Below are 72,089 nucleotides of genomic sequence, written 5' to 3'. Positions count from 1 at the left end.
GTGCACTGCCAGTTTTTTTTTTTTTTCTTCTTCTTCTTTCTTTTCTAACCCATTCTCTTGGCCTGAGAAAAGCAGCATTTAGCAATCAAAAGAAAAACCTTTCCCTGAATTCTCTAAACTGGAATAACAATACAGAACCAGCTCCATCCAGGCATAAGAGACCCACAGTCTTTGGCTTTCATCCCTACAGGGAACCAGGTGGCTATTATAATGCAAAGGCAATTTTGATAGAAATCTGACTGTGTTTTAGCTGAGCAGTGGAAAGGTAAGTTTTGGAGGTCAGATACCTCTCTACCTATTAAACAGAGCCCTCACTGACCCACACCAGGGAACAGAAGGCTGAGGCTACACCCACACCACCTGGCCACCTGCTAAAGGGGGCTGAGGATACTAATGCCTACTAATCAATAAAGGTACAAGCACTGGGTGCCTAAGGTACAGCTGCAGAGTCCACCCACCAGAGCGCTCTAGAGAATAGAGTCACTCTTAACCTCACTGACACTTGGGGAAGGCTGTCCGCATCCTGCCCTGCTCAGAGTGTGACCCTCTGCCACTACTAGAAACTGGCTCATGCAGCCATCACCACTACTCCTCTAAGTTAATAGGTGAGAGCCTATACCACACACTAGGTGACCCTGAGGACTAGGAAACCTGAGCTGATTCTATTCAAGAATAGTGACTGGGCTTATAAGGTCATATACCTGGTAACAGCTCAGACCAGCTGGTAACAGGACATAAGTGATTCAAAAGCTACAGCAATCAAGTTAGCACAATCTAGTAGCCTATCTGAGTGTATTGTAACAAAACAAAACAAGAAGATAAGACTCAGTGAGCAAATATAAAAGAAAATACTGCAATATCTTATAGATGGCTTGGAAACAACAATTGATGTCAAATCACATAAAGAAGCAGACCATGATTGCTTCTACAGACCCACGAATCAAAGAATCAAAATCATTCCCAGATGTAGATACATTCCTGGAATTGCCAGATGTAGAATATAAAAAACTAATATTCAGAATGCTTCAAGACATCAGGGATGACCTCAGAAATGAAATAAGGCAATCTACAAAGAAAGGCAAGGAACACACCAATAAAGGAGTTGAAGAAATCAAAAAGATTATTCAAGAACATAGTGAAAAAATTAATAAGCTGCAAGAATCCATAGAGAGACAGCATTCAGAAATCTAAAAGATTAACAATAAAATTACAGAATTAGACAACTCAGTAGGAAGTCAGTGGAGCAGAATAGAGGAATTGGAATGCAGAGTGCTGGAGCTGGAGAATAAGGCAACTGACACCAATATAGTTGAAGAAAAATCAGATAAAAGAATTTTTAAAAAATGAAGAAACCCTAAGAATCACGTGGGACTCTATAAAGAAGAATAACTTGCGTGTGATTGGATGTTCCAGAACATGGAGGGATAACAGAATATACACAGAGAATAGTTGAAGATCTGCTGGCAGAAAACTTCCCTGGCATCGTGAAAGATGAAAGGTTATCTATTCAAGATGCTCATCGAACCCAATACAAGATAGATCGCAAAAGAAAATCACCAAGATATATTACTATCAAACTTGCAAAAACCAAAGATAAAGAGAAAATTTTAAAAGCAGCTGGGGATAAAAGAAGTCACCTACAAAGGAGAATCCATAAGAATAAGTTCGGACTGCTCGGCAGAAACCATGCAGGCAAGAAGGCAATGGGATGACATATATAGAGTAATGAAAGAGAAAAACTGTCAGGCAAGAATCATATATCCAGCAAAACTCTCTCTCAAATATGCAGGTGAAATTAAGACATTTAGAGATAAACACAAGCTTAGAGAATTTGCAAAAACTAAACCAAAACTGCAAGAATTACTAAAGGATATTATATCAACACAACACAAGGTCATGGAACAAAACATCCTGATATCAACTCAGATAGGGAAATCACAAAAACAAAATAAGATTAATAAAAAAAAAAATGCTCAAAAGAGGTGATCATGGATATCATTATGTAAAAGCTCACAATAGTCAAAAAAAAAAAAGAGACTAAATACAGGAGGCATAGATCTTACATATGGAGAGGAAACTAAGGCGATGTAGGGTGATACAAGATAGGTTTTACTTAGAAAAATAGGGGTAAATATTGAGGTAACCACAAAGAGGTCTAACAATTCTGTACTTCAAAATAAAAACCAAGATAAACATAATGACACAAAAAAATTAATTCAACTACTATGGAAAGGAGGAACACACATTCTACAAAGAAAAACTTCTCAGCACAAAAAAGTGGAAAAATGAAATTGGCAACAACACACAAAAAAAGACATCAAAATGACAGCACTAAACTCATACTTTTCTATAACTACGTTGAACATAAATGGAATAAATGCACCAATAAAGATACAGAGAGTTGCAGACTGGATAAAAAAATACGTTCTGTCTATATGCTGCATACGAGAGACACGCCTTAGACTGAGAGGAACAAATAAACTAAAGCTCAAAGGATGGAATAAAATATATATATAGCAAACAACAATCAAAAAAGAGCAGGAGTGGCAATATTAATTTCTGAAAAAATAGACTTTAAAATTAAATACACCACAAAGGATAAAGAAGAACACTATATAGTGATTAAAGGGACAATGGACCAGGAAGATATAAACATATTAAATATTTATGCACCCAATGACAGGGCTCCAAGATACATAAAACAAACTGTAACAGAACTGAAAAGTGAGATAGACACCTCCACAATTGGAGTGGGAGATTTCAACACACCACTTTCGGTGAAGGAGAGGGCATCCAGTAAGAAGCTCAATAGAGACACAGAAGATCTAATTGCTACAATCAACCAACTTGACCTCATAGACTTATAGAGAACACTCCACCCAACAGCTGCAAAGTATACTTTCTTTTCTACTGCACATGGAACATTTTCTAGAATAGATCACAGATTAGGCCACAAAACAAGCCTTTGCAGAATCCAAAACATCAAAATATTACAAAGCATCTTCTCAGACCATAAGGCCATAAAAGTGGAAATCAATAATAGAAAAACCAGAGGAAAAAAACCAAATACTTGGAAACTGAACAATACCCTGCTCAAAAAAGACTGGGTTATAGAAGACATTAAGGAGGGAATAAAGAAATGCATAGAATGCAACGAGAATGAAAACACTTCCTATCAAAGCCTTTGGGACACACCAAAAGCAGTGCTCAGAGGTCAATTTATATGAATAAATGCACACATACATAAAGAAGAAAGAGCCCAAATCTGATGTCTTGAAGCATTCTGTTGTTGATAGTTTTTGTTAAGTCTTTATGCTTTTCTTGTATTTTATGTTGATGTGTAGGATTGTTAGTCCCCTTCGTGGTTCCCTTAATATTTACCCTTATTATTCTAAGTTTTATGTCTTTGTTTCTTTGTATAGCCTTGACTTTCTCTTCATATGCAAGATCTATAACTACATTTTTTAGTTCCTCTTTATTGTTTTAATGTTGTCATCTTTTACATAATGACATCGCTGTTTCCTTGTTTTGAGTTTTTTTTTTAATCTTGATTTATTTTTGTGATTTCCCTATATGGGTTGATACCTGGTTGCTCTGTCCTATATTCTATTCTTAGGTTGTTGTCTGATTTTCTGGAGGACACCCTTTAGTATTTCTTATAGTTTTGGTTTGGTTTTTGCAATTTCCCTAAACTTCTGTTTATCTGGAAATGTCTTAATTTTGCCTTCATATTTGAAGACAGTTTTACTAGATTTATGATTCTTGGCTGGCAATTTTTTTTTTTTTTCCTTCAAGGCTTTAGATATGTCATTCCATTTCCTTCTTGCCTGTTTGGTTTCTGCATTGACTATCCTTTGTAGGTGACTTTTGGTTTATCCCTATCCACTCTTAAAATTCTCTCTTTGTTTTTGGCAAGTTTGATCATAATATCTCTTGGTGACTTTCTTTTGGGATTTACCTTATGTAGGGTTCAATGAGCATCTTGATAGATATCTTCTCGTCTTTCATGATATCAGGGGAGTTTTCTGTCAACATATCTTCAAAAATTCTCTCTGTATTTTCTGTTATACATCCCTGTTCTTGTACTCCAATCACTCATAGGTTATTTCTCTTGATAGAGTCCCACATGATTCTTATGGTTTCTTCTTTTTTTTTCATTTTTTTTAACTGATTTTTCTTTGAATATATTAGTGCCAAGTGTTTTATCTTCAGTATCACTAATTCTGACCTCCACTTCCTCAATTCTGCTCCCCTAACTTTCTATTGAGTTGTCTAATTCTTAAATGTTATTGTTAATCTTGTGAATTTTTGATTGCTGTCTCTCTATGGATTCTTGCAGCTTATTAAATTTTTCATCATGCTCTTTAATAAAATCCTTAATTTCCTCGACTGCTTTATCTGTGTGTTTCTTCTCTTGTTCTGTGTTTTGCTTGATCCCTCTCCTGATCTCTTGAAGAGTTCTGTATATTAATCTTTTGTATTCTACCTCTGGTAATTCCAGGAATATCTCTTCGTCTGGAATATTCCTTGTTCCTTATTTTGGGAGCTTGTTGAAGCTATTGTGGTCTGTTTCTTTACGTGATTTGATACTGACTGTTGTCTCCAAGCCATCTATAAGTTATTGTGTTAATTTAATTTATGTTTGCTTACTGTGTCCTAGCTTCTTGCTTTGTTTTGTTTTGATATTCCCAAATAGGCTTCTCAAGTGAGCTAGCTTGATTATAGGTGGATTTGAAGCTCTAACGTCCTGTCACCAGATGGATAGAGCTATTACCATGTATAACAGCCTAGGAGTCAATTCGTTTTCTTGTATGTATTCAGCTAAGGTGTCCAGACAGTCTGTCACCAAGTGTGTGGTGCAGGCTCTCACTTACAGTCTTAGAGGTGCAGGGGTGATTGATGTAGGCACGAGTGTCTGGTTGCAGCAGGGGGTCACACTCTGAGCAAGGCAGAGGACAACTTTCCCCTGAGTGTCTGTGAGGAAAGCACGCCACTGTTCCCTAGACTGCACAGGCAGGTGGGCTCTACAGCCTGTCCATGGGCACCCAATGCTTTTGGCTGTAAGTACTGGAAGACATCAATTATCCCTGGACCCTTGTCACAGGTAGCTAGGTGGTGTAGGTGGAGCCACCAGTCCTCGGGCCTCTGATGTTTGTAGGTGAGGACCCTGTTTTATAGGCAGAGTGGTTTCAAACATCAAAAACTGGCCTCTCCACTACACAGCTGAAAACTTTGAAGTCAAACCTCAGACACATACACTGTTGCACTGGGCCAACAAGGCTCTAAGCTGCTAAAATGGGCCCACACAAGACCATGCCAGGGTGAAAGTCATTCAAAATCTGTGGACTGCTTGTGCCTGGACAGGAGCCGCTTCTGCCCTGAGTTCCCAGTTTATGGGAGTCAGCAGATTATTTTTTCCCCATTTGTTAATTTGTTCCTTCTCCAAGGCTGGGAGAATGGTTCAGGATGCACAGCAGAACATATCTCAGGCCCAGGGAAATTGACTGCCTCTGAAGCCAGCTCAGGGTCTGGGGTAGAGTGAGGAGGGATCAGATAAATGGGAAAGAGTTCTTTTGAAAGGGGTTCTTTTTGATCCATGTGGTAAATTAGATGCAAGTACTTATCTTCTGCTGAGAGCACTGTTCTTTGCTATTCCAGAGGCATGAGTAGAGTCTGTGTCACTCACTCTCTTTGTGGCAAATGCAAGCTAATGCTATCACTAGCCCTGCTGTGATTGCACCAGGGGATTGGGGCTGAGGGGTGTCGGTTCCCGCAGAGTCAGGTCCGGAAACTCCTTGCTGCTTCTGAACCGTCTCACACTCCTCCAGCTGCTCCAATTTCTTAACTTTGCCTTTAATGTTCAGGGCTCCTAGCTTGTCATATATATAATCGATTCACTCATTTGTCCTTGTCTTTGTTGTAACAGGGACCACAGGAAGCGTCTGACTACTCCACCATCTTGGCCCCACCTCTCTTGGTTGTACTTTTTCCAACACAGATTTGTTCATTCTTTTGGGAGTCTGTGGTGTATTCAATATACTTTGCCAACACCATAATTCAAAGGCATCAATTCTTCAGTCTTTCTTATTCATTGTCCATCTCTCACATGCATATGAGGTATTATTAAGGTAGGGCACATCTTAATGTTTATGGATTTTCTCTTTTGTAAAGTGCTTTTAGATGTCATTTGGTCAATTTTCTTTTGAAGTATTTGTTTTTATTCTTATTTATTTAATATTTTCTTTTATACTAGGCATGTGATCTCTTTGGCACTTATATATCTAGAAACTATTCCCATTCATTTTGTTTTTCACTCCTTGAATGTCCTTTGATAAATAGCAATTTAAATTTAATATAGTAAAATAAACCAATTTGAAGAAACAAATCAAAATTTTTGTGAATGAACAGACTGAAAATCAAATCACTTATAATTTACAAGATTTAAAACAAAGAAATAATTTCATTTCTGGTTAAGATTCAGTGGGTCACAGCAAACCAATGTTCCTTCTTCAACCACTAAGAAAATCAGGATACATTTAAAATATTTATATAATTTTTAGAGGCATCAAATATCTGTGAAAGAAAAATGATTGATAAGAATATTAAAATGTAAACTCATTTCTTAAGTCAGAGAACGACAACCCAAAAACAGGCTCACTCTTTAATGACTTACAGTCTTTTGCAATTACAAAAAATATTGCAATATAGATTTACTGGATAATTTTATATGTGTGCACGTTTTGTTGACTCCAAGACTAATTAACCCAAAAACCCACTGGTGTCAAGTAGACTCCAACTCAGGTGACTTCATGTGTTACACAGTAGAACTGTTCTATATAGCTTTCTTGACTGTACTCTTAATAGAAGCAGATCACCAGACCTTTCTTTTGCTGTGTTACAGGGTGGGTTCAAACTGCCAAAATTTGATTAGTAGTGAAGTTCAAACCATGTATGCCACAAAACACTAAATACAACTGTGATATTAGTCAATGATGTCCAATTCTTCTCCACAGGATTTGAATTTTTCACTTCTCCAAGAAGTATATAAAAATGAATCTTTTCACAAGAAATTGAATGTTTTTATATACTAATTTCTGTGTAATTTAAAATTTCACTATTTTTTATGCAGTTGAATGCCTTTTCATATGTTTAAGGGATGATTTTACTCTTTTTTATGTGAAGCTTTATATGTTTGGCCCATTTTTCTGTTTGTAGTTTTCACTTTTCCTTAATACTCAAAAATACTTTATAAGGGAAATTAGCACTTTATCTGAGGTGTGATCTACAGTTATTTTCCGAACTTTATTAACCATATTTTGGCATGACTTTTTATGCTTGTTTATATAAATATAAATAAATAAATAAATTTTTTAAATTTATAATATAGGGAGCTATTTAATTTTTCATAATTGGATTTTTAAAAATAATTTGTGTCCTACATTCTAAAATTTTAGTCATAACTAGATAAATTTTCCTTACCTTAAAATCATACTTAAAAAAAATTCTTTCTCTTAGAATTATTTTGTTAATTTTCTGAAATATTTAAACTAGTATACCATTTGGAGTCTTTCCTGCTATAGTATAAAGCACTAGTGAAAATGTATCTTTTTTTCTACAAGACTGCCCAATTATCCCAATAGAGTTAATTTTAAAAGTCCATATTTCAGCTATTTCATTTGCTATTTTTATTATAAAATACATTCTCATTTGTATTTGAGTCTTCCATTTATGGCATCAGAAGATCACGTTAATAATGCACAATATAACCGTGATCATATTATGAGACTTTAGAATTCCCCTTTAGCTTAGTTACTTCTGGGCTGTGCACCTACTGTAGCACAGACCTGGCTGGCATTTCACTCCATTGCTGTGCTCTGCCACACCTGATTCCTATGGGAGGCCTTTCTTACCACATACTCTTAACTCAACTTCCATGATTTCAAGGTCATAGTTCCTGATACCTTTCAATTAACTTCCCCAATCACTCTCCGTAATTATATTATAGGGAGTTCCCTTTCCTGTAGCTAGATGATACGTACATAGATAGACAGGTACGTAGATAGATACTTTAAACAATCTTTAGGTTTGTAGTGGAAATATATATAATCTCCTACTAACCTCAAGGATGGAGGTAATTATAAACACTTAGGAATCACTATTTACTAAGTAATAGGAAGTAAAATCTTATTTTCACAAGACGAAATTTGGCTTCAAGTCAATATTCCTAAACCACCTAAGAGTCACTCAGATATGAAGTCTTGAAGGGGAAGTATTTTATAAAAATAGACTACTGACCTGGAGTCTTGCCCTAACATCGGCTGGAATTATATCAGCATCTCATTTTTTCCTAAATGAAGTTTAATAGGATTCACATCCTAAAAATGGGTTCACAGAGGAAATGAAATTGGGGAAGGATGATGGACTATTGTAAACAAAATAAGAGTTCCCTTGTGGTGATTAATTTTGGGGCCAAAATTAAAAAAAAAAAAAAAACCCACTGCCATTGAGTCGATTCCAACTCATAGCGAACCTATAGGACAGAGTAGAACTGCCTCTTATGGTTTCCAAGGAGTGCCTGGTGGATTCGAACTGCTGACCTTTTGGTCAGCAGCCATAGCTCTTAACAACTATGCCACCAGGGTTTCCAAAATTAAGAAAGAAAAAAAAGTTTTGAACTAGATTAAATATATTCAACAGCCAGCCCTCAGTTTGCCCAGGGAGTCTTGAAGAAATAAATTTTTTATTATAAGATTTGTAGGTAAAAATCTTCTTTGTTGTCAGAACATTTTTTACAACTCTTACAGAGGCCAGCCTCTGAATTTGGATCAAGGCTCCCACTTCAGAGGAGAAAATAAGCAAAACAACTTGAGGAAAATGTGACTGGAGTTCAGCCTCAGAGGAACAGAGGGCCCATATGAAGCAGTCATAGTAGATAAGGGAAGAATTGGATTTGGATCAATCTTGAATGGCTTCCAATGGTATTACTCAGTTTAGGACAACCCAGGACCTTATTCAAGTCTAAGAAATAAGACCTTCTGCACACTCTATTCCATTGAGAGGTGGCAAGGAAGAGTATTCTGGGTAGAGCGAGAACTACCTGGGAAAATAAATAAATCAAGTCAGAGAGTGCCAAAGAGATTTGTTTAATTAGAAATTTACCTGTGTCAGCGGGAGAAGATCCCACAGGATGGAGAGAACTATTTTATTTGATTTAAGGAACACTCCATGTTCAAAATAAACAGTGTTTTACAGATGGATTACGTACCATCGATGAAAGAAGGTGTTTCAGCCAAAGTAATTTAAATACATAAAATGTAAACTCTCTTCAGTGAGGAAGAAACAAGGTTATCACAAACCAAAACACAAATCCACTGCACTCAAGTAGATTACTATCCAAAGGGACCCTTCAGGACAGAGTAAAACTGCCCTATCATGCTTCCAAGGCTATAAATCTTTAAGGAATCTGACGGCCACAACTTTCTCATATGGAGCAGATGGTGGGCTCTAACTGCAGACCTTTTGGGTAGCAGACAAGCACTTTAACCACAGCACCTTCAGGTCTCCTCTTATCCAAAATAAGAAAGGTAAATATGTAATATTTAATTAATATTCAACTTTAGTTCATGGTATTATTAAAATTAATGTTTAATAGCAAATGTACTGTTTTACTAAAGCAGCTCATTTATATTTCTGACTCTATTAAATATAATTTACCTTAAACAATGATTTTAAATAGTGATATTAATAACTTTGAAACTCTGCCAATTTGAAAAATTGCTATGTTTTTGTAAGAATACTAAATAATATTATAGGAAAACTTCATTTCTAGCAAAGACTTTGTAGCAAATAAGCATTATATTTATGCATTTTAGTTCTGATATTTTAATAAGACATTTAAAATAAAACATTCTATGAAATAAATCTACAAACATTGAGGAATCCAAGAAACATTTATTTTAAAGAAAATAATATTTTTATGTTAAAGAATTCATAAAATAATATAAAGTTTTAAGTTCATATTGTTTTTCAAGTTAATTTTAAGGTTTACATTTCTAATTTATGTCAAAAATATAAACACAGCTGAGGTTTAGGTAGATTGGGGGCATTGACAATGACTAATACTTAACTGAATCAGAATCTTGTTAACCAAAGCCAAACTCATTGCCTTCAAGTGGATTCTGACTCATAACCACCCTCCAGGATAGAATAGAACTGCCTCACAGGGTTCCCAAGGCTGTAAATCTTTACAAAAGCAGACTGTCACATCTGCCTCTCACAGAGTGGCTGGTGGATTTGAACCAACGACCTTTTGATTAGCAGCTGAGCAACCGGGACTCCGCCACTGCACAACCGGGACTCCTTCAGTTTTGTTACGTATTCCTTAATCATTTGGATTTTTTTCTAGGGAATGGCTGCTCAGATTTCAAATAAAAACATGATACCATCAAGTTTTATTTCCCTTTAAATAATAACAACTTAAACATTTTCAAGCAAGAATAGTAACATAGATAGTTTTGGGAGAACATACAGGGTAAATCTCTGCTCTTTCTACCCTGTTCTCTTGAGGAAAACACAGACAAATCTTATATAATATTACACATGGATAATTTCATCACCAAAAAGTTGAGTTTGTACAATTAAAAATGTTGTTTCTTTTAGCACTCACAGTCATTTTATTTAATTAACAAGAATTATTTTTTATTAAATGCTATCATTCAAAATACATAAAGATTTGTTTCTTTTGATCTTAATTCTTCTCTCCCTCTTAAGGGTAATGCTTTCATTTTAATAATGGAAACCCTGATGGTGTAGTGGTTAAGTGCTATGGCTGCTAACCAAAGAGTTGGCAGTTCGAATCCGCCAGGCGCTTCTTGGAAACTCTATGGGGCAGTTCTACTCTGTCCTATAGCGTCGCTATGAGTCGGAATTGACTTGACGGCACTGGGTTTTATTCCTTTATCTTAGTTCAGAATCAAATCCTGAGTACCACATTAGGTATACACCCATTTTCTGGGATCTGTATTGATTTCAAGTAGTACAATAGTCACAACCTTTACCACTCAGATCGTTTAGTACCAGTAAAAGAAAATGCACGCAAAGGCTATTACCCTAATTGCAATTCTAAGTGCTGAGCAGTGATGGGTACTATAGGTGCTACATGTCCACAAAGCAGAGATAATGATATAAATCCAAATATTGGCAGAGAATTCATGGAGAAATTGCACCTTTTGAGTTGAAAGTTTTGGAGTTTGTAACATTTTGATAATTCCTTTTAAGATCTCACTTCATTCCCTTAGTAATCCTGTGATAGAAAAGGAAAATATATTAGAGAGTATTGTACATGTTGTATAACGACAGTAAAATCATCATCATCCTGAAGTTGCCATCGGCCTCAGGTCAAGCCAAAGCCTTCTCTGCCTGCTCGTCTCATCTTATGGTTGTGGTATTATTCTTTGGATCAGGTGTTATTGCTACTTAAGACCCAACACTAGACACTCAGAGGGAACTGACAAAATACTTTCTCTTTTCTACACTGTGCTAGTAAAACTTTAGTTTTAATAATAATTAGAATAAATGGATGATAATAGTAAGTATTGATAACAATAGCAATAATAGATAACAATAGTAAGAGGCTTTATAAATGCCAGAACTTCTTCAAGATTTTTTACTTATATTAAATGATTTCTTTTACTTAACAACACTTAATGTTGATATAGTCACTAGTCATTTTACAGCATAGAAAATGTGACATGGAAAGATTAATAAACATACAAGATGTCATCACACAGCTAGATGTTGGAGCTACAATTCAATTTTAGTCCATCTGGGAGATATTGATCTATAACCATGGCACAGAGTAGTGGTGGCACAGTGTTTAAGCACTTGGCTGTAATAAGAAGGCCAACAGTTCAAACTCTCCGTCTACTCAGTGGAATAAAGATATGGCAGTAGTCTTCCCTAAAGATTTAGAGCCTTAAAAACCCTATGGGGCAGTTCTACTGTGACCTATAGTGTAGCTATGAGTTGGAATTGACTCCTTAGCAATGTTTTTTTTTTTTTTTTTTTTTTTTTAACCATGGCACCATGCTTCTTCTCTACTTGGTTTACAAGATGCAAACCCGTTAGGGTGGAGAGGTGTAAATCAGGGTGAGACAAGAGGCACCTTGCCTCTTGCAAAATTTAAGGAGGCATTTACTTTCAGGATTGTGCAAGTGCAAGAGAGACTAAGCCTCCTTAAATTTTGCACCTTAGGAGCTTCACTAATTAGTCCTTATCTTGGCCCTGACTAAAGACAATGGTGGGAAAACAATATCCAACAATGGAACTCAAAATCGCTATCAAGTACTTAACTAGGCAATCTGTTAAATCCTAGGGCTACAGGCTTAAAGAACATATTATCATAATAATAATTATAGACGCATAACTAAAAAGAAATCAGCTTAAAATTGGTAAGTAGGAGATACAGTTTACCAATATTATCTCATTTAATTCTCACAAAGAGGTAACAGAAACTTTAAATAATAGCTTGATATCGCAAAGATAATAAATCATTGAGAAAGGGGTCAAACTCATCCATTAAAAAAAAAAGATGCTTATTTGGAGTCACAAAATCTATATGCAATTGGTCAAATTATCCACACTTAGTGAGTCTCAGTATCTTTATATGTAAAGAAAAGTGAGTTTAGAAACAGTTACCTAAATTGTTTTTTGAGAAGCAACAAACATAATCTCGGGTTCACAGACCACAATGGGTATAACAACAGCCAACATCATTCCTCCTACTGTCCCACATATAACACAGGTAACGAATATCCTCCTACTACCCCTGCTTTTCCAGGGAGACCACTTTTATTAGTAGTATCTGAATCAATGTTCCTGGACAATTTCCCTGAATAAAATCCTCTTATCTTGCCCACTTAACATCCTACTGAAAGATAATTGTTTTATTCCCATATGCAAAATGAAATACTCTCACACTTTTCTTTCTAAACGACCTAATGTGAACTGTATTATAAGAACTTATATGCTTAAAGGTGGCTTGGTGGCACAGTAGTTAACTGTCCAGCTGCTAACCAAAAGATTGATAGTTCAAGACTACCAGTGGCTCCTTGGAAACCCTATGTGGTAATTCTACTTGTCCCTATAGAGTAGCTGTGAGGCAGAATTGACTCAATGGCAATGGTATGGGTATATGCTTAAAATCATCAGGGATGGGAGAAGGGAATGTTGAAACAGGCAGTTGAAAATGTGTGTTAGAAGTTGGCTTATGACATAGTGTTTGAGAAGCTTGACTGAGAAAATGCATAGAGAAGTACAATAGGATTGTCAAGATGTGTAATTAATTAAAGTGAGGTGAGATGGCAAAGCTGAGGGCCCATCTTCAGCAGTTACCAATTGCTCCAGTGCCTGTGCTGAGTCAGGTATAGCTTGATCTATCCTGGGCTGTGCTTCCAAAGTATAAGGAAGTGATCTTAAAATAAATGTGAGGGGACTGTTTACTGTGATTTAATAGGAGGACGTGGGACATACATAAATAGTATCATTCTTAAAGTGCAAACCATTGCGGTGATCATAAAATCCAACCCAGACCCCTCAGTACACCTTAGAGAAGAGGCAAAGGGATACAGGTAGGCAAAGGAAATACCCACGTAAAGTTACCTTTTCTACAGATGAATCATCAAGGAAAACCACCACAAGATAATCTAACTGAAATCATTGAATTTGTTCTCTTGGGCTTTGCTGACATGCCCCATCTCCAGTGGCTTCTTTTTGGATTGTTTTTAATCATCTGTATCATTATCCTGATGAGCAATGGCACCATATTTCTAATAACAAAAATGGATCCTGCTCTCCAGAGCCCTATGTATTTTTTCCTGGCAAACTTTTCCTTCTCAGAAATGTGGTATGTATCAACTACTCTCCCTAGAATGCTAATTAATATTGGGACTCAGAGAAGAAGAATTCCCTTAGTTGCCTGTGCTACACAGATGAGCTTTTTCCTTCTGTTCAGAGGCATAGAATGTTTGCTCCTGGCAGTGATGGCCTATGACCGCTATGTGGCCATTTGTAACCCTCTGCACTATCCTCGAGTCGTGAACCACAGGGTCTGCATTCAGTTGGTGACTGGCTGCTGGACCATTGGAATCCCTCTCACTATCGGGCATACATATCAAACTTTCTCTCTTCCATTTTGTGGATCTAAACTAATTAACCACTTCTGTGACATTCCCCCAATACTCAAACTGACTTGTGGGGACACCTTTGTAAATGAGATGTTGGTGTACGTAGTTGCTGTGTTATTTGCTGTGGTTCCATTTCTGTTGATACTTGGCTTCTACAGTAAAATCATCTCCATCATCCTGAAGTTGCTATCAGCCACAAGTCAAGCCAAAGCCTTCTCTACCTGCTTGTCTCATCTAATGGTTGTGGTGTTATTCTTTGTATCAGGGATTATTGCCTACTTAAGACCCAACACTAGACACTCAGAGGGAATTGACAAAATACTTTCTCTTTTCTATACTATCCTAACTCCTCTATGTTTAATCCCATGATATATATTCTAAGGAACAGGATGTCATAATGGCACTGAGAAAATTGCTATGTAAGTAATTCACTTCATTAAAGAATGAGTGAAATGTATAAGAATTGCTTTCTTATGTATTTTTAATTAAATTTCAAAAAATGTATACTTTTAACATATCTTGTGTTATGGATTGAATTGTGCCACCGAAAAAATGTGTGTCAACTTAGCTAGGCTATGATTCTCAGTGTTGTGTGATAGTCCACCACTTTGTTTTATGAGTCAGAAACTTCTAGAAGGCTATTTGTTTGTTTTGGTGATTTTCCCGTGTTGTAAATCCTACCTCTACGATGTTAACGAGGCAGGATTAGAGGCAATAATGTTAATGAGGCAGGGCTCAATCTACAACATTAGGTTACACCTTGAGTCAATCTCTTTTGAAATAAGAGAAGCTAGCATAGAGACAGGGGACTTCCTACCACCAAGATTGAAAAACGAGTAGGGGAACATATTCTTTGGACCTGGGGTCCCTGCACTGAGAAGCTTCTAGACCAGGGGAAAATTGATGACAAGGACTTTACCCCAAAGACAGCAGAGAGGGAAATCTTCCCCTACAGCTGCATCTCTGAATTTGGAGTTCTAGCCTCCTTGACTGTGAGAGAACAAATTTCTCTTTGTTAAGCTACATACTTGGGGTATTTCTGTTATAGCAGCACTAGATTACTAAGACTTCTTGTCTTTCCAAACAATCATTCCCAAGTTAAAAATCTCTTGTAATGTTGTCAGAACTTTCTGGTCAAATTATATAAGTAGTATATATGTTTAAAAAAAAACAAAACCAAATCATTATATTGGTAATTCTATAATTTCATTGTTCAATGTCCTTTCTCAATAAGAATTTTTGCTCAGGCTGATTTATTTTAGTGAGTTGTAATTTATAATCTATTATATCACTTAGCATAAAACTTATTCATTTCCATGAGTGTCCATACAGTTGTGACACCCATTTTAAAAACTAGATTTGAAATATGCATTAATTAAAACTATAAAGTGTTTCTTAGGTATCCATGGGGGTTGGTTACAGGGCCCCCACAAATACCAAAATCCATGGATGCTCAAGCCCATTATATAAAATGATACAATATTTGCATATAACCTATGCAGAAACTTCTATATACTTTAAATCATTTCTAGGCTGCTTATAATGCCTAATACAATGCAAATGCTATGTAAATATTTGTTATACAGTGTTGTTTAGGGAATAGTGACAAGACACGAGGTGAACGATGCTCAGACAACAAGTGCTGAAGAGAGAGACTGAGGATCTGTGACGTGGTGGAAGGCTACAGCTAGCTGGGTATGCCTACACATCATTTCATTTGCATGGATTCAGTGTAGTCCTGGCACAATAACAATAATAATATAGTCTCTATGATAAACCTGGAAAAGCCTCTCTTAAGAAGTAACATTTGAACTGAGTCCTAAATAGAAGGAGTAACTAAAGAACATTTTAAGCAGATGCAAAAGCAAAGGAAGAGTGTTAAGTTTTACACTCTTAGAGTCCTAAAGAACAAATAGTCTGGGGAAAAAAAAAATGTGTTAGCAGATGAACATAGAAATAAAGGTAGCAGCTGAGTTATATAGCAGTTTTCAATCCCTGGTAAGAAATTTGAATTATCCAAAATACTATGGGAATCCATGCAAGTGCTTTATATTTTCTGCAGAGAACACTTTGGCTGGTAGAATCTACCAGCCACTACTTGAGACAGTTCTACTATTGCCTACAGGGTTACTATGAGCAGGAATCGATTCACAGGCAAGGGGTTTGGTTTAATGCTTTTTGTTTGTTGGTTGGTTTATTTGTTTTACTAGAAAACAATCAAGGAATAATTAGAAATGCAAATATCGTAGAAAAACAGCGTAGAGGTTGGTGAGTGTGCTAACGAATCTTTCAAGTCTTTAAATCACTTAAGGCTGTAAACCCAGCCTTGAAACAAGAATCAGATGAGATGGAAGCATATTAAGTAGATGTCTACTGCATTCTGGGATGGTATTTGATATTCTATATACATGTATATGTGTGTGTGTGTGTGTGTGTGTGTGTGTGTGTATATATATATAAACCAAACCCAGTGCCGTCAAGTCGATTCCGACTCATAGTGACCCTGTGGGACAGAGTAGAACTGCCCCATAGAGTTTCCAAGAAGTGTCTGGTGGATTTGAACTGCATTTGTCCCTTGGTATCAGAGGTAGATTTTTTTCAGGACCCTTGCTGATACCAAAATCTGAAGATGCTCAAATACATTTTACAAAATGGCGTAGTTTTTCATATAATATATACATATCCTCCAATATACTTTAAGCCATCTCTAGATTACCTATAATACCTAATACAATGTAACGTCAATGTAAATAGTTGGTATACAGTACTGTATTGTTTAGGGATTAATGCCAAGACAAGGGGCAAACTGCTCAAACAATGAGTCCTGGAGAGATAGACTGAGAATCTGTGAAATTCTGAGAGGCTATGTCAGGGAATGCCTACATATAAATTCACTTGCATGAATTTAGCATGGTGCTCTGAGTGTGGCAAATTCAAATTTTGCTTTCTGGAACTTTGTTTTTTTTTTTCTCTCTCTTCTGAGTGTATTTAATCTCAGAAAGTTGAATCCGTGGATGCTGAATTCACAGACACAGAGGGTCAACTAGTGTATATATATATATATATATATTTTGTATTATTTATTAAAAATGGTAATTATATATATTTATTGTATATGTATGTTTGTGTACATATGTGTATCTATCTAGGTATCTATCTATCTATTTGCCCTGGTAGTACAGTGGTTAAAGGACTCTGCAGATAACAAAAAATGGTCAACAGTTCAAACCCACCAACCACTCTGCAGGAGAATGATGTGGCAATCTGTAAAGATTTACAGCCTTGGAAACCCTACGGAGCAATTCTACTTTGTTCTATATGGTCTCTATGAGTTGGAATAGACTCACTGGCTATGGGTTTGGTTTTGGTATATATATATATATATATATACACACACACATATATACATGTGTATAAAAAAAGATATGTTTATATGTATATATGCATATATAATTTTGGGTTTATATATGCATATGTACTGTGATGGAAACCCTGGTGGTGTAGTGGTTAAGTGCTACGGCTGCTAACCAAAGGGCTGGCAGTTCGAATCTGCCAGGCGCTCCTTGGAAACCATATGGGGCAGTTCTACTCTGTCCTATAGGGTCACTATGAGTTGGAATTGACTCGATGGCACTGGGTTTGGTTGTATGTACTGTGAAGGATGGGAATTCCAGAGTACTTAGTTGTGCTCATGAGAAAACTGTTTAGATACCACAATGCTGCTGTGGTTCAAAGAGAACAATGGGATACTGCATGATTTAAAGTCAGGAAAGGTATATGTCAGGGTTGTATTATTTCACCATACTTATTCAATCTGTATACTGAGCAAATAATCTGAAAGCTGGACTATATGGAGAAGAATGGGGCATCGAGATTGGAGAAAGACTCATAAACAACCTGCATTATGCAGATGACACTACCTTGCTTGCTGAAAGTGAAGAGGACTTGAAGCACTTACTGATGAACATCAAAGATTACATCTTTCAGTGTGGATTGCACATCAACATAAAGAAATCAAAATTCTCACAAATGGACCAATAAACACCATCATGATAAACAGAGAAGACTGAAGTTGTCAAGGATTTCATTTTACTCGGGCCCACAATCAACACACATAGAAGCAGCACTCAAGAAATCAAATGATATAGTGTAATGGGCAAATCTGCTGCAAAAGAACTCTTTAAGATGATGAGAAAGAAAGATGACACTTTGAAGGCCCCAATATCAAGATACACATTTACTGCATATTTATACATATGTATGTATATTTTTTTATGTCATATTTTGGCTCTTGTGGACTTGCTCTGATTTTCTTCAGTTTCAGCTTGAACTTACATATGAGCAATTGATGGTCTTTCACAGTGGGCTCCTGGCCTTGTTCTGACTGATGATATTGAGCTTCTCTATCATCTCTTTCCACAGATGTAGTCAATTTGATTTCTGTGTGTTCTATCTGGTGAGGTCCATGTGTATAGTTCCCGTTTATGTTGGTGAAAAAAGGTATTTCCAACGAAGAAGTCATTGGTCTCGCAAAATTCTATCATTCAATCTTTGGCATTGTTTCTATCACCAAGGCCATATTTTCCAACGACTGATCCTTCTTTGTTTCCAAATTTCGCATTCCAATTGCTAGTAATTATCAATGCATCTTGATTACATGTTTGATCAATTTCAGACTTCAGCAGCTGATAAAAATCTTCTATTTTTTCATCTTCAGCCCTAGTGGTTGGTGCATAAATTTGAATAATAGTCGTATTAACTGGTCTTCCTTGTAGGCATATGGATATTATCCCATCACTGACAGCGTTGTACTTCAGGATAGATCTTGAAATATTCTTTTTGCTCAGACTACAGATTGAATAGATGTGGTGAAAAGATGTGGTGATGTGGCATGGCTGAAAATGAGAAGAAACAGCTGCAAACATCCATTAATAACTGGAATGCAGAATGTGCGAAGTATGAATCTATGAAAATTGGAAATCATTACAAATGAAATGGAATGCATAAACAACAATATCCTAGGCATTAGTGAGCTGAAATGGAACTGCTACTGGCCACTTTGAATTGCACAATCATATGGTCTACTATGTTGGGAATGAAAACTTCAAGAGGAGTGGCATTGCATTCATCCTCAAAAAGAACATTTTAAGATCTATCCTGAATTACAATAGGATAGGTATCCACACACAGTAAGATAATACCCACACACCTACAAAGAAGACCAGTTAATAAAACCCTTCAAACTTGTGCACCAAACACTAAGGCCAAAGATGAAGAAACTGAAGATTTTTAACAACTTCTGCTGTCTGAAATTGATCAAACATACAATCAGGATGCATTGATAATTACTGCTGATTGGAATGCAAAAGCTGGAAACAAAGAAGAGGGACTCACAGTTGTAAAAATATGGCCTTAGTGATAGAAACGATGCCGGAGATTGCATGGTAGAATTTTACAAGAACAACAGATTCTTCATTGCAAATACATTTTTCACCAACATAAATGATGACTATACAGGAGGACCTTGCCAGATAGGACACACAGGAATCAGATTGACTACATCTGTGGAAAAAGACGATGGAAAAGCTCCACACCGTCAGTCAAAACAAGGTCAGGGACAGACTGTGGAACAGACCTTCAATTGCTTATATGATAGTTCAAGTTGAAACTGAAGAAAATTAGAACAAGTCCACAAGAGCCAAAATATGACCTTGAGGTATATCCCACCTGAATTTAGAAATCATCTCAAGAATAGATTGATGTTTTGAACACTAATGATTAAAGACCAGATAAGCTGTGGAATGACATCAAAGACATCATATATGAAGAAAGCAAGAGGTAATTGAAAAGACAGGAGAGAAAGAAAATACCAAAATGGATGTCAGAAGAGACTCTGAACCTTGCTTTTGAACATAAAGCAGCTAAAGCAAAAGGAAGAAATGATGAAGTAAAAGAACTGAACAGAAGATTTCAAAGGACAGCTCGAGAAGACAAAGTATTATAATAATATGTGCAAAGAGCTGGAAATAGAAAACCAAAAGGGAAAAACACACTTGGGGTTTCTCAAGTTGCAAGAACCGAAGAAAAATTCAAGCCTCGAGTTGCAATAGTGTAGGATTCTATGGGGAAAATATTAAACGATGCAGGAAACATTAAAAGAAGATGGAAGGAACACACAGAGTCATTATATCAAAAAGAATTGGTCAGCATTCAAACATTTCAAGAGATAGCGTACGATCAGGAACTAATGGTACTGAAGGAAGTCCAAGCTACACTGAAGGTATTGGCAAAAATCAAGGCTCCAGGAATGGACGGAACATCAACTGAAATGTTTCAACAAATGGATGCAGCCCTGAAAGTTCTCACTTGTCTCTGCCAAGACATTTAGAAGACAGCTATTGGCCAACCAACTGGAAGTGACCCATATTTATGCTTATTCCCAAGAAAGGTGAATAGATTGGTGGCGTAGTGATTAAGTGCTACAACTGTTAACCTAAAGGTCGGCAGTTCGAATCTGCCTGGCACTCCTTGGAAACTCTATGGGGCAGTTCTACTCTTGTCCTGTAAGGTCGGTATGAGCCCGAATTGACTTAACAGGAATGGGTTTTTTTTTTTTTTTTTTTGTCCGAGAAAGGTGATTCAGCCCAATGTGGAATTTATTGAAGGATATCATTAATATCACATGCAAGCAAAATTTTGCTGAAGATCATTCAAAAGAGGCTGCAGCAATATATCAAGGGAACTCCCAGAAATTCAAGCTGGATATAGAAGAGGATGTGGAACCAGGGATATCGCTGCTGATGTCAGGTGGATCCTGGCTGATAGCAGAGAATACCAGAAGAATATTTACCTGTGTTTTATTGACAATGCAAAGATGTTCAGCTGTGTGGATCATAACAAATTTTGGATAACTTTGTGAAGAATGGGAATTCGAGAATGCTTAATTGTGCTCATGAGGTATCTGCACAAAGATCAAGAGGCAGTTGTTTCAACAGAACAAGGGGATACTGCGTGGTTTCAATTCAGGAAAGGTACACATCAGGGATGTATTCTTTCACCATATCTATTCAATCTGTATGCCAAGCAAATAATTTCTTATAGTAACAGAGTTGTTATTGTCAAAAAACAAACACAGAATCTTATCCTAAGAGTGGCTGAATTACAGTGCCAACTCAATTACCAACCTTGAGAGGTGTCTGAAGTTAAAGGGAAGGCATTGATTAGGCAGAAATGGAATCCTGAAACTTGGGATGCGGACATATGGCTAGATAATCAGGAAGCTGGAGAAGTTGAGCCCCTAAATTTCATTGAATCATTCCTACCAATAGAACAAGCCCTCTCACTCCTATCTGAAGAGATTACTCCCTGCTTGTCTGCTAAACCACCCTCCCCAGTAGAACCATTTCCCCCTCCACCCCCATCTAATGAGACTAACCCAGCCTAGTCTAAAGAGCCTTTGTCTGGGTTATTGCCTGGGGCATCAAGCAAGGCAGATGCTTTACAACACAATGCTGAATGTTCTCAAAACATTTCCCCACCACTGATTTGGGCTACTAGACCAATAACTAGACTTAAGGTGAAGTACAATGTGTGACTGAGGAGGAGATAAGCTAAGCTACACTCTAAAAGAACTGCTTTATGTTTTCTAATGTGTACAAATGGAAACCTGGGCAATATGTGTGGGAATGGCTGCAGAGGTATGGGATAAATGTCCAAGGAACATAAAGATGGATCATTCTGAATGTATTGATATGGGCCTCCTAAGCAAAGATTTTTCATTAAGCGTTTCAGCTTGAGAAGTTAGGAAAAGAATCTAGCAGTTTAGTTGATTGGGTTTCTAAAGAATGGATTACTCCAAGGCCTATGCTAAATCAAGTTGAAGTACCAGACTTGCCTTGGCACACTGTAGGTGAAGGTATCCAAAGGTTTAGGGAAATTGGCACATTAGATGGATTTTTCAGGTTGGACTCACATGGAGTGGCCAGGGAAAATATCTTTTACTGCAACGGTGAAGCTCAAATTTGTGAAGGAAGCCCCAGCATCCTTGAAGACTGCTCTGACTGTTATTTTATGTAAGTCAGATTTGCCAGTGGGAACTGCCCTAATGGACTTCAGACACCTAACTACAATGAGGTTGATTGGACCCTTTGGTGGTAAAGGCCAAGTGTCAGCACTCAATCCACAAAGTGGGTGTAACTACTGTAATGGACAGCAGAGTCAAAGCAGTAATTGAAATAGTCTGATTTGTATGAACTTACATTTTGGTTACTTAGTTATGTTGTTCCTAGGGGTAAAATAGTTGGAAAACCTAGTAAACATTTACTTGATCTGTAGAAGCTGATGAATTCTAGATCAAGTGAACAGCAGTCTAACTCGAATCTCCAGAATAGAAAATCATGACCCCTCAATCAATTCCCAGACTTGAGTGAGTTTAAAGACCTACAATCCCCTGAATGAAAGGGAGGCCAGATCCCCTTGAGGAAGGACTCCAATACACTGTCAAAAACTTATACTGTTAATTTTTCTCCCAGCCTTTCTCAAAGAGATCTATGGTCTTTTATGAGAGTGACTGTCCATTGGGGAAAAGGAGATAATCAGACTTTTTTGGGGATTACTGGATACTGGCTCTGAACTGACACTAATTCCTGGGGACACAAAATGTCACTGTGGCCCACGATTCATTGGGGCATATGGAGGTCAGGTTATTAATGGAGTCTTAGCTCATGTCCATCATACAGTATGTCCAGTGATTCCCTGAACCCATTCTTCAGTGATTTCTCCAGTTCAGGAATGCGTAATTCGAATAGATATACTCAGTAACTGGCAGAACCTCCACAATAGATCCCTGATAAATGGAGTTAGGGCTATTACAGTAGGAAAAGCCAAATGGAAACCATCAGAATTGCCCCTACCCATGAAAATGGTAAACCCAAAGCAATACCTCATTCCTGGAGGGACTGCAGAGATTACTGCCACCATCAAGGACTTGAAGGATGTAAGGGGGTTATTCTCACCGCATCACCATTCAACTTGCCTCTTTGGGTTGTGTAAAAAACGGATGTATCTTAGAGAATGGCAATGAATTACAGAAAATTTAACCAGGAAGGGACTCCAGTTTCAGCTGCTATTCCAGATGTGGTTTCATTGTTTGAGTGAATTAATACATCTCCCGGAACCTGGTATGCAGTTATTGATCTGACTAATGCCTTTTTCTCCATACCTGTTTTGAAGGACCATCAGAAGCAGTTTGCCTTCAGCTGGCAAGGCCAGCAATACAACTTTAGTTGCCTACTCCAGGGCTACATCAATTCTCCAGCCCTGTGTCATAATTTAGTCCTCAGGGACCTCGATCACCCTTCCCTTCCACAAGACGTCACACTGGTCCATTACATTGATGACACTGTGCTTATTGGACCAATAAGGAAGAAATGCCAATGACTTATTGATAAAACATTTGTGTACTAGAGGGTGGGAAATTAATCCCACAAAAATTCAGGCACCTTCCACTTCAGTGAAATTTCAATGGGTCCGGTGGTATGCGGCATGTCAAGGTATTCCTCATAAAGCAAAGAATAAGTTATTGCGTTAGGCCTGTCCCACAACTGAAAAGTAAGCACAACACCTAGTGGGCCTCTTTGGATTTTAAAGGCAACATATTCCTCATTTGGGCATGCTATTAAAGCCTATTTATCAAGTGACTTGAACAGCTGCAAGTTTTCAGCAGGGCCCAGAACAAAAGTAGACTCTGAAACAGGTTCAGGCTGCTGTGTAAGCTGCTCTGCCACTTGGGCCACATGAACTGACTGATCCAATGAAGCCTGAAGTGTCTGTTGCAAATACACATGCTGTTTGGAGACTTTGGCAGGCCCCTGTTGGTGAATCACACACAACACAGACCATTAGGATTTTGGAGTAAAGCTCTACCATCTGCTGTAGATAATTACTGTCTTTTTGAGAAACAGCTTTTGGCTTGTCACTTGGCCTTAGTAGAGACTGAACGCTTAATCATGGGACACCAAGTCACCATGCAGCCTGAGCTGCATATCATGAACTGGGTGTAGTCTGACCCACAAAGTCATAAAGTAGGATGTGCATAGCAACACTCCACCATTAAACAGAAGTGGTACCTATGAGACTGGGACCAAGCAGGACCTGAAGGCACAAGTAAGTTGCATGAGCAAGTGGCCCAAATGCCTATGGTCTCCACTCTGGTTTCATTACCTTCCATCTCTCAGTCTTCACCTGTGGTCTTATGAAGAGTTCCTCATGACCAATTGACTAAGGAAGAGTAATCTCCTGTCTGGTTTACAGATGGTTCTGTGTGACATGCAGGCGCCACTTGAACGTGCACACCCACAGTGCTACAGTCTCTTTCTGGGCCCTCATGCCACCAAGAATGAAAAGAGAAAGAGAAATAAAAAAGTATACAAGTTGGGGAGGAAGATGTAAAACTGTATTTGCAGATGACATGATCTTATACATAGAAAACCCTAAAGACTACACAAGAAAACTACTGGAACTAATAGCAGAATTTAGCAACTTTGCAGGGTACAAGAGCAACACATGAAAATCAGTTGTGTTCCTCTACACTAACAAAAATGGCTCCAAAAAAGAAATCAAGCAAACAATACCATTTACATTAGCCCCCAAATTGACAAAATACCTAGGAATTAATCTAACTAGGGAAATAAAAGAATTATAAAATGAAAATTATAAAACACTACTACAGGAGACTAAAAGAAACTTACATAAATGGAAATACATCTAGTGCTCATGGATTGTTAGACTTAATATAGTGAAAATGTCAATTCTATCAAAGCGATCTTCAGATACAATGCAAACCCAATAAAAACCCAACAACATTCTTTACTGAAATGGAAAAACTGATGATCAACTTCATATGGAAAGGAAAGAAAACCCTGATAGACAAAGCAATGTTGTAGAAAAAGAACAAAGCAGGAGGCCACACACTCCTCAATATTAAAACATATCATGCAGCCACTTTAAAAACAGCCTAGTATATGTTCAACGATGACATACAAACCAGTGGACTGAAACTGAGCACTTAGAATTAAACCCAGCCATCTACGGAAAACTGGTTTTTGAAAATGAGTAAAAGTCCATTCAGTGGGGCAGAAACAGTCTCTTTAATAAATGGTGCTGGCAAAACTGAATATTCACTTGCAGGAAATGAAACAGGACCCATACTCACACCACACACAAAAAGTAACTCAAAATGGGTCAAACACCTAAATGATGAAACTAATACCACGAACTTTCATGGAAGAACACAAAGGGACATAACGTGGGACCTAAGGTTTTATATAAATAGAATAACAAACATAACAAATACATGAATAGAAGAAGACAAAAGATAAATGGGACATCGAAAAAACTGGAAACTTATGGTCAGCAAAAGACTTTATTAAAAGAGTAAATAGACAGCTGAGAGACAGCAAAAAAATCTTGGGAAACAACTTACCGGATAAAGGTACCCAGAAAACTAAAATCTGTAAAAAGTTGCAACAAGTCAACAGCAAAAAAGACAAACAACCCATTCACAAAAAGGGAAAAGGAAATGAGCAGAAAGCTCACCAGAGTTCATTCAAACATGAAAAAATATATGAGAACATGTTCACAATCATTGGACTTTAGAGATATACACCCAAAACTGCAATGAGATATCATCTTACCCCAGCTAAAATGGCATTGATTAAAAAAAATAAAATAAAATGACAACAACAAAACAGGTAACAACAAATGTTGGCAAAATCATGGGGACAATGGAATCCATACCCATTGCTGGTCGGACTGCAAATGGTACACCCGCTATGAAAAATGGCGCGCCGCTTGCACAAAAAAACTAGAAATAGAGCTAGCCCGTGATTCAGGATTCGATGGGAAAAATATTAAATGAAGTAGGAAGCATCAAAAGAAGATGGAAGGAATACACAGGGTCATTATACCAAAAAAAAAACTGGTTGACCTTTCACCATTTCAGAGAATAGTATATGCTCAGAAATCTATGGCACTGAAGGAAGAAGTCCAAGCTGCATTGTAGGTTTTAGGCACTGGGGAAAAAAAAAGCTCCATGCGTTGACGGAATACCAATTGAGATGTTTCGAAATATGGATGCAGTCCTGAAAGCATTCAATCGTCTATGCCAAGAAATTTGGAAGATAGCTACCTGACCAACCTACTGGAAGAGATCCATATTTATGCCTCTTCCAAAAAAGGTGATTCAACCTATTGTGAAAATTATCTAAAATAAAAATTATTTTTTATTTAACAATATCATTAATAGCACAGGCAAGTAAAATTTTGCTGAAGATCACTCAAAAGCAGTCATAGCAGTAGTTTCAATCTGAATGTTTATTAATATGTTTATGAATGTTCACTTTTGTAAAGAAAGTACTTTCAGGTATCATTTCATCAATTCTATTTTGAATTATTTGTCTTTATTCTTATTTGACTTTTTCATATTAGTGATATAATCTCTTTGACCATTATACATCTTAAAACTAATTTCCCATTCATTACCTTTACTTTTCACTCCATCAATGTTCTTTGATAAATAGCAATCTGAATTTTAATTAAGCCAAATAAACTAATTTTAAGAAACAAAAATGTTCATGAATGAACAGATATAGTTTCCAACATTTACAACAAAGAAAGGACTTCCATTTCTGGTTAAGTTTCAGTGGCTCACAGAAAGTCAAAGTTCCTGCTTCAGCCACTAGAAGAAACTGGATGCATTTTTAAGGATCTTTAGAGATATCAAATAGCTGTGAAAGAAGAAAAGAATGATGAGAATTTTAAAGTGAAAACTCATTAATCAGAGAAAGCCCACTTCATGATTCAAACATAATTGGCTTACAATCTTTTGCAATTACAACAATGCTGCAATATAGATTTATTGGACAATTTCATATATGTGCATGTTTTATTGATTCAAAGACTAAATAAACAAAACACCCATTGCGGTCAAACTGATTCTGATTCGCGGTGACCCCATATGTTACAGAGTAGAACTGCTCTACAGAGTTTTCTTGACTGTGCCCTTGGCAGAAGCAATCACCAATCTTTTCTTCTGCTGTGTTGCAGAATGGGTTCAAACTGCCAAACTTTAGATTAGTTGTTGTTGTTGTTAGGTGCCGTCGAGTCAGTTCTGATTCATAGCGACCCTATGCACAACAGAACGAAACACTGCCCAGTCCTGTGCCATCCTTACAATCGTTGTTATGCTTGGGCTCATTGTTGCAGCCGCTGCGTCAATCCACCTTGTTGAGGGTCTTCCTCTTTTCCACTGACCCTGTACTCTGCCAAGCATGATGTCCTTCTCCAGGGACGGTTCCCTCCTGACAACATGTCCAAAGTACGTAAGACGCAGTCTCGCCATCCTTGCCTCTAAGGAGCATTTTGGCCGCGCTTCTTCCAAGACAGATTTGTTCGTTCTCTTGGCAGTCTGTGGTATATTCAATATCCTTCGCCAACACCACAATTCAAAGGCGTCAAGTCTTCTTCGTTCTTCCTTATTCATTGACCAGCTTTCACATGCATATGATGTGATTGAAAATACCATGGCTTGGGTCAGGGGCACCTTAATCTTCAGGGTGACATCTTTGCTCTTCACACTTTGAAGAGGTCCTTTGGAGCAGATTTGCCCAATGCAATGTGTCTTTTGATTTCTTGACTGCTGCTTCCATGAGTTTTGATAGTGAATCCAGGTAAAATGAAATCCTTAACAACTTCAATCTTCTCTCCTTTTATCGTGATGTTGCTCATTGGTCCAGTTGTGAGGATTTTTGTTTTCTTTATGTTGAGTTGTAATCCATACTGAAGGCTGTGGTCTTTGATCTTCATCAGTAAGTGCTTCAAGTCCTCTTCACTTTCAGCAAGCAAAGTTGTGTCATCTGGATAACACAGGTTGTTAATGAGTCTTCCTCCAATCCTGATGCCCCGTTCTTCTTCATATAGTCCAGCTGCTCGTATTATTTGTGCAGCATACAGATTAAATAGGTATGGTGAAAGAATACAACCCTGACGCACACCTTTCCTGACTTTAAACCAATCAGTATTCCCTTGTTCTGTCCGAACAACTGCCTCTTGATCTATATAAATGTTCCTCATGAGCACAATTAAGTGTTCTGGAATTCCCATTCTTCCCAGTGTTATCCATAGTTTGTTATGATCCAAACAGTTGAATGCCTTTGCATAATCAATAAAACACAGGTAAACATCCTTCTGGTATTCTCTGCTTTTAGCCAGGATCCATCTGACCTCAGTAATGATATCCCTGGTTCCATGTCCTCTTCTGAAACTGGCCTGAATTTCTGGCAGTTCCCTGTTGATATACTGCTGCAGCCATTTTTGAATGATCTTCAGCAAAATTTTGCTTGCGTGTGATATTAATGATATTGTTCTATAATTTCCACATTTGGTTGGATCGCCTTTCTTGGGAATAGGCATAAATATTAGTAGTGGAGCACAAACCCCTTATGCCACCAAAGACTAGATACAATTGTGATATTAGTCAATGGTATCCAATTTCTCTCCAGAGGACTTGAAGTGTTTTGTACTTTTACAATCTATGTATAAAAAATGCATGTTCTCCCAAGATATCATATATTCTTTATAAAATGTATTCTGTGCTGTTTAAAATTTCACTTTTTTATGGGATTGGATATCTTTTCATATATTTAAGGGATGATTAAACTGTTATAGGTTTTCTCCATTTTTCTATTTATATTTTTCACTTCTCATTGATATTTAAGAATACTTATAAGGGAAATTAGCACTTTATCTGAGGTATGACTTACAACTGTTTTCCCCACTTTATTTATTATATTTTGGCAGGACTTTTGGTGCTTTTTTTTTTAACATGTGGAAATATTTACTTTTACATAATTATTTTTCAACAATTTTTGTCCTGAATTCTAAAATTTTAGTCATAACTTGACAAATCTTCCTTATCCTAAAATTGTATTTAAAAAAATCTTTGTCTTAGGATTATTTTATTGTTTAATTTTTAAGAATATTTAAACTATTTTATCCTTTGGAGTGTTTCCTGCTGTAGTATTACTAAAAATGTATCTTTTTTTTCCTCAAAGACTGTCCAAGTATCCCAATAATATTTCCTTTAAAATTCCATATTTCACCTATTTCATTTCCTGTTCTTATTGTATGACATATTCTCATGTGTATTTGGTTTCCATTTATGCCATAAGAAAATCTTGCTATTTATGCACAATACCCCCAAAAAGCAAACCCGTTGTCATCAAGACAATTCTAACTCATATCGACCCTATAGAACAGAGTAGAACTGCCCTATAGGGTTTCCAAGGAGTGACTGGTAGATTAAAATTTCCGAACTTTTAGATTAGCAACTGAGCTCTTAACCACCGTGCATCTAGTACTCCACATGCAATTGTGGAACTTTAGGATTTCCTTTTAGCTTAGTTACTTCAGGGCTGTGCACCAACTATGGTGTGGGCCAGGCTGCCATTCCACCCCATTGCGCTCTGTCACACCTGATTCCTGTGGAAGGCCTTTCTCACCACCCACTCTTCATACATCTTCTATGTTTTCAAGGTTGTACTTCCTGATGCCTTTCAATTAACTTCCCTAATCACTTTTACATGGTGTCCCTGGAGGAGGACATCATGCTTGGTAAAGTAGAGAGTCATCAAAAAAGAAGGCCATCAAACGAGATGGACTGCAACAACAGGCTCAAGCATAATAATAGTAAGCACGGTGCAGGACCAGGCAGTGTTCCCTTCTGTGCTACATAGTGATGGCACCTAACAACAACAACAACAATCACTCTCTGATATTATAATACTATAAGATTTCCCTCTTGTGGAGATGACAGATAGATAAACATATAATAGATGATAGATAGATAATTTACACAACCTTTACTTTTTTTTTTTTTTACTTTAGTAGTGAATATATATATATATATATACACACTACTAACCTCAAGGTTGTGGGTAATTATAAACTGTTCAAAATCACTGCTTAATAATAGGAAGTAACATCCTGTTTTCATAAGGGGAAATTTAGCTTCAAGCCAATATTCTTAAATTATCTGTCTTAGGCTAGGTTCTCTACAGAAATAAAACCAGTGAGCCATATATATACATATATATATATGTATATATATGTATACATATGTATACATATGTATATATATGTATATATATGTATATATATGTATATATATGTATATATATGTATATATATGTGTATGTGTATATAGATAGATAGATATACATATATGTATATATATACACATTATAGAGAGAAAAAGAGAGATTCATTTCAAGAAAATTAATCACCCGGTTGTAGAGCTGGCAAGTCCCTGGTCAGGCATCAGGGGCTGATGAACCCAAGATCCACAGATCAGAGGACAGGCTGCTGGCTCACAGGACAGAAGACTGAGAAATCCAAGGTCAGCCAGTAAAGTGGGAGGCTGTTGGCTCAAATATCAGGAACTGGAAGTCAGGTACTGATAAGCCAAATGCAGGATCCAGGGCAGAGCAAAAGCCAGTGAACTTTGCCAGAAAGTCCACATGTATTGGATGCAGGCCACACCCCCAAGGAAACTCCCTTTCAACTGATTGTCTACCTAGAGCAGCTCCTTATCATGGAGGTGATCACATCATATCAGATCTCATCATGGAGGTGATTATATCATTATATGACTGCCAAAATATTCCATAATTGCCAAGACACAGAGATTCATGTCTTAGCAAAGCCAACACACAATCTTAAAGATCATCCTACCTAAGCATCACTCAGATTTGAAGCCTTGATGGGGAAATATTTTATAACAATACACAGACTACTGACCTAGAGTCTTGCCTCTAATTTCAGCTGGACTTATATCAGAACCTTATTTTCTCCTGTGAGTTTAGTAAGAATCAGCTCTTAAAAGTGGTTTCACAGAGGGAATGAAATTGAGGATGGATGGTGGAATGCTGCAAGGAAAATAAAAAGCCTCCCTGTTGGGATTAATCTTGCGACAAAAAAAAAAAAAATCTTTTGAACTAGATTTAAGGTATCCAACAGCTAGTTCTCAGTTTGCCCAGGTCCTCTTGAAGAAATAAATTATATATTATATGATTAGTAGGTAAAAACATTCTTTGTTGTTAGGACATTTATTATAAATTTTACAAAAGCCAGCCCCAGAATTTGGATGAAGACATCCATTTCAGAGAAGAAAATAAGTAAAATAATTGAGGAAAATATGACTAGAGCTCAATCTAATAGGAACAGAGGGTCCATATTAAGAAGTCATAATAGATAAAGTGAGAATTGAATTTGGGTCAATTTTGTGTGGGAAGTATTGCTACTTAAGAGCAATCCAGGATCTTAAGTCTGTGAAATAAAACTTCCTTCACACTCTATTCCATTGAGACGCTATAGAGGAAGAGTATTCTGGGCAAACTGAGAGCTATCTGGGAAAATAAATAGATAAACCAAATCAGAGAGTGCCAAAGAGGTTTGTTTAATTAGAAATTTAACTGTGTCAGGTTGAAGAGATCCCAGGGGATGGAGATAACTTTTTTTTTTTTTAAAGAGCCCTCCATGTTAATAATGAACAGTGTTTTAAAGGTAGATTAGACACCTATGATGAAAGAAGCTGTTTCAGCCAAAGTAATTTAAGTACATAAATATGTAAACCCTCTTCAGTGAGGAAGAAACAAGTTTATCAGAAACAAACCAAAATCCAAACCCCCTGCAGTTAAGGAGATTACTGCTCACAGGGACACTTCAGGACAGAGCAGAATTGCCCCCCAAGTTTCCAAGGCTATAAATCTTTAAGGAAGCTGACTGCCAAAACTTTCTCACACAGAGCAGATGGTGGGTTCTAACTGCAGACCTTTTGGATAGCAGCTGAGCACTTTAACCACTGTGCCACCAGACCTCCTATTACCCCCCAAAAAAGGTATGAAATATTTTATATTAATTTTCAACTTCAGTTCATGATATTATTAAAGTTAATGTTTAATATGGAGTAGCAAAAATATCGTTTTATTAAAGCACCTTATTTACATTTCTGACTCTATTAAATAAATTTACCTTAAGCTGATTTTAAATAGTGATATTAACAATTTTAAAACTCCAAAAATTTGAAAAATTGCTGTTTTTGTAAGAATACTAAATAATATTATAGGAAAACTTCATTTCCAGCAAAGACTTTGTAGCAAATAAGATTATATGTATGCATTTTAGTTCTGATATTTTAATAAGACATTTAAAATAAAACAATCCATGAAATAAATCTACAACCGTTAAGGAATCCAAGAAATTTTTTTTAAAGAAAATGATATTTTATGCTAAAGAATTCATAAAATAATAAAAAGTTTTAAGTTCATACTGATTTCCAAGTTAGTTTTAGCGTTTATGTTCTAATTTATGTCAAAAAATACAAACACAGCTGAGGTTTAGGTAGAGTGGGGGCATTGACAATGACTAATATTTAACCGAATCGGAATCTTGTTACCCAATGCCAAATTTATTGCCTCCAAGTGGCTTCTGACTCATAACCACCCTATAGGATAGAGTAGAACTGCCTCACAGGATTTCCAAGGCTGTAAATCCTTACAGAAACTCACTGTCACATCTGCCTCCCACAGAGTGGCTGGTGGGCTTAAACCATGGACCTTTTGATTAGCAGCGGCGCACTTAACCACTGCACAACCAGAACTCTTTCAATATTGTTATGCATTCCTTAATCATTTGGATTTTTCCAGGGAATGGGTGCTTAGATTTCAAATAAAAACATGAGAGCATTAAGTTTTATTTCCCTTTAAGTAATAAGAACTTAAACATTTTCAAGAAGAATAATATAAACGGTTTTGGGAGAACACGCAAGGTAAATCTCTGCTCTTTCCACCCTGTTCTCTTGAGAAAAACCCAGAGAAATCTTACATGATATTACACATGGATAATTTCATCACCAAAAAGTGGAGTTTGTACAATTAGCTCTCACAAGTCATTTTATTTAATTAACAAGAAATATATATATTTTTTATTAAATGCCATCATTTGTAAAAAAAAAAAAAATACATAAGGATTTGGTTCTTTTGTCCTCTTTTGAATCTTAATTCTTCTCCCTCTCTTAAGGGTGATGCTTTCATTTTAATAATGTCCATTCCTTTATTTTAGTTCAGAATCAAACCCTGAGTACCACGTTAGGTGTACACCCATTTTCTGGAATCTATACTGATTTCAAGTAGGAAAATAGTCACAGCCTTTACCTCTCAGATCATTTAGTATCAGTAAAAGAAAATGCATACAAATGGTATTACCCTAATTGCAATTCTGAGTGCTGAACAGTGATGGGTACTACAGGTGTTACATGTCCACAAAGCAGAGATAATGATATAAACTCAAATATTGGCAGAGAACTCATGGATAATTGCACCTTTTGAGTTGAACATTTTTGGAGTTTGTAATGTTTTGATAATTGTTTTTAAGATCTCACTTCATTCCCACAATAATCCAGTGATACAAAAGCAAAAGATATTAGAGAGTATTGCTCATGTTGTATAGCATACTGAGTAAAATATTAGTTTTAATAACAATCAAAATAAATGGATGATAATAAGCAACTGTTGGCAACAATAACAATAATAGACGACAATAATAGAGAACAATAAAACAATAATAATAGACTATTATAAATGCCAGGACTTCTTCCAGATTTTTTACTTAAATGATTTAATTCACTTAACAACACTAAATGGTGATATAGTTGCCAGTCATTTTACAGTGAAGCAGAATGTGACATGGAAAGATTAACAAGCATACATGAGGTCATCATACAGCTAGATGTTGGAACTATAATTCAATTTCAGTCTATCTGGAGAATATTATTCTATAACAATGGCACAGAGCCCTGGTGACAGAGTCCTAAACACTTGGCTGATAATCAAAAGGTCAAGGGTTCAAACTCTCCAGCTGCTCAATGGAATAAAGACATGGCAGTTGGCTTCCCTAAAGATTTACAGCCTTGAAAACCCTATGGGGCAGCTCTACTCTGCACTGTAATGTAGCTACCAGTACAAATTGTCTCCTTGGCAATATTTTTTTTTTTTTTTAACCATGGCATACCATACCTCTTCTCTACTTGGTGGGCAAGGTACAAACCCATTAGGATGGAGAGATGAAAAGCAGCGCGAGACAAGAGGAATCTTGCCTCTTGCAAAATTTAAGGAGGCACTCACTTTCAGAATTGTGCAAATGCAAGGAGGGCCCTGAGCCTCCTTAAATTTTGCACCTCAGGAGCTTCCCTAACTGGTTCCTGTCCTGACCATGATGAAAGCGAATGGTGGGAAAAACAGTCCCAACAACCGAACTCTAAATTACTTTATCAAATACATAACTAGGCAATATGTTAAATTCTAGGGCTATAGGCTTAAAGAACATATTATCATAGAACCATAACTAAAAAGTAATCAATTTAAAATTGGTAAATAGACAATATGTTTGGCCAATATTATCTCATTTAATTCTCACAAAGAAGTAAACCTTTGAAACTTTAAAAAAAATGCTTAATATCACAATTGAGTCAAACTCAAGTCCATTAAAAAAAATACTTATTTACAGTCACAAAACTTATGTGCAATTGGTCAAATTATCCATATTTAGTGGGTCTGAACATCTTTAAATCTGAAGAATAGTGAGTTTAGAAACAGTTACCTAAATTTGTCTGAAAAACAGCAAAAAATCATGTTGGGTGCACAGAGCACCCAATGGGTATAACAACAGCCAACATCATTCCTCCTACTGTCCCACATATAAACATTGATAACAAATACCCTCCATGCTACCCCTGTTTTCATAGGGTGACCAGTTTTATTATTGGTATCTGAATCAATGTTCCCAGGACAATTTCCCTGAATAAAATCCTCTTATCTTGCCCACTTAATATCCTTCCAAAAGATATTTGTTTTATTCCCTACACAAGATGTAATACTCTCACACTTTTCTTTCTAAACTATCTAATGTGAACTGTATTATAGGAACCTATATGCTTAAAGGCGATCTGGTGGCACAGTAGTTAAGTGCTCAGCTGCTATCCAAAATGTTGGTAGTTCAAGTCTACCAGTGGCTTCTTGGAAACTCTATGTAGTAATTCTACTTGTCCCTATAGGGTCCCAGAGAGTCGGAATCGACTCAATGATGATGGTATGGGTATATGCTTAAAATCATCAAGGAATGCAAGAAGGAAATGTTGAAAGAGGCCGTTGAAAATGTGTGTTAGAAGAGAGTTTATGATACAGTGTTTGAGAAGCTTGATTCAGAAAATGCATAGAGAACTATAATAGAATTGTCAAGAAGTGTAATTAATTTAAAATGAGATTAGATGGCAAAGCTGAGGGTCCATCTCCAGCAGTTGCCAATTGCTCCAGTGCCTGTGCTGAGTCAGGTATAGCTTGATCTGTCCTGGGCTGTGTTCCGAAAGTATAAGGAAATGATCTTAAAATCACTGTGGATTGTGATTTAACAGGAGGATGTGGGACATACAAAACTAGTGTCATTCTTAATGTGCAAACCATTGCGGTGATCATAAAATCCAACCTGGACACCTCAATACAATTTAGAGAAGAGAAAAAGAGATACAGGAAGGTTAAGGAAATGCACATGTAAATTTACCTTTTCCACAGATGAATCATCAAGAAAAATCATCACAAGATAATCTAACTGAAATTATTGAATTTGTTCTCTTGGGCTTTGCTGACATGCCCCATCTCCAGTGGTTCCTTTTTGGATTGTTTTTAATCATCTATATCGTTATCCTGTTGAGCAATGGCACCATATTTCTCATAACAAAAATGGATCCTGCTCTCCAGAGCCCTATGTATTTTTTCCTAGCAAATTTTTCCTTCTTGGAAATCTGCTATGTATCAACTACTCTCCCCAGAATGCTGATAAATATTGGGACCCAGAAAAGAACAATTTCCTTCGTTGCCTGTGCTACGCAGATGTGCTTTTTCCTTCTGTTCGGAGGCACAGAATGCTTGCTCCTGACAGTGATGGCCTATGACCGCTATGTGGCCATTTGTAACCCTCTGCACTATCCTCTAGTCATGAACTACAGGGTCTGCATTCAGTTGGTGACTGGCTCCTGGACCATTGGTATCCCAGTTCAGATAGGGCAGACATATCAGATTTTCTCTCTGCCTTTTTGTGGATCTAAACAAATTAACCACTATTTTTGTGATATTCCCCCAATACTCAAGCTGGCTTGTGGGGACACCTTTGTTAATGAGATGTTGGTCTACACAGTTGCTGTGTTATTTGTCATGGTTCCATTTCTGTTGATACTGGGCTCCTACAGTAAAATCATCTCCATCATCCTGAAGTTGCCATCAGCCACAAGTCAAGCCAAAGCCTTCTCTACCTGCTCATCTCATCTAATGGTTGTGGTGTTATTCTTTGGAGCAGCCATTATTGCCTACTTAAGGCCCAACACTAGACACTCAGAGGGAACTGACAAAATGCTTTCTCTTTTCTACACTATCCTAACTCCTATGTTTAATCCCATGATATATAGTCTAAGGAACAAGGATGTCATAATGGCACTGAGAAAATTGCTTTGTAAATAACTCACTCTATTAAAGAATCAGTTTAATGTATAGAAATTGCCTTCTTACATATTTTTAATTAAATTTCAACAGATGTATACTTTTAACCATACCTTGCGATATGGATTGAATTTTGTCCCCCCAAAATGTGTGAACTTGACTAGGCTATGATTTTCAGTATTGCAGTGCTAGTCCACCATTTTGTTTTATGAGTCTGAGACCTCTAGAAGGCAAGTGGTTTGGTTTGGTGATTTCCCTATGTGTTGTAAATCCTACCTTTATGATGTTAATGAGGCAGGATTAGAGGCAGTTATGTTAATGAGGCAGGAGTCAGTCTACAACAATAGGTTGTATCTTGTGTCAATCTCTTTTGAGATAAAAGAGAGAAACTAGCATAGAGACAGGGAGACCTCCTATCACCAAGAATGAAGAACCAGAAGGCAAGAGTGTTCTTTAGACCCAGGGTCCCTGCTTCGAGAAGCTTCTAGACCAGGGGAAAATTGATGACAAGGACCTTACGATGGAGGCAACAGAGAGAGGAAGCTTCCCCTGGAGCTGTCTCTCTGAATTTGGAATTCTAGCCTCCTTGTCTGTAACAGAATAAATTTCTTTTTGTTAAGCTATATATACTCGGGGTATTTCTGTTATAACCCAAACCCAGTGCCGTTATAGCAGCATTAAATTACTAAGACACCTTGTCTTCCCAAACAATCATTTCCAAGTTAATAATCTCTTATAAAAAATCTCTCCTCAAATTATATAAGTAATATATGTATTAAACCCATAGCAAATCATTATATTAGTAATTCTATGATTTCATTGTGCAATGTCATCCCTCAATAAAAATTTTTGCTTGGGCTTATTTAATTTAGTCAGTTGTAATATATAATCTATTACCTAGGGTAAAACATTATTCATTTCCACGAGTGCCGGTACAGTTGTGATACCCATTTTAAAAACCAGGTTTTGCAATATGCATTAATTAAAACTATGCACTGTTCCTTAGGTATCCATGGGGAATTTGTTACAGGACCCCCACAAATACCAAAATCTGTGGATACTCAATTTCCTTATATAAAATGGCACAATACTTGCATAGAACTTACTCACAAACTTCCATATACTTTAAATCACCTGTAGATTACCTATAATACCTAATACAATGCAAATGCTGTGTAAATATTTGTTATGCAGTCTTGTTTTGGGAATAGTGACAAGACATGAGGTGAACAATGCACAAACAATGAGGGCTGAAGAGAGAGACTGAAGGTCTGTGACTTGGTGGGAGGCTACAGCTGGGTATGCCTACACATCATTTCATTTGCATGGATTCAGTGTAGTGCTTGGCACAATAACAATAATAATATAATCTTTATGATAAACCTGGAAGAGGTTCTGTGGAGAAGTAACATTTGAACTGAGTCCTAAATAATCAGGAGTAACTATGTAAAGAACACTTTAGGCAGATAAGCATGGAAATAAAGGTAGCGGCCTGATTATATAGCAGTCTTCCATTCCTGTAAGAAATTTGAATTATTCCAAGTACAGTGGGAATCCATGAAATTGTTTTAGATTTTCTGTAGAGAACACTTTGACTGTTAGAATCTACCAACCACTCCTTGGAAACCCTATGGGACAGTTCTACTCTCTCCTATAGGGTCACCATGAGGTGGAACTGACTCAAAGGCAAGGGCTTTGATTTTTTTTGGTTGTTGCTGTTTTTTTTTTAATGGAAAACAAAAAAAAAATTAAAAATGCAAATGTCTTAGAAAAGCACTGTAGAGGTTGGCGGGTGCCGTAATGAATCTTTCAAGTGTTTAAATCACTTAAGGCTGTAAACCAAGCCTTGAACAAGAATCAAATGAGATGGGAACCATATTAAATAGCAATTGCTGCATTCTATGATGGTATTTGATTGTCTATGTGTATATATATATATATATACACACACACACACATATGTCACTTGGTATCCAAGGGGGATTGTTTTCATTATGTCCGCTATACCAAAATCTGAAGATGCTCAAGTCCGTTTTATAAAATGATGTAATATTTGCATATAATACATGCACATCTTCCCATATACTTTAAGCCATTTCTAGATTACCTATAATCCTTAATAATGTAAATTCAATGCAAATAGTTGCTATACAGTACTGTATTTTTTAGGGAATAATGTCAGGACAAGAGTCAAACAATGCTCAAAGAGTGCTGGAGAGAGAGACTGAGGACATGTGAAATTCTGACAGGCTATGTCAGGGAAAGCCTACACATCAGTTTATTTGCATGAATTTAGCATGGCGCTCAGAGCTTGCTGAATCCAAATTTTGCTATTGGGAACTTTCTTTTTTTTTTTGTTCTACTTTTCCAAATGTGTTTAATCTCAGATGGTTGATTTTGTGGATGGGGAATTCACAGATACACAGGGCCAACTGCATATACATACACACACACACACACACACATACACACACACTCATGCACACAATGCACACACGCACACACATACACACAGACGGGTACACAGACACACACATACACATACACACACTCATACACACACATGCGCATACACACACGTACACACACCCACACACACATACAAACACTCAAACACACACTCACATACACATACATACACATACACACATACACACACATTCACACACACACAAACACATACACACACACACCTACACCTACACATACACACATACACATACACACACACATACACATACCCCACATACACACAGACACATACACAGACACACACATACACACATATAAAAAAATAGATATACATATATATAGTTTATATTATTAATGATAATTATATGATATTTATTATACATGTATGTATGTATACATATGTGTGTATATCTATATATGTATGTATGCATGTAGCTTGGTAGTACAGTGGTTAAAGGACTCTGCAGATAACAGAAAATGGTCAACAGTTCAAACCCACCAGCCACTCTGCAGGAGAATGATGTGGGAATCTGCAAAGATTTACAGCCTTAGTAACCCTATGGGGAAGTTCTACTTTGTTCCATAGGTTGTCTATGAGTTGGAATTGACTCAATGGCTGTGTGTTTGGCTTTGGTATATACACACACACACACACATAAACTCCGTGAAGAATGCGAATTCCAGAGGACAAAGCTATGCTCATGAGAAACCTGTTTAGAGACCACGATGCTGTCGTTCAAAGAGAACAAGGGGATACTGGGTGATTTAAAGACAGGAAAGGTGTGCGTCAGGGTTATATTATTTCATCATACTTATTCAATCTGTATACTGAGCAAATAATCCAAAAAACTGTACTCCATGAAGAAGAATGGGGCATCAGGATTGAAGAAAAGGTCATAAACAACCCACATTATGCAGGTGGCACAACCTTGCTTGCTGAAAGTGAAGAGGACTTGAAGCAATTACTGAAGAAGATCAAAGACTATAACCTTCAGTGTGGATTGCACATCAACATAAAGAAAACAAAAATCCTCACAAAGGGACCAATAAGCACCATCATGATAAACAGAGAGAAGACTGAAGTTGTTAAGGATTTCATTTTACTTGGATTCACTATCCAAACCCATGGAAGCAGCAGTCAAGAAATCAAATGACATATTGCATCAGGCAAAACTGCTGCAAAGGACCTCTTTAAGATGATGAGAAACAATGATGACACTTTAAGGAACCATTATCTATATGTACATTTATCATATCTTTATACATATGTATGTATAAAGTGTTAAGACTCTCACATTATTTTATAGAAAAAAAAACAGAGACACAGAGTTTGCATAATTTTTCCTACTTCACACACATACTACTATTTTACCTCACTACCCATGTTCTGGAAACCCTGCTGCTAACCAAAATGTTGGCAGTTTGAATCCATGAGGAGCCACTTGGAAACTCTATGGGGCAGTTCTACTCTGTCCTATAGGGTCGCTATGAGCCAGGGTCGACTTGATGGGAACAGGTTTTTTTTTTTTTTTTTTTTTTTGGACCCATGTTCAGAACCCCTGCTAGAGCAGTGCTTAGGAGCTATGGGTACTAACCAAAAACAGGGCAGTTTGAATCCACCAGCTGCTCCTTCAATAACCTATATGACAGTTTCTACTTTGTCCTGTAATATTGCTATGAGTTGGACTGACTTGATGGCAACAGGTTTGGTTTTTAGGTTTTTACCCATAATCTGTTTATAGACTTGGGTTTGAGATAGTCCTTCACCACTTAAGTTTTTGTTTGACTTGGGAAATTATTTCATCCTTCAATGTCACTTTTTATATTTGAAAAAAAAAATATGATCCTTGCAGTGTTTTTGTGAGAATTAATATGTTGTAAAGAGCACACCTAACATGGATTTAGTTTATCATGTGACATTGTAACAGTCTGAATTATGACCACATTTATAATTAAGGAATTTCCTTAACATATTTCCTTATCTACAATATTAGAAACAAAGATATCATGGAGAAAAATAGAAAATTAATTAATCATCACCAAACTGGGTTCACACTCAATATAATCCAAATAAGTTTTTGTTTATTTATGCCCTATTTCCAAACAGTTTTCATAGATATATTGTTCACTCTTTTTTGAGTGTTATCTAAGTCAATTGCTGGTGTTAGCTAACATCAGGTCAGGGTCTGACTCACGGCAAATTCATGTGTTACAGAATAGAGCTGTGCTCCATAAGGTTTTATTAAAGATTGCCTATTCTAAGATTTTCAATCCTTTGCATGCTTTACAACCATCCCTGGGGTGATATAAAAACGCTGAATTCTGATTCACTTGCTCTCAGGTGGTGTCAGAAAAAACTTTCCTTGGAGACTGTATCAATCAGGATGGAGAAGTAGAGATCAATATTTAGGGACTCAATACTTATATTATTGTTTGACTTTAAGTTGTTGCTAAATAATAAAAGAACTGCAAACACATATCATAACTACCTTTACTGTATCCTCACAACCAATTCTTTTGATTCAGGAATTGTATAAAGCACAATTTTCTATTTCGCCTTAACAACCTTAGTAAAATTTATTTTATTTCAAATAATGGAAACGTTGAGGTTTGCATTATTGAAAATATCAGATTCTTAAGGAGGAAAATGTTAAAAATATTAGTACCTCTTTAATGCATCCTCATTTTTTGAGGATAAATGTAAGATAGTTCAATTAAGTGTTGAAAATAATACTGTATGTCAAGAAACAGTTCAGTTTACTTCAAGTGTTATATCCAAAATGATTTTCCAAGAGGTAATCAGAGAGGATTTCCGGTCCTGAACAGAGAATCAAGCCTGCAACTATAGGAAGCTACATGAAACCCGATCAGAAGAGACACCAAATGATCAACTCCACGCCACAGCCAAATCAAATTCTTGAAATCCAAAGACAGGGATTGAATTCTGAATTCAGCAAGAAAGCAACACAAAACAACATATTGACAAAGACTTTCACCCAGAGTCGACAGAAAGAGACAGTCTTTCCCTAGATCTGACACCCTGAATTTGGACTTCCAGCCTCCCAGACTGAGAGAATAAACTTCTATTGGTTAAAGCCATCCACTTGTGGCACTTCTGTTATAGAAACACTACATAACTAAGACAGAATCTGGTACCAGGAATTGTTCTAGAGAAACAAAATTATAAAGATGAGTTTTCTAAATGGGTTCCCAAGTCTGGTTAGTCTTAAAGATATTGATGACTCTGCTCCCAGGAGTAAAGAGCGCACTGCTAATCCATGGTGTGAGGTGGCCATACAAATATGGAAAGTATCACCACCAACAGATGAGGTATTGGGGAAAGGTGAGGTTTGGGTGATTTCATGTGTGATAGCTTTCTACAATTTTGTCAGAATGAGAAGTATAAAGAAGCTAGTTGGTTGGTCCTACTTTAGCTAGACAAACTTGTAAAAGAAAGAGATGAGCTCAGAGCTTCAGAGTCAAAGGTAAAGTGCTGCATAAACAACCATAAAGATTCCACTAGTACCTTGAAAAAAAGTCCTATTTCTTGTAGGTATTGTTGTTGTTAGGTGCTGTTGAGTTGATTCCAACTCATGGCCACCCTCATACCACAGAAGGAAACACTGCCAGGTCCTGCAACATGCTCACAATTGTGTTATGCTTGAGCCCATTGTTGCAGCCACTGTGTCAGTCCATCTCATTGAGGTCTGGAAGTGCTGACTCATCTATGCCAAGAAATTTAGATGATAGCTACCTGGTCAACCGACTAGAAGAGATCTATACTTATGACTATTCCCAAGTAAGGTGATCCAACTGAATTTGGAAATTATTGAATGATATCATGAATATTACATGCAAGGAAAATTTTGCTGAAGATCATTCAAAAGCAGCTGCAACAATATATAGACAAGGAACTGCCAGAAATTCAAACTGGATACAAAAGAGGATGTGGAACCAGGGATATCATTGCTGATGTCAGATAGATCCTGGCTGAAAGCAGAGAATACCAGAAAGATGTCTACCTGTGTTTTATTGACTATGCAAAGGCATTTGATTGTGTGGATTATAACAAATTATGGATAACATGGTAAAGAATGGGAATTCCAGAACACTTAATTGAGTTCATGATGAATCTGTATATAGATCAAGAGGTAGTCGTTTGGACAGAACAAGGGAGTATAGTGTGGTTTAAATTCAGGAAAGGTGTCTGTCAGTGTTGTATCCTTCAGCTGTACCTATGCAATTTATATGCTGAACATATAATCCGAGAAACTGGACTATAAGAAGAATAGGGCATCAGGATTGGAGGAAGACTCATGAACAAACTGCATTATGCAGATGACACAACCTTGCTTGCTGAAAGTGAAGAGGACTTGAAGCATTTACTAATGAAAACCAGAGACCACAGCCTTCAGTGTGAATTACATGTCAACATAAAGAAAACAAGAATTCTCACACCTGGACCAATGAGCAACATCATGATAAACAGAAAAATTGAAGTTGTCAAGGATTTCATTTTACCTGGATCCACAATCAACAGCCATGGAAGCAACAGCGAAGAAATCAAAAGACACATTGCTTCAGGCAAATCTGCCGCAAAAGACCTTTATAAAGTGTTGAAAAGCAAAGATGTCACCTTGAAGACTAAGGTGCGCCTGAGCCAGCCATGGTGTTTTCAATCGACTCATTATGCATGTGAAAGCTGGGGGATGAATAAAGAAGACTGAATAAAAATTGATTCCTTTCAATTGTGATGTTGGCAAAGAATATTGAATATATGATAAACTGCCAAAGGTACAAGCAAATCTGCCTTGGAAGATGTACAACGGGAATGCTCCTTACAGAAAAGGACTTTGGACTTGTTATCAGGAGAGATCAGTCCATGGAGAAGGACATCATGCTTGGTAGGGTACAGGGTCAGTGAAGGAGAGGAAGATGCTCAACGAGATGGATTGACACAGTGGCTGCAGCAATGGGTTCAAGGGTACCAAGGAGTGTGAGGATGGCACAGGACGTGGCAGTGTTTCTTTCTGTTGTACACAGGGTTGGTATGAGTTGAAACCAACTCCTTGGCCTCTAACAACAACAGCAACAGAGAATCTTTGCAAGTGTTAATTAAGGGAGTACTCCAAATGGAAAGGCAAGAGCATTAAATAAATACTTGTATCTAAACACAGAACAAAATAATTAAATTAATAAAATATGAGACAGAGATTTCCAAAAATGCAACAACACGGACAATTATGAGGGTGAAGCATATGGCATTTTCAAGGAATAAATTCAATAATTAAATGCCACAAACAATACAACATGCATTTTATAAGAAATAAGCACAAAGAAAATTTATTAAAAATAGGTTGAATATTCATGTTAATGGAGACACACCAACATCAAAGAGGGAGGGATGAGCATATCAGAAATAGGTTTGTTTTGTTGAGTATATATGTTAACAGTTGTTCATTGTTGCAATTATAAGTTGTGTAATGTAATATATGTGGTAACCACTAAGAAATAGTGAAGGAAAAAACTTTCATAAGAGAAGAAGGAAGAATGCAAAGAAGCTCATCACAAGAAAGCAATCATGTATAAACAAAAACAGAAAAATCAGAATATAAAATCAAAGAAGACACAAAACACTCAAAAACTAAGAGCAAAATGAGGGAGGTAGACACTTCCTTTTCAGGAATTAATGTAAATGGTTTAAATACCACATGCAAAAAGAAAAGAGCAGCAAAATAGATTAAAAAAAATGATCCATCCTTCTGCAGTCTACACAAAACACACCTCAGTCACAGGACACAAACAGACTGAAAATAAAAGCACGGAGAAAAATATTCCATGGAATCAACAAAAAATTAACAGTAGGTTTGGCCATACTAACATCAGGTAAAATAGACTTTAAATCAAAATCTATTACAAGAGATAAAGAAGGCCATTACATGATAATAAGAGGGTCAATTAGCACATACATATAACAACTCTAAATATATATGTACCTAACTGCAATGCACCAAAGTACATGCAACAAATGCTGACTAATAGGAAACAGAAATAGTCAACTTCACAATCCTGTTAGGGGACTTCAACACACCACTTTCAATTACAGACAGAATATCTAAAAAGAAGATCACTAAGGTGATTGAGAAATTAAGTAAAGCCATAAACCAATTGGACCTAACAGATCATACAGAATACTCCACTCAGCATCAGAACAATACCCATTCCTCTCCATCATACATTCATTTTCCAGAAGAGACCATATGCTAGGATAAAATAAGTCTCAGAAATTTAAAAAAGACTGAAATCATACAAAGCATATTCTCTCTCCATAATGGTATGAAGCTACAAATCAACAACAGAAAAAGCAGTGAAGTAAAATCAAACAAACAAAAAACCACGGAAATAGGATGCTACTAAAAATTGAGTCATAGAAGAAATCATAAGGGAATTTACAAAACTCCTAGAATCAAATGAAAATGGAAACACAACATGTAAACCTTTGCTACACAATAAAAGTACTCAGAAATTCATAGCAATACACCTATACATAAAAAAAAAAGATCCAAAATCATTAACTTTAACAGACAACTTGAACAAATAGAAAAGGAAGAGCAAAAGAAGCCAAAAGTTACCAGAAAAAAAGGAATAATAAAGATCAGGGGCAGAAATAAACTAAATAGAAAATAGAAAAACAATAGAAAGAATCAACAAAACCAGAAGTTGGTTCTTTGAAAGGATCAGTAAAATACACAGACCACTGGCTTGATTGATAAAGGGAAAAAACAAAACAAAAGAGGCAAATGACCAAATTAAGAAATGAAATTGATGACATGAATCCTACCCAACAGAGGTAAAGAAGGTCATAACTGATTACTATAAAAAATTGTATTCCAATAAATTTGCAAACCTGAATGAAATGGACAAATTCCTAGAAACATACTACCTACCCAAACTAACACAAACGGAGATAGAAAATATACACAGATCCATTACAAAAGAAGAAGTTGAAGATATTATCGGAAAGCTGCCAACAGAAAAAAGCCCAGTACCAAATGGCTACAGTGGATAATTGTATCGGATTGACTCCAATCCTGCTCAATTTGTTAACACAGAAGAGAAAGAAATACCAGCAATCCTATGTATGAAGCCAGCCTAACCATGATACCTAAACCAGGCAAAGATTTCACAAAATAAGAAAATTGCAGACAAATATCCATTAGAAACATAGATGAAAAGATTTTCAACTAAATTCTAGCCAACAGACCTCAGCCATATATCAAAAAAATTACTTACCACAGTTAAGTGGATTCATACGCGGATTATAAGGGTGATTCAAACTTAGAAAATCAATTTAATATACTACATAAATAAAACAAAGAACCATATGATCCTATCAATTGATGCAGAAAATGCATTCAATAAAATTCAACATCCTCTCCTGTTAATAACTCTCATTAAAATAGGTATAAAAGGGAAATTTCCCAATGTAATTAAGAGTATATATGCAAACCAATAGCCAACATTATACTCAATAGAGAAAAGCAGAAAGCCTTCACTCTGAGAACAGGAAGGAGACAAAGATGTCCATTATCACCACTTTTATTCAGCATCTGACTCAAAGTCCTAGCCATTGCAATAAGAAGAGAAAGAGAAATAAAAAGTAAACAAGTCGGAAACGAAGATGTAAAACTGTATTTGCAGATGACATGATCCTATACATGGAAAACCCTAGAGACTCCACAAGAAAACTACTAGAACTAATAGAAGAATTTAGCAACTTTGCAGGGTATAAGAGCAGCACAAAAAAATCAGTTGTGTTCTTCTACACTAACAAAGACTGCTCCAAAAAAGAAATCAAGCACAATGCCATTTATGACAGCCTCTAAATTGACAAAACACCTAGAAATTAACCTAACCAGGAACATAAAAGACTTCTAAAATGAAAATTATAAAACACTACAACAAGAGACTAAAAGAAACTTACATAAATGAAAATACGTCTAGTGCTCATGGATTGTTATACTTAGCATAGCGAAAATGTCAATTCAATCAAAGCGATCTTCAGATAAAATGCAAACCCAATAACACAAATGACATTCTTTACTGAAATGGAAACCTAGTGATCAACATCATATGCAATGCAAAGAAATCCCTGATAGACAAAGCAACTGTAGAAAAAGAACAAAGCAGGAGACCTTACACTCTTCAATATTAAAACATACTATGCAGCCACTGTAATCAAAACAGCCTAGTATGTGTTCAATGATATTCAAATAGAGTAACAAACATAAAAAAATACATGACTAGAAGAAGAAAAAAGAGATAAATAGGACCTCATAAAAATTAGAAACATAATCATCAAAAGACTTTATTAAAAGAGTAAATAGACAGCTGATAGATGGCAAAAAAAATATTGTGAAAGGACTTATCCAATAAGGGTATAATCTCTAAAATCTGTGAAAAATTGCAACAAGTCACCAACAAAAAGACAAACTATTCACAAAATAGGCAAAAGAAATGAGCAGAAGGCTCACCAGAGTTCATCCAAGCAGCCAAAAAGCATATTAGAATATATTCACAATCTTTGGACATTAGAGATATACAACTCATTACTACAGTGAGATACCATCTTACCCCAGCTAAAATGGCATTGATAAAATGAATAAATAAATAAATACAACAACAACAAAACAGATAACAACAAATGGGAAATTCATGGGGAAAATGGAATCCATATCTATTGCTGGTGGGACTGCAAAATGGTACACCACTATGAAAAATGGTGTGGCGCTTGCTTAAAAAAACTAGAAATAGAGCTAACCCATGATTCAGGATTCTATGGGGAAAATATTAAATGATGCAGGAAGCATCAAAACAAGGTGGAAGGAATACACAGAGTCACCATTTCGGGAGATAGTATATGCTCAGAAATCTATGGTCTTGAAGGAAGAAGTCCAAGCTGCACTGTAGGTGTTAGGCACTGGCGATAAACAAAGCTCCAGGAATTGATGGAACAACAATTGAAATATTTCAACAAATGGATACAATCCTGAAAGTGCTCAATCGTCTATGTGAGAAAATTCGGAAGATAGCTGCCTGACCAACCTACAGGAAGAAATCCATATTTAAGCCTATTCCCAAGACAGTTGATTCAACCTAATGTGGAACTTATCTAACAATATCATTAATATAAATTAATTAAACATAAGTTAAAATAAATTTTATTGACTACGCAAAGGCATTTGACTATGTGGATCATAACAATTTATGGGCAACATTACAAAGAATGGGAATTCCAGAACACTTAATTGTGCTCATGAGGAAGCTTTACATACAAGAGGCAGTTGTTCAGACAGAACAAGGGGATACTGATTGTGTTAAAGTCAGGAAAGGTGTGTGTCAGGGTTGTATCTTTTCACCATACATATTCAATCTGTACGCTGAGCAAATAATCTGAGAAGCTGAACTATATGAAGAAGAACAGGGCACCAGGATTGAAGGAAGACTCATTAACAACCTGCATTGTTCAAATGACACAACCTTGCTTGCCGAAAGTGAAGAGGAATTGAAGCACTTACTATGAAAATCAGAGACCAGAGCCTTCAGTATGGATTACATGTCAAAATAAAGAAAACAAAAATTCTCACAGCTGGACCAATGAGCAACATCATGATAAACAGAGAAAAATTGAAGTTGTTAAGGATTTCATTTTACTTGGAGCCACAGTCAACAGCCATGGAAGCAACAGTGAAGAAATCAAAGGATGTGTTGCATTGGGTAAATATGCTGCAAAGGACCTCTTTAAAGAGTTAAAAAGCAAAATGGCACCTTGAAGACTAAGGTGCATCTGACCCAAGCCATGGTGTTTTCAATAGCATCATATGCATGCAAAAGCTAGTCAATGAATAAGAAAGACCGAAGAAAAATCGAAGCCTTTGAATTGTGGCATTGGTGAAGAATATTGAACATACCATAGACTGCCAAAAGAACGAATAAATCTGTCTTGCAAGAAGGGCAACCAGAATGCTCCTTAGAAGCATGGATAGTGAGACTGTGTCTTACATACTATGGACATGGTGTCAGGAGGGATCAGTCTCTGGAGAAGGACATCATGTTTGGCAAAGTACACAGACAGCGGAAAAGAGGAAGACCCTCAACGAGGTGGATTCACACGGTGGCTGCAAGAATGAGCTCAAGCATAACAACGATTGTAAGGATGGCGCAGGACCAGGCAGTGTTTTGTTCTGTTGTACATAGAGTCGCTATGAGTCGGAACCCATTCAACAGCACCTAACAACAATATCATTAATATCACATGCAAGTAAAATTTTGCTGAAGATCACACAAAAGCTGTCCTAGCAGTACCTCAACAGGAACTGCCAGAAAATCAAGCTGATATCAGAAGAGGATATGGAAAAAGAGATATCATGTCTGATATTGGAAACTCTGGTGGCGTAGTTGTTAAGTGCTACAGCTGTTAACCAAGAGGTCAGCAGTTCAAATCCTCCAAGTGCTCCTTGGAAACTCTAAGGGGCAGTTCTACTCTGTCCTATAGGGTCACTACGAGTCGGAATCTACTCGATGGCAGTAGGTTTTGTCTGATATCAAATGGATCCTAGCTGAAAGCAGAGAATACCAGAGAGATGTTTACCTGTGTTTTATTGACTATATGTGGACATTCAACTGTGTGAATCATAACAAATTATGGATAACATTGCAAATTCTTCATTGTGTTCATGAGGAAACTGTACATAAATCAAGATGTGGTCCTTCGAACGGAACAAGGGGTACTGTGTGGTTTAAAATCAGGAAAGGTGTGTGTCATGGTTGTATCCTTTCACCATACTTATTCAGTCTGTATGCTGAGCAAATTATCCAACAAGCTGGACTATATCAAGAACTCGGCAGCAGGGTTGGTGGAAGACTCATTAACAACCTGCTTTATGCAGATTAAAAAACCATGTTTGCTGAAAATTACAAGGACTTGAAGCACTTACTGATGAAAACCACAGCCTTACATCTTAACAACAACAAAAAAAAGAACAAAAATACTCACAACTGGACCAATAAACAATGTCATAATAAACAATGTCATGATAAACTGAGAAGAGATTGAAGCTGTCAAGGATTTCATTCTACTTGGATCCACAATCAACACCCATGGAAGCAGCAGTCAAGAAATCAAGACTCATCGCATTGGGCAAATCTGCTGAAAAAGACCTCTTTTAAGGTTAAAAAGCAAAGATGTCACCTTGAAGACTGTAGTGCACCTGACCCAAGCCATGGTGTTTTCAACTGATTCATATGCATGTGAAAGCTGGATGATGAATAAGGAAGACGGAAGAAGAATTGACACTTTTGAATTGTGGTATTGGCAAACAATATTGAATATACTGTGAACTGGCAAAAGAATAAACAAACCTGTCTTGGAAGAAGTGCAACCAGAACATTCCTTAGAAGCAAGGATGGGCAGACAACATCTCACAAACTTTGGACACATTATCAGGAGGGATCAGTTCCTGGAGAAGGAAATCATACTTGGTAAAAGAGAAGATCAGCAAAAAAGAAGACCCTCAAGTGAGAAAGATTATCATAGTGGCTGTAACAGTGGGCTCAAACATAACAAAGACCACGAGGGTGGTGCAGGGCCAGGCAGTGTTTCTTTCTGTTTTATGTAAGGTCTCTATGAGTAAGAATCCTGTTGATAGCACCTAACAACATCACTGAACAATTTTTGTGGAAATTGTCAAATGGAAAGCTAACTTTCCGTGTAAACTTTCACCAAAAACTCAATAAAATATTATTTTTAAAAATATATGTTGGAAAAAAAAATGTTGGAAATTAATTAAAAAAAATTAAAGATCCATGTAAATCCCAAGTAGTTGATTCACGGAACATCACCAGCACTGTAGAAGTCAGTTACCAACCTGTTCCTGATCACACTGCCCTCCCATCAAAGCCATAACCACAAATTTGACTTTTATTATAATTATGCTCTTGCTTTTCTATATACTTTCACTACATAAGTATGCTTAACAAATACAAGTCAATATTCCCTCTTTGCAAATTTTACCTAAAGTCATTCAGTGTGTATTCTGTGCATTTTAATTTCATCAGTAAACACTGGATTTTTATAACTCATTCTTGTTGTTTCACGCATTTCCAGTGTGTTTTGTTCTGTTCCTGTTTATTATTCCACTGTATAAATATTCAGTCTTTAAAATGCATTTTACTATGGTGGACATTTGGAATGTTTTTTTTTTTGGACATGCAAACTTTTTCATTGCACATAAGAATTCGTTAGAGTGGGGGTTATACCTAAAAGCATCAGGCATTTATTTAGCTCTCAAATAATTTTTCAGAGGGGGTGTATCAATTTATACTTGTAATAGCAACATTTGAAAATACCAAGGTGATGTTCCACTTTGTGACCAGCCCTCAATATTATCATCCTTTACGATTTTTACCCATTAGCTTGATGTAGAATATGTCACTGTAGTTTCAATTTGAATGTTAATTAATATGTTCTTGGATGTTCTTTTTTGTAAAGTACTTTCAGGTATCATTTGATCAATTTTGTTTTGAATGATTTGCCTTTATTCTTATTTATTTGACTTTTTTATATTAGGGATAGAATCTCTTTGACAATTATATACCTTAAAATTATTTTCCCATTCATTGCCTTTACTTTTCACTCCATAAATGTTCTTTGATAAATAACAATCTAAATTTTAATTAAGCCAAATAAACTAATTTTAAGAAACAAAAATGTTCATGAATGAACAGATATAGTTTCCAACATTTACAACAAAGAAAGGACTTCCATTTCTGGTTAAGTTTCAGTGGCTCACAGAAAGTCAAAGTTCCTGCTTCAGCCACTAGAAGAAACTGGATGCATTTTTAAGGATCTTTAGAGATATCAAATAGCTGTGAAAGAAGAAAAGAATGATGAGAATTTTAAAGTGAAAACTCATTAATCAGAGAAAGACAACCCACTTCATGATTCAAACTTAACTGGCTTACAATCTTTTGCAGTTACAAACAATGCTGCGATATAGATTTATTGGATAATTTCATATATGTGCATGTTTTATTGATTCAAGGACTAAATAACCTGAACAGCCATTGATGTCAAATTGATTCTGATTCATAGTGATGCCATATGTTACAGAGTAGAACTGCTCTACAGAGTTTTCTTGACTGTGCCCTTAACAGAAGCAATCACCAGTCCTTTCTTCTACTGTGTTGCAGAATGTGTTCAAACTGCCAACCTTTAGGTTAGTAGTGGAGCGCAAACCCCATGTACCACCGAAGTCTAGATACAATGTGGTATTAGTCAATGGTATCTAATTTCTCTCTGCAGGACTTGAAGCATTTCACACTTTAACAATCCTTGTATAAAAAAAAATGCATGTTCTCCCAAGATATCATATATTCTTTATAAAATATATTCTATGGTGTCTAAAATTTCACTTTTTATGAGATTGGATATCTTTTCATATATTTAAGGGATGATTAAATTGTTATATGTTTGCTCCATTTTTCTATTTATATTTATCTCTTCTCATTGATATTTAAAAATACTTATAGGCGGCAGGGCCAAGATGGCTGACTAGGTAGAACTACCGTGGATCCCTCTTGCAACAAGGACTTGGAAAAACAAGTGAATTGATCACATACATGACAGTCTATGAACCCTGACTATCAAACACAGAACTAAGGAGTTTACCTGAGTCACAGGGGAGTGAAAAGCCACAATCTGAAGCAGTGACTGCTTCTGGAACCAGTGTCCCCTGCCACAGCCTAGAGCCCTCACAGTTCCCTGGTGCCAGAGGGGCAGGGCTGATCGCAGCTTACTGGGACAGGGCAAGCATGGGATTCAGCCCTAGCCCCTAACCCCTTGGAGTAACCTTGGCAGAGACTCAGCCAGATCAAGCAGGCTGCACACTGACACAGCTGACAGGAGAACAAGAACCCACAGGGAAGCAGTGACTGTTTTAGGAAACTGGAGCCAGCATCCCAGTCAGAAAATCTTGGCCCTGGGCTTTGGACTAAGTGCAGAGGAGCAGAACACGACTTCCTGAGATGGGCAAGCACGGGATGCACCCCTAACCCCCTAAAGTAACCTTGCTTGGAAACCCAGCCAGCGCATGCAGGCTGCACACCAACGTGGCTGACAGGAGAAGGAGAACTCATGGTGAAGCAGCGACTGGTTTTGGAGCCTGGAGTGCAGCATCCCAGCCAGAAATCCTTGGCACTGGGCTTTGGACAAGGAGTGGAGGAGCTTCCTGAGGTGGCACAAGCATGGGGCCAGGCCTGACCCTTGGGGGCAGTCTCGACCCAGCTAGCACATACAGGCTACACACCCCACTGTAATCTCAGATCAAACGGTCTTCACCAAGCAAGATAAGTAACTTTGTCTATATTGCCCAGCTACTCTCTGTCTATCTGATCCCTCCACTCCCTATCCCAGGTAGCTTCATTAACATTGGAATTTCCTGGGCCAGGGAGTGAAGTGCTCTGTTTTTTTTTTTTGTTTTTTTTTTTCCTAACCCATTCTCCTGACCTGAGAGAAGCAGCAATTAACAATCTGGGAGAGGAAAATCCTTCCCTGACTTCCCTAAGCTGGAATAATAATACAGAACCAGCTCCAGCCAAGCAAAAGAGATCCCCACTCTCTGGCTTTCATCCCTACAGGGAACCAGGTGGCTATTACAATGCAACGGAAGTTCTGATGGAGATCTGGCTGTAATTGTTTTAGTGGAGCAGTGGAAAGGCAAGTTTTGGAAGTCTGATACCTCTCTACCTTTTAAACAGACACCTCACGGATCCACAGCAGGGAACTGAGGGCTAAAGATCCACCCACACCACCTAGCCACCTGCTAAAGAGGTCTGAAGATGGTGATGCCTACCAGTCTTTAGAGGTACACACACTGGGTGCCTAAGGTACAGCAACAGAGGCCACCCACCAAAGTGCTCTGGGAATAAAGACACTCCTAACTCACTGGCATGTGGGTGAGGGCTCTCAGCATCCTGCCCTCCTTCGAATGTGACCCCCTGCCGCTACTAGAATCTGGTGCATACAACCATCACCACTATTCCTCTAAGTTAATAGGTGACACCCTACACCACACAATTGGTGACCCACAATCAGCACACGTAAGCTGATTCGATTCAAGAATAGTAAATGGACTCATAGGCTCATATATCTGGTAAGAGCTCAAACCTGGTAATAGGACATAAGTGATTCAAAGACTACAACAATCAATATAGTGCAATCTAGTAGCCCATCTGGGTATATTGAAACAAAACAAAACAAGAAGATAAGACTCAGTGAGCATATATAAAATAAATCATTACAATATCTTATAGATGTTTTGGAGACAGCAGTTGATATCAAATCACATAAAGGGGGAGACCATGATTGCTTCTACAAATCCCCAAATTAAAGACTCAAAATCTCTCCCAAATGAGGATACGATCCTGGAATTGCCAGATGTAGAATATAAAAAACTAATTTACAGAATGCTTCAAGACATCAGGGATGACCTCAGAAATGAAATAAGGCAATCTACAGAAAAAGCCAAGGAACACACTGATAAAGCAGTTGAAGAAATCAAAAAGATTATTCAAGAACATAGTCAAAAAATTAATAAGTTTCAAGAATCCATAGAGACACAGCATTCAGAAATCCAAAAGAATAACAATAAAATTACAGAATTAGACGAAAGGACTGTATTGAAAAATTGGAACGCAGAGTGGGGGAGCTGGAGGATAAGGCAATTGACACCAATATAGTTGAAGAAAAATCAGATAAAAGAATTAAAAAAAATGAAGGAACCCTAACAATCAAGTGGGACTCTATCAAGAAGGATAACTTGCGTGTGATTGGAGTTCCAGAACAGGGAGGGATAACAGACAATACAGAGAGAATAGTTGAAGACCTGTTGGCAGAAAACTTTCCTGGCATCATGAAAAATGAAAGTATATCTATCCAAGATGCTCATCGAACACCATACAAGATAGATCCCTAAAGAAATTCACCAAGGTATATTATCATCAAACTTGCCAAAACCGAAAATAAAGAGAAAATTTTAAACCATCCAGGGTTAAATGAAAGGTCACCTACAAAGGAGAATCAATAAGTTCAGACCACTCAGCAGAAACCATGCAGGCAAGAAGGCAAAGGGATGATATGTATAGAGCACTGAAGGAGAAAAACTGCCAGCCAAGAATCATATATCGAGCAAAACTCTCAAATATGAAGGTGAAATTAAGACATTTACGGATAAACACAAACTTAGAAAATTTGCAAAAACCAAACCAAACCTACAACAATTACTAAAGGAAATTCTTCAGTTAGAAAATCAATAATATCAAACACCAATACAACACAAGGTCACAGAACAGAACATCCTGATATCAACTCAAATAAGGAAATCACAAAAACAAAATAAGATTAATTCAAAAAAGAAAAAAATGCTCAAAACAGAATCATTGAAGTTATTATGTAAAAGATTACAATAATCAGAAAAGAGGGACTAAATACAGGACACATAGATCTTCCATATGGAGAGGAAAACAAGGCGATATAGGAAGATACAAGTTAGGGTTTTACTTAGAAAAATAGGGGTAAATATTAAGGTAACCACAAGGAGGTCTAACAATTCCATACTTCAAAATAAAAACCAAGATAAACATAACGATGCAGCAAAAATAAATTCAACTACTATGAAAATGAGGAACACACAATTTACAAAGAAAAACTTCTCATCACAAAAAAGTAAGTGGAAAAATGAAATTGGCAACAACACACAAAAAAAGGCATCAAAATGACAGCACTAAACTCATACTTATCTATAACTACGCTGAATGTAAATGGCCTAAATGCACCAATATAGAGACAGAGAGTCTCAGACTGGATTAAAAAACCTGATCCGTGCTGCCTACAAGAGACACACCTTAGACTTAGAGACACAAATAAACTAAAACTCAAAGGGTGGAAAAAAATATATCTAGCAAACAACAATAAAAAAAAAAAAAAGAGCAGGAGTGGCGATATTAATTTCTGACAAAATAGACTTTAAAGTTAAATCCACCACAAAGGATAAAGAAGCACACTACATCATGATTAAAGGGACAATTTACCAGGAAGATATAAACATATTAAATATTTATGCACCCAATGACAGGGCTGGAAGATACATAAAGCAAACTTTAATGGAATTGAAAAGAGAGATAGACACCTCTACAATTATAGTAGGAGACTTCAACACACCACTTTCGGAGAAGGGTAGGACTTCCAGAAAGAAGCTCAATACAGACACGGAAGATCAAATTTCTATAATCAACCCAAGTTGACCTCATAGACTTATACAGAACACTCCACCCAACAGCTGCAAAGTGTACTTTTTTTTCTAGTGCACATGGAACATTCTCTAGAATAGATCACATATTAGGTCATAAAACAAACCTTGTCAGAATCCAAAATATTGAAATATTACAAAGCATCTTCTCAGAACATAAGGCCATAAAAGTAGAAATCAACAACAGAAAAATCAGGGAAAAGAAATCAAATACTTGGAAATTGAACAATACCCTGCTCCAAAAAGACTGGGTTATAGAAGACATTAAGGAGGGAATAAAAAAATTCATAGAATGTAGCAAGACTGAAAACACTTCCTATCAAAACCTCTGGGACACAGCAAAAGCAGTGCTCAGAGGTCAATTTATATAGATAAATGCACACATACATAAAGAAGAAAGAGCCAGAATCAGAGACCTGTCCCTGCAACTTGAACAAATAGAAAGCAAAAAACAAAAATATCCATCAGGCACCACAAGATAACAAATAATAAAAATTAGAGCAAAATTAAATGAATTAGAGAACAGAAAAATACTTGAAAGAATTAACAAAGGAAAAGCTGGTTCTTTGAAAAAATTAGCAAAATTAATAAACCATTAGCCAAACTGACTAAAGATTTACAGGAAAGGAAACAAACAACCCAAATAAGAAATGAGATGGGCCATATCACAACAGACCCAACTGAAATTAAAAGAATCATACTAGATTACTAGGAAAAAATTGTACTCTAACAAATTTGCAAACCTAGAAGAAATGGATGAATTCCTAGAAACACACTACGTACCTAAACTAACACAATCAGATGTAGAATAACTAAATAGACCCATAACAAAAAAAAAGATTGAAAAGGTAATCAAAAAACTCCCAACAAAAAAAAAAAAAGCCCTGGCCCGGACGGCTTCACCGCAGAGTTCTACCGAACTTTCAGAGAAGAGTTAACACCACTACTACTAAAGATATTTCAAAGCATAGAAAATGACGGAATACTGCCTAACTCATTCTATGAAGCCACCATATCCCTGATACCAAAACCAGGTAAAGACACCACAAAAAAAGAAAGTTACAGACCTATATCCCTCATGAACATAGATGTAAAAATCCTCAACAAAATTCTAGCCAATAGAATTCAACAACATATCCAAAAAATAATCCACCATGACCAAGTGGGATTTATACCAGGTATGCATTTTTTTTTCTTACGCAAGGTTGGTTCAATATCAGAAAAACAATTAATGTAATCCACCATATAAATGAAACAAAAGACAAAAACCACATGATCTTATCAATTGATGCAGAAAAGGCATGTGACAAAGTCCAAAACCCATTCAGGATAAAAACTGTCAGCAAAATAGGAATAGAAGGAAAATTCCTCAACATAATTAATAAAGGGCATTTATACAAAGCCAACATCACCCTAAATGGAGAGAGCCTGAAACCATTTGCCTTGAGAACGGGTACCAGACAAGGATGCCCTTTATCACTGCTCTTACTCAACATTGTGCTGGAGGTTCTAGCCAGAGTAATTAGGCTAGACAAGGAAATAAAGTTCATCTGGATTGGTAAGGAAGAAGTAAAATTATCTCTATTTGCAGATGACATGATCTTATACACAGAAAACCCTATGAAATCCTCACGATAAATACTGAAACTAATAGAAGAGTTTAAGCAGAGTTTCAGGTTACAAGATAAACATACAAAAATCAGTTGGGTTCCTCTACATCAACAAAAAGAACATCAAAGAAGAAATTACCAAATCAATACTATTCACAGTATCCCCCAAGAAGATAAAATACTTAGGAATAAATCTTACCAAAGATGTAAAAGACCTATACAAAGAAAACTACAATGTACTACTGCAAGAAACTAAAAGGGACCTACATAAGTGGAAAAACATACCTTGCTCATGGATAGGAAGACTTAACATTGTAAAAATATCTATTCTACCAAATGCCACCTATACATACAATGCACTTCCGATCCAAAATTCCAATGACATTTTTTAAAGTGATGTAGAAACAAATCACCAACTTCACATGAAAGGGAAAGAAGCCCCGGATAAGTAAGGCATTACCGAAAAAGAAGAACAAAGTGGGAGGCCTTACTCTACCTGATTTTAGAACATATTATACCGTCACAGTAGTCAAAACAGCCTGGTACTGGTACAACAACAGACACATAGACCAATGGAACAGAACTGAGAATCCAGATATAAATCCATCTACATATGAGCAGCTGATATTGATAAATGCCCAGTGTCAGTTACTTGGGGAAAAGATAGTCCTTTTAAAAAATGGTGCTGGCATAACTGGATATCCATCTGCAAAAAAAAAAAAAAAAAAAAAACAGGACCCACATCTCACACCATGCACAAAAACTAGCTTCAAATGGATCAAAGACCTAAACATAAAGTCTAAAATGCTAAAGATCATGGAAGAAAAAATAGGGACAATGTTCAAAGCCCTAATACAAGGCATAAACAAAATACAAAACATTACTAAAAATGACAAAGAGAAGCCAGATAACTGGGTGCTCCTAAAAATCAAATACCTATGCTCATCTGAAGACTTCATCAAAGTAGTAAGAATACCACCTACAGACTGGGAAAAAACTTTCAGCTACGACATCTCCGACCAGACCCTGATCTCTAAAATCTACATGATTCTACTAAAACTCAACAACAAAAAGACAAACAACCCAATTAAAAATTGGGGAAAGGATATGAACACGCACTTCACTAAAGAAGACTTTCAGGTGGCTAACAGATACATGAGGAAATGCTCTCGATCATTAGCCATTAGAGAAATGCAAATTAAAACTACAATGAGATTCCATCTCACTCCAACGAGGCTGGCATTAATCCAAAAAACACAAACTAATAAACGTTGGAGAGGTTGTGGAGAGGTTGGAACACTTATACACTGCTGGTGGAAATGTAAAATGGTACAACCACTTTGGAAGTCGATTTGGTGTTTCCTTAAAAGTTAGAAATAGAACTACCATACAACCCAGAAATCCCATTCCTCAGAATATATCCTAGAGAAACAAGAGCCTTTACACGAACAGATATATGCACACTCATGTTTATTGCAGCACTGTTTACAATAGCAAAAAGATGGAAGCAACCAAGGTGTCCATCAATGGATGAATGGATAAATAAATTATGGTATATTCACACAGTGGACTACTACACATCAATAAAGAACAGTGATAAATCTGTGAAACATTTCATAACATGGAGGAATCTGGAAGGCATTATGCTGAGTGAAATTAGTCAGTTGTAAAAGGACAAATATTGTATAAGACCACTATTATAGGATCTTGAGAAATAGTATAAACTGAGGAGAACACATTCTTTTGTGGTTACGAGAGAGAGGGGAGGCAGGGAGGGCGGGAGAGAGTTATTTACCTGATTAGGTAGTAGATAAGAACTACTTTAGATGAAGGGAAGGACAACACTCAATACAGGGCAGGTCAGCAGAACTGGACTAAACCAAAAGCAAAGAAGTTTCTGGGATAAAATGAATGCTTCGAAGGTCAGTGGAGCAAGGACGGGGATTTGGGGACTATGGCTTCAGGGGACATCTAAGTCAATTGGCAAAATAAATTCTGTTAAGAAAACATTCTGAATCCCACTTTGAAGTGTGGCTTCTGGGTTTTTAAACATTAGCAAGCGGCCATCTAAGATGCATCGATGAGCCTCAACCCACAGAACACCAAGGTCACAAGGTAATTATGGGCCCAAGAGACAGAAAGGGCTACGTGAACTAGAGACTACATCATCCTGAGACCAGAAGAACTAGATGGTGCCCGGCCACAACCGATGACTGCCCTGACAGGGAGAAAAACAGAGAACCCCTGAGGGTGCAGGAGTACAGTGGGATGTAGATCCCAAATTCTTATATAACCTTTAGGTTATATAACATTTAGGTTAGTAGTGAAAAAATATATATATATATAGTACTAACCTCAAGATATAGTACTAACCTCAAGATAGTAGGTAATTATAAACCCTTAGAAATCACTGCTTAATAATAGGAAGTAACATTCTATTTTCATAAGGGAAAATTTGGCTTGAGGCCAATTTTCTTAAACTACCTTAGTCTAGGTTCTCTAGAGAAATAAAACCAGTGAAGCATATATATATATATATATATACACACACACACACATATATACATATATATATACACAGTGTAGAGAGAAAAAGAGAGGTTCATTTCAAGGAAATTACTCATCTGGTTGTAGAGCTGGCAAGTCCCCGGGTCAGTCATCAGGGGCTGATGAACCCAAGATCCACAGATCAGAGGGCAGGTTGCTGGCTCACAGCACGGAAGACTGAGAAATCCAAGATCAGTCAGTAAGACGGGAGGGTGCTTGTCCAAATACCAAGAACTGGAAGACAGATGTTGATGAGCCAAATGCAGGATTCAAGGCAGAGCAAAAGCCAGTGAACTTTGCCAGAATTTATTGGATGCAGGCCACACCCCTAAGGAAAATCCCTTTTAACTGATTGGCTACCTACAGCAGATCCTATCATGGAAGTGATCACATATCAGATCTCATCATGGAGGTGATTATATCATTATATGACTGCCAAAATACATGACAATTGCCAAGCCACTGAGAATCATGTCTCAGCAAAGTTGATACACAGTCTTGAGCATCACTCAGATTTGAAGCCTCGAAAGGTATTTTGTAATAACAGACAGACCACTGACCTAGAATCTTGCCTCTAATTTCAGCTTGACTTATGTCAGAATCTTATTTTCTCCTAAGTGAGTTTAATAGGAATCACCCCTTAAAAGTGGTTTCACAGAGGGAATGAAATTGAGGATGGATGGTGGAATGCTGCAAGGAAAATAAAAGTCTCCCTGTTGGGATTAATCTTGGGACAAAAAAAAAAAAGCTTTTGAACTGGATTTAATATATCCAACAGCCAGTTCTCAGTTTGCCCAGGTCGTCCTGAAGAAATAAGTTATATATTATATGATTAATAAGTAAAAATATTCTTTGTCGTCAGAACATTTATTACAACTTTTGCAGGGGCCAGCCCCAGAATTTGGATGAAGACATCTGTGTCAGAGAAGAAAATAAGGAAAATAACTAAAGGAAAATGTGACTAGAGCTCAATCTAATAGGAACAGAGGGTCCACATGAAGCAGTCATAGTAGATGAGGGAAGAATTGAATTTGGGTCAGTTTTGGGTGGGAGGTATTGCTCAGTTAAGGGCAATCCAGGACCCTATTCAAGTTTATGAAATAAAACTTCCTGCACACTCTTCCATTGAGAGGCTGCAGAAGAACAGTGTTCTGGAAGGACAGAGAGCTATCTGGGAAAATAAATAAATAAACCAGAGAATGCCAATGAGATTTGTTTAATTAGAAATTTAACTGTATCAGGTGGAAGAGATCTCAGGGGTAGAGATAACTATTTGGTATTTAAAGGGCATTCCACATTTGAACTGAGTACACTGTTTTAAAGGTGGACTGAATACCATTGATTAAACAAGTTGTTTCAGCCAAAGAAATTTAAATCCTTTTTTTTTTTTTTCAGCCAAAGAAATTCAAATCCTTAAATATGTAAACGCTCTTCAGGGAGGACAAAACAAGATTATCACAGACAAATCAAAATCCAAATCCACTGCCGTCAAGTCAATTAGGACTCACAGCGAACCTTCAGGACAGAGTATAACTGCTTCATTGGGGTTCCAAAGCAGTAAACGTTTATGGACGCAGACTACCATAATTTTCTCCTGTGAATTGGATGGTGGGTTCTAACTAACAGCAGCTGAGCAAGTTAACCACGGAGCCACCAGGGCTCCTATTATCAAAAATAAGAATGGTAAATATGAAATGTATTATATCAATATTGTACTTTTATATTAATATTGAACTTTAGTTCATGATATTATTAAAATTAATATTTATATACAGTAGCAAAAGTGCTGTTTTATTAAAGCAGTGTCTTTGTATTTCTGACTCTATTAAATATGATTTACCTTAAACAATGATTTTGAATAGTGATACTAAATTGCTTTGAAACACTGAAAATTAGAAAACCTGCTATGTTATTTTAAGAATACTAAATAATATCATAGGAAAACTTCATTTCTATCAAAGACTGTAGCAAATAAGTATCATATTTATGTATTTTTGTTCTGATGGCATTTTAATAAGACATTTAAAGTATAACAATCCATGAAATAAATTCACAATAGTCAAGGAATCCAAGAAACATTTATTTTAAAGAAAATCATATTCTTACATTAAAGAATGTATAAAATAATGTAAAGCTTTAAGTTCATATTGGTTTTCAAATTAATTTCAGGGTTTATGTTTCTAATTTATATCAAAAATACTAACATAGCTGAGGTTTAGATAGAGTGGGGACATTGACAGTGACTTATATCTATCCGAATCATAAAAATTGTTAACCAGTGCAAACTCTTTGCCTTCCATGGGCAATACAAGATAGAGTAAAGGGAAAATAGAATAGAGTAGAACTTCCATATCTTCCTCCCATATAGTGGCTGTTGAGTTTGGGTTAGCAGCCGAAAACTTAACCACTGAGCAACCAAGACTCAGTCAGAATATGATTACACGTTACTTAATCATTTAGATTTTTTCCAGGGCATGGATGCTTAAATTTCAAATAAAAATATGATAACATTAAGTTTTATTTCCCTTAAAGTAATAAGAGCTTAAACATTTCCAAGAAAGAAGAGTAATATAGATAGTTTTGGTAGAACACACAGGGTAAATCTCTGCTCTTTCTACCTTGTTCTCTTGAGAAAACCATAGACAAATCTTTTAATGTTATACGTGGATAATTTCATCACCAAAGACCTGAGTTTGTACAATTAGAAATGCTATCTCATTTAGCAGTCAAAGTCATTGTATTCAAATAACAAATTATTTTTTATTAAATGCTATCATTTGTAAAGGAATACATAAAGATTTGGTTCTTTTGTCCTCTGGTGAGTCTTAATTCTTCTCTCCCTCTTAAGAGTGATGCTTTCATTTTAATAATGTCTATTCCTTTATTCAGTTTAGAATCAAGCCTGAGTACCATATTAGGTAAACACCCATTTTCTAGGCTCTATATTGCTTTCAAGTAGGAAAATAGTCACAGTTTTTACATCTCAGATCATTTAGTATCAGTAAAAGAAAATGCAAAGGGTTTTACCCTAATTGCAATTCTATATGCTCACCAGTGATGAGTACAACAGATGTTACATGTCCACAAACTAGATATAAAGAACCATTAATAACAATAATAATAATAATAGATAACAATAATAATAGTCTTTTATAAATGTCAGAACTTCTTCAAGGTGTTTAGCTTATATTAAACAATTTAATTCAGATAACAACACTAAATGTTTATATAGTTGCTGGCCATTTTACAGTTGAGTAAACTGTGACATAGGAAGATTAATTAATTTGCATGAAGTCATCACATGGCTAAATGATGTTGGAACTACAATTTAGTTCCGGCCTGTCTGAGAAACACTATTCTCTAACCAGGGGCACAGGGTCCTGGTTATGCAGTGATTGAGCACTTGGCTGTTAACCAAAAGGCCAGTGGTTCACACCAACCTGCTGCTCCTTGATATAAAGTTGTGACAGTCATCTTTCCTAAAGATTTACAGCCTCAGAAACCTTATGGGACAGTTCTACTATGTCCTATGAGTTGGAACTGATTCATAGACAATGGTTTTGGTTTCTATTTTTTGCCATGGCACCATACATCTCCACTGCTTCATGGACAAAGTTCAAACCCATTAGAATGGAGAAATGAAAAGTTGGATGAGGCAAGAGGCACCATGACTCTTGCAAAATTTAAGGAGCCACTTCCTTTCAGGATCCATCAAGTTCAAGGATGGCCCTGAATGCCTTCTCAAATTTCACACCTTAGGAGACTCACTAGCTATTCCTTGTCCTGACCCTGATGAAAGGAATGGTGAGAAAAATAATTGCCAACAAACGAACTCAAAACCACTTTGTCAAATACCTACTTAACTGGGCGATTTTTTAAATCCTAGGTCTACAGACCTAAGGCACAAGTTACCACAATCATAATCACAGAACAATAACTAATAAGTAAACAGTTTAAAATTGGGAGATAGCTGATAAATTTTACCAATTTTATTTCATTTAATTCTCACAAACAAGTAAATCTTAGAAACTTTAAATAATTGCTTAATATCACACAGGTAATAAACCATGGAGATAGGAGCCAAACTCAAGACTATTGGAAAAAAAAGAAAAAAGATACTGACTTGCAGTCACAAAACCTATGTGCAATTGGTCAAATTATCCACACTTCGTAAGTCTCAATATCTATACTTAAAGAAAAGTGAGTTCCAGAAAAAAGTTATCTGAAGAGTTAACTTTTTGAGTAATAATGAAAATAATGGCGGGTGCACACAGAACAGTGGGTATAACATAACAGCCAATATCTTTCCTCCTCCTGTTCCACACACATACACACAGGTAAAAAATACCCTGCATGCTACCTCTGTTTTTCCAGTGTGACATCAAATATTCTTTACATCTGAGTCAATGAACCCAGCCTAATTTCCCTAAATACAATTCTCTTATCTTACCCATTTAATATCCTACAAAAAGATACTTGTTTTATTCCATTATGTAAAACAAAATATTCTCTCAATTTTCTTCTAAACTATATAATATGAACTGTGTAATAGGAACTAATAGGCTTAAAATCATCAAGTGAAGGGGGAATGAAGCAATGAAACAGGCAGTTGAAAATTCATGTTAGAAGATAGTTTATGATACAGTGTTTGAGAAGTTTGACTGAGAAAACACATAGACAAGTACAATAGGATTGTCAAGATGTGTAATTAATTTAAAGTGAGATTAGATGGCAAAGCTGAGGGTCCATCTCCAGCAGTTGCCAACTGCTTCAGTATACCTTTATTGAGTAAGGTAAGTTGTTGTTGTTGTTAGGTACTGTTGAGTCAGCTCCAGCTCATAGAGACCCTGTAGGACGGAGTAGAACTGCCCCATAGGACTTCCAAGGAGTGGCTGGTGTATTCCAACTGACAAACTTTTAGTTATGGCATTGGGTTTTTTGGGTTTTTTTTTCCAAGCTCTTAACCACTTGATTTATCCTGAGCTGTGCTCTGAAAGTGTAGTGAAATGATCTTAAAATAAATTTGAGGAGAATATTTTTTCTGCAATTTAACAGGAGGTTGTGGGACATACGTAAAGAGATACAGGACAGTAAAGGAAATGCACATATAAATTTACCTCTTCCACAGATGAATCATCAAGAAAAACCACCAGAAGAAAATTTAACAGAACTGATGGCATTTGTTCTCTTGGGCTTTGCTGACATGCCCCATCTCCAGTGGTTTCTTTTTGGATTATTTTTAACCATCTATACCTAGTTTTAGAAAAAAAAAATATCATTATCCTGATGAGCAATGGCACCATATTTCTAATAACAAAAATGGATCCTGCTCTCCAGAGCCCTATGTATTTTTTCTTGGCCAATTTTTCCTTCTTGGAAATCTGCTATGTATCAGCTACTCTTCCCAGAATGCTGATGAATCTAGGAACCCAGAGAAGAATAATTTCTTTAGTTGCCTGTCCTACACAGATATGCTTTGTCCTTATGTTCGGAGGTACAGAGTGTTTGCTCCTGGCAGTGATGGCCTATGACCGCTATGTGGCCATTTGAAACCCCTGAACTACCCTCTAGTCATGAACCACAGAGTCTGCATCCAGTTGGTGACTGGGTTCTGGACCATTGGAATTCCAGTTATGATAGGGCGGACTTATCAGATTTTCTTTTTGCCTTTTTGTGGATCTAACCAAATTAACCACTTCTTCTGTGACATTCCCCCAATACTCAAGTTGGCTTGTGGGGACACCTTTGTAAATGAGATGTTGGTCTACATAGTTTCTGTGTTATTTGTCATGGTTCCATTTCTGTTGATACTTGGCTCCTACAGTAAAGTCATCTCCATCATCCTGAAGCTGCCATCAGCCACAGGCCAAGCCAAAGCCTTCTCTACCTGCTCATCTCATCTTATGGTTGTGGTGTTATTCTTTGGATCAGCCATTATTACATACTTAAGACCCAACACTAGAGACTCAGAGGGAACTGACAAAGTGCTTTCTCTTTTCTACACTATCCTAACTCCTATGTTTAATCGCATGATATATAGTCTAAGGAACAAAGATGTTATAATTGCACTGAGAAAATTGCTATGCAAATAATTAACTTCGTTAAAGTATGAGTTGAATGTATAAGAATTGTTTTCTCACATATTTTCAGTCCAATTTCAGTGTATGTATACCTTGTCTTCCATATTATACCAATTATTTCCAAATGAAAAATCACTTGTAATGTCAGGCCTTCCTGCTCAAGTTATGTAAGTAATACGTGTCAGCTGATAGAAAATCATTCCATTAGTAATTCTATAATTTCATTATTTGATAAGACCTTTTGTAAGTGCTGATTTAGTCTCACTCAGTGTAAAACATATCATTCATTTCCATGAGTGTCCACACAGTTGTGACATCCATTTTAAAAAACCAGGTTGGCAATATGCCTTATTTAAAACTATAGACTGATCCCTTGGTATCCACTGGGGATTGGTTCCAGGGCTCCCATGAATATCAAAATCCATGAATGCTCAAGTCTCTTATGTAAAATGGCATAGTATTTTCATGTAATCTACGCACAAACTCCAGTATACTTTAAATCATTTCTAGAATACTTATGATACCAAAAACAATGTATATGTGTGCATAGGTCTTATACAGTATAGTTTAGGAAATAATGACAAGATACAAGTGGAGAAAGGCTCAAGCAATGAGTGCTGGGGAGAGACTGAGGACCTGTGAAATGGCAGGAGGCTACAGCAGGGTATGCCTACACATCACTTCATTCACATAGATTCAGGGTAGTGCTTGATGCAATAACAACAGTAATATAATCTCTATGATAAACCTGAAAAGGCCTCCTTGAGGAAATAACATTTGAACTGTTGTAAATAGTTGAAGTAGTAACTATGTAAAGAACATTCTAGGCAGTTGTAAAAGCAAAGGAAGACCACTAAGGTTTACATTCTTAGAAGCGTAAAGAACTGATTGCCTGTGGAAAAAAATGTGTTACCAGATGAGGTTGGAAATAAAGGCAGGTGAAAAGTTATACAGCAGTTTTCAGTTCCTGGAAAGAAATTTGAATTATTCCTGTTACAATGGAAGTTCATGAACATGCTTAAGATTTTCTGTAGAGAACATTTCAGCAGTCTGAATGTACCAGCCAGTCCTTGGAAACCCTATGGGGCAGTTCTACTGTGCCCTATAGAGTTGTTATGAGTCTGATTCAACTTGACAGCAAGGTTTTTGTTTTTTTTTTTATAGAGAACACTTAAGAAATAATTAAAGATGCAAACTCCCCAGAACAATATTGTAGAGGGTGATGGCTGTGGCAATGACCCTTTTGAGTTTTTAAATCACTTAAAATTGTAAACCTAGCCTTGAAACAAGAATCAGATGAAATGGGAAACATATTGTGCCATGGTGTGCTAGATTCTATGATGCTATTTTATTTTATTTATATATATAGTCATCCTTGGTATCCATGGGGGAATCTTTTCAGGTTCCTCATTGATACAAAATCTGAGCGTGCTTCAATCCATTTTATGCTTCTCATATACTTTAAATCATCTCTAGATTACTTATAATACCTAACACAACCTAGTAAATGCTACGTAAATAGTTGTTATACAGTACTATAGTGTTTAGGGAATAATGACAAGACGGAAGGTGAACATCCTCAAACAACAAGTGTTGGAGAGGGACTGAGGACCTGTGAAACGGTGGGAGGCTATATGAGGATATGCTTACACATCATTTGGTTCGCATGGATTCAGTGTAGTGCTCAGCCAGCAGTAAATTCAAGTTTTCTTTTTGGAACTTGTTTTTTTTTTCTGGATATTTTCAATCCAAGGTTGTTTGAATCTGTGGCTGGTTAACCCACAGATATAGAGGACCAACTGTATACACACATACACACACATATATGTATTTTTATATATAACATGTTATATGATAGATAATATATGATACACAACAAATAATATATAATGTATATATTTTATATTAAAAAATATCAGTTGTAAATGGTAATCATCATGATATTTGATTATATTTGTATGCATGTGTACATATGTGTGTGTGTGTATATGTATATAGTTGTTGTTGTTAGGTGCCATCTAGTCATTTCTGAATCATAGGGAACCTATGTACAACAGAATAACATTGTCTGGTCCTGTGCCACCCTCACAATCATTTTTATGCTTGTGCCCATTGTGGCAGCCACTGTGCCAATCCATCTCATTCACAGTCTTCCTCTTATTCACTGACCCTCTATTTTACCAAGCATGCTGTCCTCCTCCAGGGACCAGTCACTCCTGATCATGTGTCCAGTGCATGTGAGAGGAAATCTCGCCATCCTTCTAAGGAGCGTTCTGGTATTACTTCCTCCAAGACAGATTTGTACATTCTTTTGGAAGTCCACGGTATACTCAATATTTTTCTCTAACACCACAATCCAAAGGTGTCAATTTTTCCTTGGTCTTAGTCATCACCCAGCTTTCACATGCATGGGAAGTGCTTGAAAACACCATGACTTGAGTCAGGGACATCTTAGTCTTCAAGACGACGTCTTCAATTTTCAACCCTTTAAAGAGGTCTTTTGCAGCAGATTTGCCCTGTACAATATGTTTTTTGATTTCTTGACTGCTGCTTTTATGGGTGTGGATTGCGAATCCAAGTAAAATGAAATCCTTGACAACTTCAATCTTCTCTCCAGTTATCATGATGTTGCTTATTGGTACAGTTGTGAGGATTTTTTTTTTTTTTCCTTTGTGTCGAGGTATAAACCATACTGAAGGCTGTGGTCTTTGATCTTCTTAAGTGCTTCAAGCCCTCTTTATTTTCAGCAAGCAAGGTTGTGCCATCCACATAACACAGGTTGTTAATGAGTCTCCCTTCAATCCTATACCCCGTTCTTCTTCATGCAGTCCAGTATCTCAGACTTTTTGCCCAGCATACACATTAAATTGATACAGTGAAAGGACACATCCCTGATACACACCTTTCCTGACTTTAAACCACTCGGTATCCCCCTTGTTCTGTTTGAACAACTGCCTCTTGATCTATGTACAAATTCCGCAGAAGCCCCATTAGATGTTCTGGAATTCTCATTCTTTGCAATGTTATCCATAATTTGATACGATCCACACGGTTGAATGCCTTTCATAGTCAATAAAACACAGGTAAACATCTTTCTGGTATTCTCTGCTTTCAGCCAAGATCCATCTGCCATCAGCAATGAAGTCCCTGATTTGATGCCCTCTTCTGAATCTGCCTGGAATTTCTGACAATATACTGCTGCAGCCAGTTTTGAATAACCTTCAACAAAATTTTACTTGTGTGTGATATTAATGATCTTGTTTGATGATATCTGTATTCGGTTGGATCATCTTTCTTGAGAATAGGCTCAAGTATGGAGCTCTTCCATTCAGTCTGCCAGGTAGCTAGCTTTCTTACAAATTTCTTGGCATAGAGGAGTGAGCACTTCCAGTGCTGCATTCGTTTGTTGAAACATCTCAACTGATATTCTGTCAATTCCTGGAGTCTTGTTTTTTGCCAATGTCTTCAGGGCAGCTTGGACTTCTTCTTTCAGTATCATTGGTACCTGCTCATATGGTACCTCCTGAAATGTTTGGATGTCGATCAATTATTTTTGGCACAGCGACTTTGTGTATTCCTTCTATCTTCTTTTGATGCTTCCTGCATTGTTTAATATTGTCCCCATAGAATCCTTCAATATTGCAACTGAAAGCTTGAATTTTTTTCTTCATTTCTTTTAGCCTGAGAAATGCCAAGCATGTTCTTCCCTTTTGTTTTTCTACCTCCGGGCCTTTTCACATGTCATTCGAATACTTTACTTTGTCTTCTTGAGCTGCCTTTTGAAATCTTCTGTTCAGCTCCTTCACTTCATCATTTCTTCCTTTTGCTTTAGCGACTCAACGTTCAGGATACCCTGTTGGCATAGTGGTTAAGTATTATAGCTGGTAACCAAAAGGTCGGCAGTTGGGATCCACCAGGCACTCCTAGGAAACTCTATGGGGCAGTTCTACTCTGTCCTATAGGGTCACTATGAGTCAGAATCAATTCAGTGGCAACGGGTTTGGCTTTTTTGGTTTTACTTGATGTTCAAGTGTAAGTTCCAGAGTCTCTTCTGACATCCCTTTGGTCTTTTTTTTTTTCTCTCCTGTGGTTTTTGTGGCCTCCTGCTTTCTTTATGTATGATGTCCTTCCACAACTCATCTGGTCTTTGGTCATTAGTGTTCAACACATTAAATCTATTCTTGAGATGGTCTCCAGATTCAGGTGGGATATACTCAAGGTCATACTTTGGCTCTCGTGGACTTGTTCTAATTTTCTTCAGTTTCAACTTGAAAGTTACATATGAGCAATCGATGGTCTGTTCCACAGTTGGCCCCTGGCCTTGTGCTGACTGATGATATTGAGCTTTCCCATCATCTCATTCCACAGATGTAGTCAATTTGATCCTGTTGTAACCCATCTGGAGAAGCCCACATGTATAGTCATCATTTATGTTGGTGAAAAAATGTATTTGTCACGAAGAAGTCTTTGGTCTTGCAAAATTCAGTTATGTGATCTCTGGTATCATTTCTATTACTGAGGCCATATTTTCCAACTACTGACCCTTCTTCTTTGTTTCCAACTTTCTCATTCCAATAACCAGTAATTATCAATGCATCCTGATTGTGTGTTTGGTCAATTTCAGACTGCAGAAGTTGGTAAAAAACTTTAATGTCTTCATCTTTGTCCTTAGTGGCTGGTGCATAAATTTGAGCAATAGCCATATTAACTGGTCTTCCTTGTAGGTGTATGGGTATTATTATCCTATCACTGACAAGGTTGTACTTCAGGATAGATCTTGAAATATTCTTTTTGACAATGAATGCAATGCCATTCCTCTTCAATTTGTCATTTTCAGCATAGTAGACCATATGATTGTCTGACTCAAAATTGCCAATACCAGTCCATTTCAGCTCACTAATGCCTAAGACATCGATGTTTATGTGTTCCATGTCATTTTGACAATTTCCAATTTTCCTAAATTCATACTTCGTACCTTGCATGTTGTGATTATTAATGTGTATTTGCAGCTGTTTCTTCTCATTTTGAGTTGTGCCACATCAGCAAATGAAGGTGCTGAAAGCTTGACTCCACCCATGGCATTAAGGTCAACTCCACTTTGCAGAGGCTGTTCTTCCCCAGTCTTATTTTGAGTGCCTTCCAACTTAGGGAGCTCATCTTTCAGCACTATATCAGACAATGTTCTGCTGCTATTCATGTTTTCAATGGCTAACTATTTTCAGAAGTAGAC

At 36.7% G+C, this 72,089-nt stretch overlaps 2 protein-coding genes across 2 annotated transcripts; both read left to right on the top strand.

The window, feature by feature from the left end:
• The first annotated feature begins 13,670 nt into the window (after positions 1–13,670).
• LOC126063736 (olfactory receptor 10AG1-like) lies at positions 13,671–14,552 on the top strand. Its single transcript, XM_049862130.1, has one exon. It carries the CDS (start codon positions 13,671–13,673, stop codon positions 14,550–14,552), a length of 882 nt encoding a protein of 293 aa, XP_049718087.1.
• A 21,296-nt stretch (positions 14,553–35,848) lies between these two features.
• LOC126064157 (olfactory receptor 10AG1-like) lies at positions 35,849–36,805 on the top strand. The gene has a single exon (XM_049862869.1). The coding sequence runs from the start codon at positions 35,864–35,866 to the stop codon at positions 36,803–36,805; it is 942 nt and encodes a 313-aa protein (XP_049718826.1). The 5' UTR covers positions 35,849–35,863.
• Positions 36,806–72,089: the final 35,284 nt, after the last annotated feature.

This window comes from Elephas maximus, chromosome 20 (assembly GCF_024166365.1).
Source record: "Elephas maximus indicus isolate mEleMax1 chromosome 20, mEleMax1 primary haplotype, whole genome shotgun sequence".
Taxonomy (NCBI): domain Eukaryota; kingdom Metazoa; phylum Chordata; class Mammalia; order Proboscidea; family Elephantidae; genus Elephas; species Elephas maximus.
Note: the sequence above shows the minus strand (reverse complement) of the source record. Positions and strands in the feature narration are given on the sequence as shown.

Coding starts and splice junctions, on each gene's coding strand:
- LOC126063736 (XM_049862130.1), top strand. CDS start 13,671: ATGAATCATCAAGGAAAACCACCACAAGATAATCTAACTGAAATCATT.
- LOC126064157 (XM_049862869.1), top strand. CDS start 35,864: ATGAATCATCAAGAAAAATCATCACAAGATAATCTAACTGAAATTATT.